General features: G+C 47.1%; 2 protein-coding genes across 3 annotated transcripts; both read right to left on the bottom strand.

Moving 5' to 3' along the window:
* Nucleotides 1–10,637: 10,637 nt before the first annotated feature.
* On the bottom strand, nt 10,638–28,942 carry TMEM39B (transmembrane protein 39B). The gene is made up of 8 exons (XM_056846206.1): nt 28,750–28,942; nt 27,053–27,272; nt 24,470–24,553; nt 21,315–21,469; nt 19,513–19,849; nt 17,241–17,428; nt 14,020–14,140; nt 10,638–10,907 (listed from the first exon to the last, which is right to left on the bottom strand). Exons 1-8 carry the CDS (start codon nt 28,875–28,877, stop codon nt 10,671–10,673), a joined length of 1,470 nt encoding a protein of 489 aa, XP_056702184.1. The 5' UTR covers nt 28,878–28,942; the 3' UTR covers nt 10,638–10,670.
* A 9,110-nt stretch (nt 28,943–38,052) lies between these two features.
* KHDRBS1 (KH RNA binding domain containing, signal transduction associated 1) lies at nt 38,053–62,986 on the bottom strand. 2 transcript variants are annotated; one of them, XM_056846028.1, is made up of 9 exons: nt 62,574–62,986; nt 51,047–51,171; nt 50,459–50,575; nt 49,439–49,585; nt 45,628–45,761; nt 43,992–44,205; nt 42,299–42,366; nt 41,489–41,547; nt 38,053–39,195 (listed from the first exon to the last, which is right to left on the bottom strand). In XM_056846028.1, the coding sequence occupies exons 1-9, from the start codon at nt 62,908–62,910 to the stop codon at nt 39,098–39,100; spliced, it is 1,299 nt and encodes a 432-aa protein (XP_056702006.1). In that variant the 5' UTR covers nt 62,911–62,986; the 3' UTR covers nt 38,053–39,097. The 2 variants fall into 2 exon arrangements, with proteins under 2 accessions (XP_056702006.1, XP_056702007.1); XM_056846029.1 differs by having other exon boundaries at nt 44,085–44,205; nt 62,574–62,802.
* Between the last annotated feature and the right edge of the window lie 8,079 nt (nt 62,987–71,065).

Below are 71,065 nucleotides of genomic sequence, written 5' to 3'. Positions count from 1 at the left end.
TCCCAACCCATGTAAACTGCTCGAAATATGAGCAACAAGGTGCTGCCCGAATGTTTGAATGCCAACCCATAGAGCCAGCAGTAAAGGTCAGGGATGGCACAGCGTGGCAGACACACAACGGGCAATGCGATTGCATTTGGAGATGCATTTGCATTTGGAGATGCATGCAGACATGCAGATTCGCTACGACGTCGTAGCGAACCTGCACATCTGCATGCATCTCCAAATGCAATCACATTGCCCGTTCTGTGTCTGCCACGCTGTGCCATCCCTGACCTTTACTGCTGGCTCTATGGGTTGGGGCTTGGTGTTATCACTTGGAGGGGGGGCAGAGTGAAATTAACATTGCGCTTGAACCCCTCTGTTAATTATTGCGGTGAACTATATTTAGCTCTCTGGCTGGGTGGAGGTCGAAGCCAGACGGGATGGGAGGAGAGAAGGCGCCCATGCTGCGGAGCTTGAAACAAAGCCCTGTGTACACTTTAATTAATTTAAGGCACTTAACCTGCCTTTCTCTTGAAAAAAGATGGCGGGGAGGGGGGCATCACCTTCCCTCCCCTGTCCCCTTTGATTTCCCTCTCGTTTCTTGCCCTCCCGGAGAAGGCGATCCTGTCTGGAATCCGGTACAGTAAGGAGAGCAAGAGCGGCAGCAGAAATGGCTTGCCAGCACTGCGGCGGTGCCCTTTGCAGTGCATCGATCTGCAAACATTAGTGAGCGATAACGCCAGCCTCCATGCTGTTGAGCACAGCGTCGCCTGCCGATTTCTGCCCATCAAGCTGTTGCTGGAGGCTGAGGCGCAGGCCAGGCCAGACCGGTGCTTGTCTGTTCGGTGACGACTCGTTGATTAGCCTTTGGACTTTACCGGTAAGGAATCGGTTTGGCAAATGGCAGAATGTGAATTGCACTGTGCCGAACCGGATGCAACAGAGGGCCAGGCAGACCCGGCTCCTGCCTAGGGCCCTCTTCTCCAAGGAAGCGCCACAACGCCCAGCTTGCAGGACAGGATGTATGACACATCTGCCCTATAAAAAGAAGCTGGGAACTGTTTGCCACCTGTCTCCTGTGATTCCCTTCCTAGCTGTTGGTTGATTTTGCAGTGATGTCATGGAATGCTCACAAATACACTTATCTTCTGGGCAGGAAATGGGCCACAGTAGTCTGTTGACAAATAGTGCAGTTTGTGTGAGATCTATGGGGGGGGGGGAATCACAGGAGTGTGAGCAGAAAGTGAGGAAAGTAGGAAGACAGGCTGGGAACCTGGAAGTAAAAGGAGCCAGTGAAGGCCAAAATACAAAACAAAACCCTGGCAGCTTTGGAATTGAAATCTCATTTGCACAGGGGAAGCCAGTTGGAGAGGAAACGGTTCTGTGTGTGAGCAGAAAGCCCTTCTTTCATCACAACCCCCCCCCCCAGAAGTTTGGGTTTATGAGGGAGGGCTTCCCAAACAGGGGGCAGAGATTCCAGATCAAGACCCCAACATCTTTCTTGTTAGAAACAAAGCTTCATCAGCAGAGAGCTAGCGGCAGCCCAGAGTAGCACGGAAATGAATTCTGCATTGGAAAAACCGCTTTCCCCTCTTCCCTGCAACCTCTTTAGGCAGAGTTTGTAAAAACTATGTGCTGCTGCACATAGCAATGTTGATCCTCTAAGAATGAATGAATCAACGTCTAGTACAAACCTTGCTAGTTCCAGGACAGAATCATCGTGTGCCGGTAACAACATAGAAGCACAGAACTGCATCATTCTCTGCAAACCTTGCTTTGCAGTATCTAATACCATGAGTTCAGAAATGGACTTCTTCCCTGGGGGAACGGAGAATAGCATTCCTACTCCTTTAAACAGCTATGTATAGGACGGCGCTCCATCATGCTGTCTCTGCTGCATGGACCTTGTCTATTCGAAAGGATCTTGGATGTAGGATCACCCCATAAGGACCCCATCAATAGTGGGACAGGTGATGGCCAATTGACAGAGATGCTCTGATGTTCACAAGTCATTCAAGAAGGTGGTAGAAGGGCCACAGTGGTAGAGCCGTGGCTCAGTGGTAGAGCATCTGCTTTGCATGCAGAAGGTCCCAGGTTCAATCCTGGCATCTCCAGTTAAAGGGACTAGGCAGGTTGGGGATGTGAAAGACCTCTGCCTGAGACCCTGGAGAGCCGCTGCCAGTCTGAGTAGACAATACTGACTTTGATGGACCCAAGGGTCTGATTCAGTATAAGGCAGCTTCATGTGTTCAGTTGGAATCACCCCCCCCCCCCGCTCCGAATGCATTCAAACATTTTCCCCAGTGGAGTTTCCCACAGTCTGGCTGCAAATCCAAGTACGAGGACCCAGTGTCAGAGGAAGGATTCCAGATGTGACGAAGAGTTGAAGAACTAGTCTGCTCACTTCCCCCCCTCCCGCTTTCCTACAATAGCTTGGCCCAGCACCAGGGACTCCAATGAAAAATTTAATTACAAATTTAGGAGCTCTCGTCTGGGGAGAAGAGCCAGAAGCAAGAGGGGGGGAGTCCTTGGGAGAACCTGGCAGGTTCTCCAAACGCCAGTGGGGTTTGTTGCCGCCACCCCCTTCGGGAGACTGACATGCCGATTCAAGTGGAGGAGGCCGGATGGCTCGGTCTGAGAACACAAAAACAGCCCTCCGAGAGGACCGAGGGGCAATTGCGTCTACCGCCACGCAGGGGGTGCCGCCAAGGTGCTTCTGTGCTGGGACACTGAAGCCAACCTGCTGTGGGTGGGTGGTGGGCGGAAAAGGGGGCAGGGGCTCCCTGGCTTCTCAAAAGAGAGCTTAGCTTACCTTTGGACTGTAGAGCCCAGCCCTTTAAACATGACACACAGGAAGGTTACGCTTACAGCGGGGGTGGTGGAGGAAAAAGATACTCTGTACATTCTCAGAGGCACCCACTTCTTCATACATCCATGCACAGAGCCCTGGGAGGTGAAAGCAAGTTCCGGGGTTTCTGCCTTTGTAAGATGAGTACAAAGAGCAGTTGATCCCTTGGGATCACTTATGGAGTTGGGGGAGTGGGGAAGGAATGGACCCCTTAAGAGAACCGTGGGAATTTCTCGTTGTACTCACATGCTGCACACCGGCCCTGAATTTTTTGGTAGACAGGGTGGGTGGGTTCATTTTGGATGGCATTGGATAGATCCCCTGCTTTTTCAGCCTTATATATATATGTTTATATACACTCACACCTTTTCTGAGCCGGGGTGGGTTTGATGGAATGATGCCTCCTCGCTGGCTGTGATTTGGAGACAGATGATGTTCTGGTGCCCACTAGTGCCAGCGCTGGGGAGCAGCTTCTCTCTGGCAGGAATCTCCACCAGCTCCCGTCACTATGCGCAGAATCTTTCCCATGAACTTTTGCCCCGTCTCACCTGTGCAACAGTTCAAAAGGATATACCTTCAGAGTAGACAGAGACCACTAGCTTCAGGATTTGGGGCAAATGCCCGCCCCCCAACAGAAGTTAACATCTTCTGCTGTAGCAAAAATTGTTTGGAAACTATGTCAGGTTTTCAATTAGACTGAGGATTTGGAGGTGGGGTTGGGGAGGAGAACTGGGAGGACACGCACTTGTAGCCTGGCTCTGCTCCAACTCATCTGGGGCACTCGCTGGCTTTCCAGCCTCTAACACCACACACCCCCAGCCACAGAAGTGTGAGAAGGATTCATTTTACAAAGGAAGGGCTCAGGTTGGTAGGCATTCATTTACTTAAGCAGTGATACCCACCTTTCTTCTTGACTTAAGGCAGCTTACTGAAAAGTAAACACATAAAACAGTCCCTCCGGTGGGGATGCAACAGACACGATCCCTTTCAAAGCACCGCAAGCTGTGGGGATGACCGTTTCTAGAGCTTTAAGAGTAGATGCATCCCTGGGAGGAAGACAGGACTAGCCACAGTTACCACCCAGGATAGCAACCTGAAACCTCCATGGTCAGAAGCAGTATACATATATATATGTGATAATCACATAGCAGGGATGGCTGCTGTGCTTGCGCCCTGATAATGGGCTTCTCGACAGCCATCTGTCTGATCATTGCTGGAAACGGTGTTGGAATGGATGGACTCAGTGGGACTCTTACTTGCTTAGCGTGGAGAGCCAGCATGGTGTAGTGGTTAAGAGTGGTGGTTTGGAGCAGAGGAGTCTGATCTGGAGAACTGGGTTTGATTCCCCACTCCTCCACATGAGCAGGGGAGGCTCATCTGGTGAATTGGATTTGTTTTCCCACTCCTCCACAGGAAGTGGGTGACCTTGGGCAAGTCACATTCTCTCAGCCTCACCTACCTCACAGGGTGTCTGTTGTGGGGAGGGGAAGGGAAGGTGATTGTAAGCCAGTTTGAGTGTCCCTTAAGTGGTAGAGAAAGCTGGCATATAAAAACCAACTCTTCTTCAGTGATTGTTGGGCATGACCACAAGAAATGAGAGTGCAGCGTAGTGGTTAGAGCACTGGACTACGTGTGTGGAGATCCAGTTTCGAATCCCCACTTGGGCCTGTCCTTCTCATCGCATTCTCAAAGCCTAACCTACCTTGCAGAGTTGTTGCTGTGGAAAAAATGGAGGAGAATGATGTTCTAAGCCACTTTGGGGCCTCATTGGGGAGAAAAGGGTGTGTGTGATGAAAGAAAGAAAGAAAGAAAGAAAGAAAGAAAGAAAGAAAGGAAGGAAGGAAGGAAGGAAGGAAGGAAGGAAGGAAGGAAGGAAGGAAGGAAGGAAGGAAGCTTTTCTTTTCACACAAAATAAGAATAACTCACATCTGGGATTAGAAGCAATGGTATGCAGATGAAACAGATGACTATGAGGTAGGTTTCAGTCCTGGAACCCTTTGAAGTAAAAGTTGAAGGTAATTTCCCCGTCCTCCAGTTCTTCGCAAAAGCCATTTTGGGGCTAAAGGGGGCCAAAACCAAATAAGAGGCCCTTCCAGCCAAAATGGGTTTTGGAGTTGCAAAAAAGGACAAAGAATTCTTTGGAAGCTTAAGGGATGAGTTACAAACGTGCCCCTCGTCCTTTGCTACACCTGTAAGAGGCTTCTTGTTCTGGTAGCCAAAGGCCTGGCTTCATCTAGAAAACCATTAGATGGTTGCAGGATTTCGGCGTGACTCCAAAGCCCCAAAGAACACAGCCTCAGTTGGCCAGGGTCATTTGAATTACCCTGGAAACAAACACTCAGCTACTGCTGTGGAAACCATTAACCCCTTGGTTCTGCAGACACGGAACATGGAAAGTAACAACAGAAAGTGCTCCCAAGCACACAATCCCCTTCCCAATGGGGCTGACCCACACCTCACATCTGGGATTAAGGGGATAGGGCTTCCAGGTACCCCAGAGCCTAGACATCTCACCAGACTGCGTGGTGTTGTGGTTATGAGCTGGGGACTCTTATCTGAAGAATTGGGTTTGATTCCCCACTCCTCCACATGAGTGGCAGACTCTAATCTGGTGAACTGGGTTTGATTCCTGACTCCTCCACATGAAGCCTGCTGGGTGATCTTGGGCCAGTCGCAGTTCTCTCTGAACTCTCTCAGCCCCACCTACCTAACAAGGTTACTGTTGTGGTGGGGGAAGGCAGTCATAAGCCTTTGGGTAGAGAAAAACAGGATATAAAAACCAATTCTTCTGAAGGGAACCTTGGAAGAGAACAGTGTGAGGAAACTGGACATTAGCAACATAGAGAAGTGTCCCAGAGAGCCAGTGTGGTGTAGTGGTTAAGAGTGGTGGTTTGGAGAGGTGGACTCTAATCTGGAGAACCGGGTTTGATTCCCCACTCCTCATCAGCAGCAGACGCTAATCTGGTGAACTGGATTTGCTTCCCCGCTCCTACACATTAAACCAGCTGGGTGATCTTGGGCTCTCCTAGAGCTCTCTCAGACCCACCTACCTCACAGGGCGTCTGTTGTGGTGAGGGGAAGGGAAAGGTGATTTTAAGCCGGGTTGATTCTTCCTTAAGTGGTAGAGAAAGTTGGCCTATAAAAACCAACTCTTCTTCTTCTTCCCCATGAAGGGCCTGCAGGTTGAACATTTTAGGGCCTTGAGGTGGCAGGTGCATACAACTGCCATTCTGCAGCCAGGTTCCAGCCCTTCACACTGCCAGATCAGGCTAGCTTGTCTGGACTGTGGGTCAAAGGAATGGCAGCCCATGGACCAGCAGAAACTGCGCAAAGGGAAGCCAGCGGGCCCCCTTCTTGCAAGGATGCTCTTCCCTGTGGAAGAAAACACGTCTATTAAATATTTAATCCCTGGGTAAGACTTTTCTTCTTTCATTTGCAATAATCTTGCCGGAGACAGATGGTGCCCTGGTGGCCTAGATAGCTAGCAGGAGCCCTCCGCTCTATGGGGACAGCACAGCAGTGCCAAGAACAGGAGCCTGGGAGAGGGCTTTGCAAACCTGAGAGGATGCAACACCCCCCCCCCCCCGCAAATCTGACTAGGTGAGGATTTGCCCGAGACTGAGGGGTGACCAAAACAAAGAGGGCTGCCCTTTCCTCATCAGATGTCCAACAAGGCAAGTGCAGGCAGGGAAGAGAGGCCAGTGGAATCAGCGGGCCATTGGCATAGAGGGATGCAGCTTGGCAAAGGGTCCTCCATACTCCCTTTGGGCTGGTGGTCAACAAGGCCCAGCAGCTCCAGTTCTGGGAACACACAAAGAAACATGAAGGTCTGGATTGGGACAAGATTTGAACCCAGTAGCACTTTAAGGACCAACAAGATGTCCAAAATATACAATTTTGAGTCAAAGCTCCAGCATGGTGTAGTGGTTAAGAGCAGTGGTTTGGAGTGGTGGAGTTGGATCTGGAGAACCGGGTTTGATTCCCCACTCCTCCACAGGAGTGGCAGAGGCTAATCTGGTGAACGGGGTTTGTTTCCCCACTCCTGCACAGGAAGCCAGCTGGGTGACCTTGGGCTAGTCACACTCAGCCCCACCTACCTCACAGGGTGCCTGTTGTGGGGAGGGGAAGGGAAGGTGATTGTAAGCTGGTTTGATTCTTCCTTGAGTGGTAGAGAAAGTCGGCATATACAAACCAACTCTTCTTCTCATCAGTCAGATACAAGGACTGGGACAAAAAGAGCAAGGCACAAAGGGAATACGATGAAGAATATGAAGAGCCCAAAGACAGTAGAACAGGAAGAGAGCAAAGCAAAAATAATCGTCCATAGAACTATACTGCTCTGCTCGGCCAAGCCCTTCTCTGCCTTCACTGGGCCCTGGTGGTAGAAGGACAGATGCTTAATTAGCAGGGGGGCTGAAGTCACTATGAAGGAACCCTGCTCCTCCAAGCATGTGCAGAATCTTTGTCACCACCAACCCCAAACCATTTCTATCCCATCCCTTGCCTGTTCCCACCCGGTATTTCTGTTTCAGGGGTGAGAGGCGTGGATGCCAACCAGCTAGGAGCCCCCCTCCCTCTAAAAGTTAGGCAACAACCAGCTGACCTAGATTAAAGAGGGACTCATCGGCATGCCTATTATATTAGCATGCCTATTATATAGAATCACAGAGTTGGAAGGGACCACCAGGGTCATCTAGTCCAACCCCCTGCACAATGCAGGAAATTCACAACTACCTTCCCCCACATCCCTAATGACCCCAACCCTCCCCCCACCATGCAGGATCCCACAATCAAAGCACTCCCGACAGATGGCCATCCAGCCTCTGCTTAAAGACCTCCAAAGACAGGGACGCCACCAGGTGCATATCAGGTGCTGTGGAACAGAGGCTGGACAATGCTGCTGCGGTCGTCTTGTTTGTGGGCTTCCTAGAGGCACCTGGTTGGCCACTGTGTGAACAGACTGCTGGACTTGACAGGCCTTGGTCTGACCCAGAATGGCTTTTCTTATGCTCTCTCTCACATTTCCCACAGTGAATATCCAGGGAAAACGCAACATGGCCCTTAGACAGTGGGTGAGACACACTTATTGCCTACCAATTAAACTGCTTGGAGTCCTTGATGCATCCTATTCACCTGATGCTCACAGCAGCCACAGTTGAACACATGAAGCTGCGTTGTACTGAATCAGACCCTTGGTCCATCAGTCAGTACTGTCAACTCAGACTGGCAGCGGATCTCCAGGTCTCAGGCAGAGGTCTTTCACATCACCTACTTGCCCAGTCCCTTTAACTGGAGATGCCGGGGATTGAACCTGGGATCTTCTGCATGCCAAGCAGATGCTCTACCACTGAGCCATGGCCCCTCCCCAAGTTGCCCCATCCCTAGCTACATCTCACATGAAGCTGCCTTATACTGAATCACACCATTGCCCTATCAGTGTCAGTATTGTTAAGCTCAGACTGGCAGCAGCGACTCTCCAGGGTCTCAGGCAGAGGTCTTTTGCATCGCCTACTACCCGATCCTTTTAACTGGAGATGCCGAGGACTGAGCCTGGGACCTTCTGCATGCCAAGCAGAGGCTCTTCCACCGAGCCACAGCCCCTCTCCTTCAACTGCAGGGAGATACAGTGACTCTGAGCAGGGTGGGGCTGTGGGGGCTGCAAGGAGCAGAGATAGGGCTGGCCACAGAAGAGGCTGAAGCTCAGAGGCACTTTACGGGAGGCTCGCTGTATTGCATGGGGGTGCACAGCCCTTGAAGATAAGCTTTCTCATTCACAAAAAATAAGCACTGAAATCCCATCTTCTAGGATTCTATCCTCTGATCCTTTTAAGCTCCACTCCTGCCGGTGGCCACCATGTCGTAGTGACATCCTACAGTTAAAGAGGGGGCTCTGGCTGCTGTCTATTTGCTACCCATCAGTTGCGCTGCGGCCTGATTGGTCCACACTATCATGTGGGTGGCTGCTGGCAACGGGAGAACCTGTGTCATCTTGAGTTCTGCAGCTACAGCTGCAGGCACCTGCTTCCAAAGGTGTTCCTTTTCCTGCCCTGCCCAGTGCTTCCCATCATTACCTTGGCAAAAGCCACATGCACAGTGTGATTTGGAACACGAAGTTGTGCATCAGTTTGCTCTAGTCTGCCACTCTGCACCCATCTTTTATGTTTACATACCTATATTATGTCTCCCCACCACCCCGAATCTTTTTCTAAGCTACAAACCCGTTTTTTCCTAAAAAGATCTCTTAAAACCAAACCTCAATAATGCTAAACTGCTCTGTTCTCAACCTTCTGCAGCCCTGTGAAGCCTGGTTGGGTGGGGAGCCCCCTACCTTTGCTGTGTGTATTACTCTACAGTGCAACGTGGCCTCCTGGAATAGGGAAAATTTTCAAGTATTCACACTGCTGCTCCTAGAATCAATCCGACCAGAAGCCAGGACTATTCCCCTGGCTGCAGATTTAGGGGAGGGATGGATTGGAGACAAGGACAGCTGAGCTAAGATCACCAGGTCAGACTGGAGTTCCCCTGGTCACACTCTTCAGTCGCTTCCACATGGAGGTTTTGGTCCATGTTCCCCACCAAATTGAGCTGGTGTCGGGGGGGGGGGGGCTTCTACACAACACTACTGCACCGGTTCCATTGGGAAGTCTTTCAATCCAGCTTTGGTATGCTCTTCCCTGAAAAATTGTACTCAAAAGTCAGCTTGGTTACAGTGTGGATGTGAAGGTGCAGGTTTCCATACCTTGCCACATCCGGCACCATCCCCTCTCCCTTCTCTTTGCCACCAGCAGGCTTTTTGCCATTAAAAAAAGAAAGAAAGCAGTAGTTGGTATACTGCTATAGCATCATGCATCATAACACTATAGCAACATCCCTAAAACGTGAAGGTTGTCCCCTGTGCAAGCACTGGGTCATTACTGACCCATGGGGTGACGTCACATCCTCACGTTTCCTAGGCAGACTATGTTTACGGGGTGACATTTCCTAGGCAGTCTATGTTTATGGGGTGGTTTGCCATTGCCTTCCCCAGTCGTCTACGCTTTACCCCCCAGCAAGCTGGGCACTCATTTTACCGACCTCGGAAGGATGGAAGGCTGAGTCAACCTTGAGCTGGCTACCTGAACCCGACATCCGTCTGGATTGAACTCAGGTTGTGAGCAGTTTTTGACTGTAGTACTGGAGCCTACCACTCTGCACCACGAGGGCCCTCTTCGAAACATCCCTAATACTGAATTAAAAAAAAAAACTGATTAAAAGCCTGCTGCCAGCAAAGGGGCTGAATGGCAGGTGCAAGAGAGGAAAGCACAAAGAATACCTTCATCTGGTGGAACAATAGGAAGTCACCTCCATGTGGAACCTTAGTGATGCTAGCTCTTGCGCGCCCTTTGAGTTCGGGTGGAGGTAGAAATTAAACCCAAACCAAAGACAACACCCACCCCCTGCAACCACTGGCAGCTACAGTCACAGAGGCTGGTATGACACGAAGGCCACGGATCTCTCTGCTTGCTGTTGCCGCTTAATAAGCCAGACTGACAGCAGTTGGGAGTACAAAAATAAGGTATTTTCATAATCGTATCAGTTATCAAACCAACAAAAAAACAAAAGCAATGGTAAAAAAAGTTACAAAGCTCAGGACCGGCCCGACTGCACGCCCTTTGAGAATGCGCCCCGTTATTCCACGCAAGGTGGCAAAGGCCTCCCCGGGGCAGGTTCCTCAGGCTGAGCAGGACGGACCCCTGCACGACAGGTGGGAGAAACGCTGCTGGCTGCCCCCCGATACAGCTCTGGGGCCGCCTTCTCTCTCCCCTGCTGTGTTTATACCAAAGTAAGTGCGATGCGCTCAGTTTAGCTTCTGATCGCTCTCTCTGCTAGCGGAATACGAGTAGGCCTTCCCCAGCACCAGCCGGTCCCGCAGGAGCTTGAAGAAGGCGTAGTAGTTGCTGAAGAGGATCAGGGCCAGGGAAATGGTCTGGTGCCACTTCTCGGACGCGATCAGCGAGTAGAGCTGGTAGAAGATGACCGCCCCTTCCAGGAGAATCAGGATGTTCAAGATCCTCAGGGGTTTGCTGAAAAAGAACTGGAAAGGCCAAGTGATGGCTGTCAGAGGCTTGCAGTGCCCAAGGAGCTGTCTAAACTTGCAATGGCAAGAGAGTTAGAAACTTGTGCTACGAAATTGGGTTCTATGGAATGGGCAGAACTCTGCATATTGACAGCTGAAGTCCCCAGAAGGCTGAGAGCCAGCATGGTGTCGTGGTTAACAGCAGGTGGTTTGGAGAGGTGGACTCTGATCTAGAGAACCAGGTTTGACTCCCCACTCCTCCACATGAGCGGCGGAGGCTAACCTGGTGAACTGGATTTGTTCCCCCACTTGTACACATGAAGCCAGCTGGGTGACTTTGGGCTAGTCACAGCTCTCTTAGAGCTCTCTAAGCCTCACCTACCTCACAGGGCGTCTGTTGTGGGGAGGGGAAGAGAAGGTGATTGTAAGCTGGTTTGATTCTGCCTTAAGTGGTAGAGAAAGTCGGTATATAAAAACCAACTCTTCTTCTTCTCTCCAACCTTTAAGGTTCTTGGTGTCTTGAGGATACTCTGGAGTTGCTCAGTTGTGTCTCAGGCGACCTTTAACAAGGTCTTCAATGGGGGTCAAACTCCCCTGAAAGGGAGCTTGCTCACCACTACCCGTCTTCCCTTGCAACGTGCAGTTGCAGAAGAGCACTGGGCGTCTTCTAACATTGCTTCTTGTTCACACAAGGAGGCTGCAGAGGCCTGGCCAAGACACAGCAGGAAAAGGGCGGAGTGAGCAGGGACAAAACTTCCCTTTACCCAGAATCCTCTGCTGTGCAAAGGGGGCCCCCCTTCTGTGCCAGACACTGGCTGCTTCTATACATAAGCTGGCTATGCCTTGGCTCCCAAACTGCAGCATTCCCCCCACCCCGCAAATGATACCATTGTTCACCCATTCACCTTCCGGTTTTTGCCTGTCTCATGATGTCTCCCCCGCACCCCAAAGCCCCTGCTTTGGTACATGTGGGTTCGGTCAGTGTTTGGATGGGAAGGTGCAGATCTTTAGATCTCTGTATCTGTGCCATTCTCCCTCAGTATCCCCTTATATCTGCCATTCCCTGACTCCACCAGCACCTGGGAAGGTGGGGCTTCCTCTTGGCTTTTTAAAAACATTGCTAGGTAGTGATATAGCTGTGTGTGTGTGTTAAGTGCCGTCAAGTCGCTTCTGACTCATGGCGACCCTATTAATGTCTTCCAAAATGTCCGATCTTTGACAACCTTGCTCAGATCTTGCAAACTGAGGGCTGTGGCTTACTTTATTGAGTCAATCCATCTCTTGTTGGGTCTTCCTCTTTTCCTGCTGCCCTCAACTTTTACTAGCATGATTGTCTTCTCCAGTGACTCTTGTCTTCTCGTAATGTGACCAAAATACGATAGTCTCAGTTTAGTCATTTTAGCTTCTAGGGTCAGTTCAGGCTTGACTTGATCTATAACCCACTGATTTGGTTTTTTGGCCATCCAAAAAATGATCCACGGTATCCGTAATACTCTCCTCCAACACATTTCAAAAGAATCTACTTTCTTCCTATCAGCTTTCTTCAATGTTCAGCTACTTCTAATTAAAAGAAAGTTGGCAAAAAGCTCTTTGGCAGCATGGGATAGGGGACATACTGGTGGTAATCGGGATACGAAAGAAAACATGGAGAATCTATGTATGTGGACGCTCTGTTGCTGCTGTAAACGCCCCTGCGTGGGGAATCACAGCTCCTTAGGGGTTTCTTAGCAGCGTCTCAATTGGAAGAGGGTTCAGTCAAGGCAAGGCATTTTGGAGACAGAGTTTTATGCATCCCCCCCTTAGAAGCTCAGCCAGGTAAGTCGTTGTGGCTGGACAGCAAAGGAACGGGGCAAAGAGATCAACAGTGATGTTGGAAAGTGCCGTCAAGTCAAAGCCAACTTATGATGACCCCGAAGGGTTTTCAAGGCAAGAGCTGTTCAGAGGTGGTTTCCCATTGCCTGCCTCTGCGTAGAGGCCCTGGATTTCCTTGGTGGTCTCCAGTCCAAATACTAATCAGGGCCAACCCTGCTTAGCTTCCAAGGTCCGATGAGATCAGGCTGGCCTGGGCCATCCAGGTCAGAGCAGGTCAACAGTAATTCTAATGTAAAGCAAGACTTGAAGGTGGGTCTCCTACAACCTGGACAATGAAGAAAGCTAACAGGAAGAAAGTTTTCATTTGAAATGTGGTGTTGGATGAGAGTTTTATGGATACCGTGGACCACCAAAAAGACAAATCAGTGGGTTCCAGAACAAATCAAGCCTGAACTCTCCCTAGTAGCCAAAATGACTAAACTGAGACAATCGTACTTTGGTCGCATTCATTATGAGAAAACAAGAGTCACTGGAAAATACAGTAATGCTAGGAAAAGTTGAAGGCAACAGGAAATGAGGAAGACCCAACATGAGAGGGATTGACTCTACAAAGGAAGCCACGACCTTCAGTTTGCAAGACCCGAGCAAGCCTGTTAAATAATAGGATGTTTTGGAGGTCCTTAATTCATAGGGTCGCCTTAAGTTGGAAGAAACTTGTCGGCACTTTGCACGCACGCACACACACACTCCTACATCCCAGTCCTGCTCCTGATTTGCTGAGCCCTCACTGGCTCTGGTCTGGCAAAGCTTACACCTGGCTGGCAGCATATCAGATGCACGGCAGGAGCCAGAGATATACCTTGCAGGAAAGCTCCACTGCCTGCAGAGAGCCAGCATGGTGTAGTAGTTAAGAGCAGTGGTTTGGAATGATGGAGTCTGATCTGGAGAACCGGGTTTGATTCCCCACTCCTCCACATGAACGACGGAGGCTCATCATGGAGAACTGGATTTGTTTCCCCACTCCTACACATGAAGCCAGCTGGGTGACCTTGGGCTAGTCACAGCTCTCTCAGCCCTACCTACCTCACAGGGTGTCTGTTGTGGGGAGGGGAAGGGGTGATTGTAAGCTGGTTTGATTCTCCCTTAAGTGGTAGAGAAATTTGGCATATAAAAACCAACTCTTCTTCTTCTTGTGCTAAGGAAGCAACCCTGGACGCATGCCTGATTCAAAGGAATCTGGCTGCAGAACACAATTCTGGAAGAGGGTCCCTGTGTAACACCTGCAACATCAAAAGGAGGAGAACCGCAAAAAGCTTACGTGGAAGCGGAAGTGGGAGACGTCAGAAGGCACTGCCACATTGTAATGGCCCACCGCTTTGTAGACGTTTTTGCTGTGTTTCACCAGCACCCCCTGGGGCCACGTGCACTCTTCGGTCCACCTGCAAAAGAAGTCAAGCGCCAGCTAAGATGGAGCTCTGCCCCACCATGTTCCCGAGCACGGGTACACAGGAATGGAAGACTAATTCAATGGGAAAAAATGGTTTTTTTGCTCAAGCAAGGGTTAAACCATCTTTAAAAGGGGACCGTGTTCCAAACGTTTGCTCGGATACATATGTGGAGCGTGAGTGAGCATGAGACAGACTGACAAGTTTTAAAAAAAAAAAACAAGAGAGCCTTGAGCCTGTTTCCGTCAGGGCTGTTCAAATGAGACAACCTTTGCCGAGGCAGACAAGGAACAGCAGGGAATCAGCTACAATTAACAAAAATGTTGTCTCGAGGGCACTAAGAGAAGAATTGTGTCCAGCACTGCCAGCCCTTTACTGCTACTCTTGGGCCTGTAGCACAAAACACGGTAGCAGCAGCCATGGGCTCAGGTCGCTTTTTAAAAAGGACTAGATAAATTCACGGAGGACAGCTCTGTCCACAAGCATTAGCGATGATCGCTCAATGCACCCTTGGGTTCTGAGGTGCTGTGCCTTCATGAGCCAGCTCAATGGGAATGAACAAATGCAGGAGAGTCTTCGTACTCTGGTTATAGGCTTCCCAGAAGCACCTAGCATTTTTAAAATTAACAGAGTTCCTTCGACCGGAGATCTTGAGCCATACGTTAAGGGGAGATGTGATAGAGGTCTATAAAACTATGCATGGTATGGCGTGGACAGGGAGAAGCTTTTCTCCCTCTCTCATAATACCAGAAAGCGGGAACGGCTGTGGCTCAGTGGCAGAGCATCCGCTTGGCATCCAGAAGGTCCCAGGTTCAATCCCCAGCATCTTCAGTTAGGGACTAGGCAAGTAGGTGATGTGAATTCCTCTGCCTGAGACCCTGGAGAGCCTTCGTTTTCCAAAAGCAAAATTGTGATTTTACACAATCCTCAACACAGAGAACAGGGTGAAGTGCCGCACACTATGGTACTTTAGCACAAGTATCTTAGTTTTTGCTACCGAAGAAAAATAAAACATTGAAAGCAGAACATACAAATTCTATACTGGGCAAAAAAAAAGAAAAGGAAGAATATGATTTGGAGAGGGTCTCAAAGGTATATTTTGCTCTGTCTAAGCTTCCTTCCTACAGTGATGTTTTTGGAAGCATCCACACAACATCTTCCTCTATTCATCCTGCCTCTGTTTCTTTGTAAAAATCATATTTGGGAAAGATTGCAGCAATCTTTTTGAAAGATTTCAGTCACGGCACCTTTGGATGCCATGTGGATGGGAAGGCATGCAATTCTGCATTTTCCTTTCCTCAGCCCTCAGTTGCCACGTCCCCCTCACACACACTGGAGGACCTGCAAATGTTCCCTTCTGACTCCACAATGGCAACAGAATAATTTTTGGAAAACAATAGCTGGGAACTAGTGATCCAGCAACTCCCCAATTTTTTTTTATAAGAAAAAGCCTTCTGGTGAAGGAGAGGAAATGGTGGCCTTGTCTGATGCAAGAAAAAAGTGGGGGTAACTGCTTTGTGGATGCTGCATAGCCACTGCATAACAACAGCCATACACAGAACTGTCTCTGTGTGGAAGTTGCAAGATAACCACAAAAGCACTAGCAGCATATTTGCTCACTGAGTATATGAAAACATTGAACTCTTCAACAGTGGATTATCATCCAGATTACGGTATTAGCTGTGAGCAAAATTAGTCACATTTAAACAATGTATCTTGGAAAGTATACTGTTACTGTTATTAGTATTTGCTGTAAATATTGCTAATGGATATATAGTTTAAAAGAAAGTATGTTTTATGTGTCTACCACGAATCATTCTCTGATACTGCAGATTGTCTTACATCAACACCTGCACGTTAAATTGTTAAAGTGAGTAAAACCCTTGCCTTAACATTTTACTCATTTCAAAAAGAGAAAAAAATGCATTCAATTTTTTAACGCTCCCCAAAACTGGAAAAAAAATCCTCAGAAGAAAAAAAAAATTATCCTGAGTTTTTTTCCTAGGTTCACAACCCCTCTCTGTTCATTTAACACGTGTCAGACGGCTTTTTAAAAGGGCCATACAAAGTGGGACCAGCTCAAAGACCACCACTCTACGTCAGCTCCGCTTTAACATGACCAGTTAGGCAAGAATGAAAAAGAGATTGACAGCTTCATATTGCCACCCAGGCTTCTCCCCCTCTTTCTGACTGAGTTCAGCTTTCAATTCACACCTTGAATGTGTACGCAAGTCACAGGGTTAAAGGAGCAAAGGGCTGTTATATAGATGGTGTGGAGTTGTTTTCTGTTGCCCCAGAAGTTCGGGTCAGAACTAATGGGTTGAAATTAGATCAAAAGAGTTTCCGTCTGAACATTAGGAAGAACTTTCTAACAGAGCGGTTCCTCAGTGGGACAGGCTTCCTCGGGAGGGGGTGAGCTCTCTTTCCCTGGAGGTTTTTAAGCAGAGGCTAGATGGCCATCTGTCAGCAATGCTGATTCTATGACCTTAGGCAGAACATGAGAGGGAGGGCACCTTGGCCATCTTCTGGGCTTGGAGTAGGGGTCACTGGGGGTGTGTGGGGGAGGGTAGTTGTGAATTTCCTGCATTGTGCAGGGGGTTGGACTAGATGACCCTGGTGGTCCCTTCTAACTCTATGATTCTAAGGATTACTATCCTGAGATGTATACAGATGGCACAGACCGGCGAGTTTCAAATGGTATGTTCTTTGGAGGCTCATCAGGGGTTGCTGCCACGAGGAGCCCAGAAACACTAAGCAGACATTCCTGCTTGCTCTTGGTCCCTGTGCAGTTGCTGGGGAGGGCTGGGTGTATCTGAGGACATGCGTTGTGACACGAGACTCAGTTAGTCTAGCCAGAATCCCACATGAACAGATAGAGCAATGTAGAATGCAATGCATGGGGGTTCTGAGGCAGATAAGCTAAAGTGCAAAGAGTCCCCCTATAAGAATGGTTGAAAAATCACAAACCCCAACAAAGGAAGGGTAGCCAAGGAATACGAGGAAGAGCCTGTCTGCCCCATAAGTTTGACACTTGAAGCAAATTTCAAAAGAGATGATGCCCAGCACGGGGGGCTGTAACCAGCAGGTGGCTTACTGGTGCTGGAGCACATTGGAGCAAAGTGCTGGATCAACCTTCTGCCAGCAGCCAAGATGCGCCGCAGCCTTGTGGAGGAGGTCGCAGTAACGAGCTGGCAGCAGATGCTGCATGAGGATGACAGAGGTGCTGATGGAGACCAAGAGGAACAGCTCACACGACCACCGCTTGTCGTAATACTGTGTGCTCTGCAAAGAGGGAAGAAGAGAATGCAGGAAGTCCAAGGGACTGCTGTGCTTACTGGGAGCAAGGCAATCTAGACGACGCTTCTGTAAAGATTTACTTGCCCACAGAAACATTTACCAGTCTGTTTGACCAAATATATATTCATCTTAGCCACTCTGATTCGCATGTCAGCTTCAGAATGTCTCAATTTGCTATTGTGGCCAGGGAGATCAGAGCTCTTGAAGCTATTAAGAAAAATCCTGTACAGGAAAGCAAATGAGTATGACCTTTGTTTTAACAGAATTGTGTTTTTATCCAGGTAATGTACAATGTATAAGAGCCCCGTGGCGCAGAGTGGTAAGCTGCAGTACTGCTTACATACATACATGAATCTTGCAGTCAAAAGCTCGGCTCATGACCTGAGATCCCGATGGGAGTCAGTTTCAGATAGCCGGCTCAAGGTTGACTCAGCCTTCCATCCTTCTGAGGTCGGTAAAATGAGTACCCAGCTTGCTGGGGGTAAAGATGACTGGGGAAGGCACTGACAAACCACCCAGTAAACATAGTCTGCCTAGTAAACGTCGGGATGTGACGTCACCCCATGGATCAGGAGTGACCCGGTGCTTGCACAGGGGACTACCTTTACCTTTTAAATGTATATCAATGCAATTTTATGCTTTTTAGATACCATTTTTGTGTTTTTTGTACATATGTAAAGATATTTTGTAATAGCATATGGCTAAACAAACAAATGAATTTATTCATTCATATTCATCATAGCCTAGAGCATGACAAATCCCCCCCTACCAGGTCACTGTGGCAACTAGAAATTTCATTGCAGCGCCTAGTATTTTCAGCCCTAATTTTAATGTTGCGGGTGGGCCATCCCCAGTAGAAATACAAAGCTTATTTATCACTTCACATCTGAATGTTTTGCTATATGACATAAAAATGCATGTGCATGAAGTTCTTCTCAAAACTTGTCTATATGCTAATTTTATACCATTCAGTGGTGATAGATTAATTCATTTCTTGACCGGGTGGTTTCTATACTGGCTCCAATACTCAATTGAAAAAATCTTTCTAAAGCAATAATGAAATTATGAGAACTTGGGGTGAAGTCAGGGTTAGAGGTTAACTTTGTTGTGTTGGTGGCGATCAGGGTTACTGAATATTTATTTACACACTGCAATACTTTTACTATACCTTTAATACAATTACAAGAAACTGTGAAGAGTTTAGGATTAGATTTTCTGGCAGCAATAAGTGGAAAACAATGTTGTGTAAAGTACAAAACCCAAACGCTGAAAAATGAGTCTGGCTCCTCAATTTTGGGGCTGGTTCCTAGAGCCAAAGAAAATCTGTCAAGGTCTTTCTCAGCCATTTGTGGTGTAAAAGAAGAAAAAGAAAAACTCCCCAGCCTTATGTGTTAGAAGTTAAAACGAGACAAGGTCTGCTTTAAAGAATGGCAATTCAACCTTAAGCCTTCGACAGAAGGGTAAAGGCAATAATGCTAACATGTCAAATCCAAGTATTTTTTTAAAAAATCTTGTAACAAAATCAAGGAAACAGACCATAAAAATTGAAATTTGGTAGACAAGTTCCTGTTAGGAAGTTCCCACCTTCAAATTCCCTTTAGCTCAAGTTTCAAACTTATAACCTCAGATCTGGCAGAAAGTCACAGCCACACACATTTAGAACACAGGAGTTTCTTTGCTGGATCAAACCACCTCCTCCAGGGTTCTGCTCCCAACAGCAACCAGCCAGTTCCCTCTGGAAGTTCAGAAGCCACAAGGTGGCCGGCTGTGTTCTAGGCACGCGCTGGAATGCGAGACTCTGTGATGCTGACAGCCACCATATTAACTGATTCTCTTGCTGAGTACCGTACATCTGCTGAGATTCAAAGGGAGACTGGCTCTGAACATGGAGGCCCATTTAGTGACCATGACTAGTGTCCACTGATCAAGCTACCTGCTATGAGTTGGCCTACTCTCCATATCTTCATTGAGAAGCCCGTTATTCAGCAGGCTTTTGCACACACGGGGCTCACAGCTGGCCAAAAGCAAAGGTCACCCTGTGCCACAGATGCAACCCATCACTCGCATACCTTCACAAACCAGACGGGAACAAATGCCACGTAGTAGGCACTGAGCATGGAGCTCACCAGCACCTCCTTCATGCGCCAATTGAAGTCCATCTTCAGGTACTCCACCTCGTTGCGGATCAAGTCTGGGGAGAGGCAGCAAGCGTGGGTGGGCATGGCCTCTGTGCTGTACATCTGCCGGGTATGCTGCTTCCAGGTCTCCTTGAGGACAGACAGGTAGTCCTTGCCCTTTGAGCTGGCATCCCCCGTGTCGCGGGGGCCAATGCTGGCAACGTGGGAGAAGAGGCCTGTCTTGCGGAAGTCACAGTTCAGCTGCAGGAAAGGGACGTACATGCCAAACCTGGGAGAGGAAGAGGTGGTAGCCGGAGTTATTTCTTACATAGCAACTTCAGAGTCTGTGGTAGTATAAGGTGTACTAAGCAAAAGTTACACCCCTCTTCCAAGGAACTGAATGTTGACAGCAAGTGGAGGGGGAAAGAGAGGTGGGGCCAACAGGGGGGAGTATGTATATAAAATACCTGCTGGAGTTCATTGGAGCTGGGGGCCAGAGCCAAGGGCTCCCAGGAAGTGAAGAAGGGCACGTCACTTCCTGCAACTCAGGAGGGCCCATCTCGACTCTGCTGCTTAAAGCAGATGCTCATCAGTCAACTCTTTGTAAGTCTTCTTGTCTAAGTCGTTAAGCTTAGTTTGGCTACAAGAGCATGCAACTCAGCAGCAGACCAATGCTCAGCATGCAGCAGGTCTCCGTTTCCATGTTCAACATTTCTGACATTATGTCTTTATGATGGGAAGGACGCTCAGAAAGATGGGGACTTTGGACAGGTAGTCCTTGCCCTGAGGTAGTCCTCAGTGGAACAGGCTTCCTCGGGAGATGGTAAGTGCTCCTTCTCTGGAGGTTTTTAAGCAGAGGCTAGATGGCCATCTGTCAGCGATGCCGATTCTGTGACCTTGGGCAGATCATGAGAGGGAGGGCATCCTGCCATCTTCTGGGCATGGAGTAGGGGTCACTGGGGGTGTGGGGGGAGGTAGTTGTGAATTTCCTGCATTATGCAGGGGTTGGACTAGATGACCCTGGTGGTCCCTTCCATCTCTATGATTCTATGATAGCTCCTGCCAGTTTGATCAGATGGTACTGAACTATACAGACTATAGGCCAGAAGACAGCTTCCTATTTCTCAGTATGACACAATTTCCCCTTTGAAGCTGGCCTTAAAACTTCACGGCATCTGAGGAAGCGAGGATTTGAAACCACGTCTCCCTAACTGTAGTTGAGCACTATAAATAAAGCACATGCAGGAATAAATGATGTTAGTCTTCAGTGTGCCAATGGACTTCTGTTTCGTTTTGCTTCAAAGTACAGCAACTTAGTGCTCTGGGTGCTACACGCATGCTGCAATTTGGGAGCACAGAATGTGGCACTGGACACAAACAACATCCTGGAAAATTTGGCCTTGAACAGCAAGCTTCTCTCTCTTATGGCTGTGAAGACATAACCTTATAATTGCAGTTTTATCCCAGTCTCATTTCAGAGAGGGTCAGGGTGACATATGAGGGGGTAACGTGTCTATGGGGAAATGTAATGCGGCAAAGCTAAGATTCTGTTTTACTGAATTCTGTTTTTCTGGGAACAGAATTTAGATTGAGGAGGAAGAGAATTTTGACTTTTCTAGCACAGATACGGCCTTCGTGATTCACCCCCCCCCCCACCTCTGTAGCCTCACAGAAAACCTGTTATGCTTTTGGTAACCTAAGCTTGACTCTACCCACCCAACCAGACTGGAAACAGAAGAGCAGCCAGGACTTACGGGTAACACAAGAACAAGAGGTTGAGCAGCGAATGGGTCCGGAAGAGATGTATTATGGATCGGCACAAACTCCAGCCTGTGCCAGTAAGGACAGCAAAGCGAGTGACCACAAGGAAAATGGAGCGCGGCAGGGAGACTTTGCCAGTATGAGAAGCCTGGAGGAAGAAGAGCAAGATGCAAATGAGGCTTTCCTCTCCCTTGGCAGAAAGATCAGCTACACTTCCAAGTCCCACATGCTTGGTTCCGGCCTTCAAGGCTCATCCCCTAGACGTACCTCTCCCCATCCCAATTAAGAGCATTGAAGGAGGCCCTACGGAGGGTAGCCAGCTCTTCTTGACCCCAGCTGATGAAAGCAGTGAGGTGTAGTGGTTAGAGTGCTGGACTGGCTTCTGGGGGAATCCTACATTGAATCTGTGCTCTGCCATGGAAGCTTGCTGGGTGACCTTGGGCTAGTTACACACACTCAGCCTAACCTACCTCACAGGGCTGTTGTGAGGAGAGAATTATATCAGCTGCTTTGGGGAGAAAGGCAGGGAATAAAAGAAGAAATTAAGCAAATATATATATGGGGAAAGGCTTCTATGTTAGATGCTGTGTTCTTTAGAACATTCTACCCAAGAGAAACTCGGTGGGACTATTTATTTATATAGAAAAAAACTGTATGCTGCCTCTCCAGAGGCCGGTTTATGGTGAGTCCAAAGTACAATAACACAGTTGTAAAACGAACGGCTTAAAACAAGCCAGGGGGCATAAAAACATCATGAAACAAACGTTGAGCAGCTTCAAAAGTTATCCATAAACAGTCCTCAGGCTGGAAGCAGACTATAAAATAAAGGTAGTCCCCTGTTCAAGCACCGGGGCATTGTTGACCCATCGGGTGACGTCACATCATAATGTTTACTAGGCAGACTTTGTTTTTGGAGTGGTTTGCCATTGCCTTCTCCAGCCGTTTACAATTTTACCACCAGCAAGCCGGGTACTCTTTTACCGACCTTGAAAGGAATGCAGGCTGAGTCAACCTTGAGCTGGCTACTTGAAACTGACTTCCGTCAGGATCGAACGCAGGTTGTGAGCACTGCTTTGACTGCAGTACTGCAGCTTACCACTCTGTACTACTGGGCTCTCCCAGAACATAAAATAGGTTCAAAATGGAAACCCTCAATTAAAAGACTGGGTAAAGGTACAGTGAGGGAAAAAAGTATTTGATCCCCTGCTGAATTTGCCCGTTTGCCCTCTGACAAAGAAATGACCAGTCCATAATTTTAATGGTAGGTCTATTGTTATTCTGTCTCTCACAGCTACAACAGGAAAACCCCCAGAAACCCAGAAGACAAAAGTCAGAGATTGATGTGCATTATAATGAGTGAAATAAGTATTTGATCCCTTTGCAAAAGATGACTTAGTACTTGGTGGCAAAACCCTTGTTGGCAATTACAGAGGTCAGACGTTTCTTCTGGTGGCCACCAGGTTTGCACACATCTCAGGAGGTATTTTGTCCCACTCCTCTTTGCAGATCCTCTCCAAGTCAGTAAGATTTCGAGGCTGATGTGTAGCTACTCGAACCTTCAACTCCCTCCACAGATTTTTGATGGGATTAAGGTCTGGAGACTGGCTAGGCCACTCCAGGACCTTAATGTGCTTCTTCTTGAGCCACTCCTTTGTTGCCTTGGCCGTGTGTTTTGGGTCATTGTCATGCTGGAATACCCATCCTTGACCCATTTTCAATGCCCTGGCTGAGGGAAGGAGGTGCTCACCCAAGATTTGACGATACATGGTCCCGTCCATCGTCCCTTCGATGCGGTGAAGGTGTCCTGTCCCCTTAGCAGAAAAACACCCCCAAAGCATAATATGTCCCCCTCCATGTTTGACGGTGGGGATGGTGATCTTGGGGTCGTAGGCAGCATTCCTCCTCCTCCAAACAGGGCGAGCTGAGTTGATGCCAAAGAGCTCGATTTTGGTCTCATCTGACCACAACACTTTCACCCAGTTCTCCTCTGGGTCATTCAGATGTGCATTGGCAAACTGCAGACGGGCCTGTACATGTGCTGTCTTGAGCAAGGGGACCTTGCGGGCTCTGCAAGATCTCAGTTCTTCACGGCGTAGTGCGTTACCAACTGTTTTCATGGTGACTATGGTCCCAGCTGCCCTGAGATCATTGACAAATTCCCCCCGTGTAGTTCTGGGCTGCTTCATCACCGTTCTCATGATCACTGCAACTCCACGAGATGAGATCTTGCATGGAGCCCCAGACAGAGGGAGGTTGACAGTTATTTTGTGTTTCTTCCATTTGCGAATTATTGTACCAACTGTTGTCACGTTCTCACCAAGCTGTTTGGCAATAGTCTTGTAGACCAGTCCAGCCTTGAGCAGGTCTACAATCTTGTCCCTGACATCCTTGGACAGCTCTTTGGTCTTGGTCATGGTGGCTAGTTTGGAATCTGATGGATTGATTGCTTCTGTCAACAGGTGTCTTTTGTACAGGTACTGTAACGAGCTGGGATTACAGGTAAGACCTCTCCCTTACAGCAGGTGCTTCTAACCTCAGCTCATTACATACAGTGAAGATACCAGGTAGCCTGACATCTGGCTGGTTGATAGGGGATCGAATCTGGCTGGTTGATAGGGGATCAAATACTTATTTCACTCATTATAATGCACATCAATCTCTGACTTTTATCTTCTGGGTTTCTGGGGGTTTTCCTGTTGTTATTCTGTCTCTCACAGCTACAATAGACCTACCATTAAAATTATGGACTGGTCATTTCTTCGTCAGAGGGCAAACGGACAAATTTAGCAGGGGATCAAATACTTTTTTCCCTCACTGTAAGTGTTTTGCCCTGGAATTTAAAAGAAAGGAAGGCAAATGCCCGGTCAGCCTCAAGGGGGAGGGCATTCCACAAGTGAGGTGCCACCACTCAGAAAGCTCCCTGCATGCAGAGGAACAGTGAGCAGGGCTTGGGAAGACGATCTTAACTGGTGGGCCGGACAGTAGCTCTGCCCTCTTTGCATAAGGGAAGCACAAGATGCCTACGATCCTCCACCAGGAAATTCTCCTGCACCATCCCCACGGGGAGGGGGGGGGCGGGAATCACGGGTTGAACAAGGACACAAGTAACATAATAAGCAAAAAGGCTCCAGGCCTCTACCTCCTTCACCTCCTTTACGATAGCACCAATCAACCTCCGTGCCAGAACGATAGTAGTCACCGCCAGGACATTGAAGTCAATGAGATGAAAATTCTGGAGAAAGAAAAACATATCTGGTTAGTCCACGCACAGCCATCCTGCAAGACGGAGACATTCCCCCAGACCTATGGTTGAGGACAGCCACGGTTTTCATCTTAGCTGGCCTCCCTACACCCATCCCTATAGTTGCTCACTTTGTACTTTTCCTGTCCCTCCCCTTTTTTTTACTGGTTACTCCTTGATTGGTGATCCCTGGAATTGTTATGTAAGGTTTAAAGGCACCTTCTGGAATTTTAAGCTGATATGGTTTTAAAGTATAATTTATATATAGTATGTCTTTTAATTCTATTGTATCTGTGATTGTCAACCGGGAGAGCGAGAGCGAGCGAGAAAACCTTCTTTACTTCATTTATAGTCTGCCTGTCTTGCTAAGGCTCAAGGCAGATTATAGATTTAGAAAATAGTGCAATAAAGATCAATATAATACATTCAAACAGTGCAATACAACTTGAGGACAATGAAATTAAAAAATGTAATACATTAAAAAAACATGAAGGAAAAAACACTAAGTTTTTCATATCTGCTTAAACATTTACTACCACCTTATTGCCTTTCTTCCGCCCTGACCTGGATGACCCATGCTAGCCTGATCTCGGAAACTAAGCAGGTTTGGCTGGTTACTACTTGGATAGGGGACCACCAAGGACGTCCAGGCCAGGCAATGGCAAACCACCTCTGTTCACCTCTTGCCTTGAAAGCCCTACTGCAACATGACGTCCCTTTCTGCCACATTCTCTTTGTAAAAATTCCACACATTTTGCAGAATAAAAGCACAGGAGCTTTCCTAAAGCTACAGTCCTATTCCTCTCTCTCAGCCTAACCTACCTTCTAAGATTATAAAGATAAATGAAAGAGGGGAAAACTACATACCCCACCTGAGCCCCTTAGAGAAAGGGCAGGATTAGAAACATAACCAATAGCTAGATGACAAAGAAGAGAGGAGCTTCCAGTGACCTCAGGAAACAGGCTATGCCAGAAGGTGGAAGTACAGAGTTGGTCTGTGTGCAAGAGGCCAAACTCATTTGGGGTTTCCAAAAAGAGTGGGAACTCAAGCCAACCAAGGCTTATCCTGGTTTGCTCCCCTCTCCTGTATTCCCCAAGGATCATGGGTCTGTAATAAAAACTCACATGGGTGAAAATTTTCCTGCCACTGTTGAGAGTAGCTGGCTGGGTCTCACAGACCCACTGGTTCCATGGAGGTGGGGCCCGGCGCCGGCAGCTCCCATGCAACTGACATGAGGCAGGCTCCTGGCCCACCTTGTGCTGGGCCACCCTAGATTTGCAGTGGCCCCAATTGGAGAGGCAGCCCTCAGACTATTGGCCTGCCGGGATTTCCCCCAGTGGCCTTAATGGCCAATCTGCTCCTGGTCCCCTTCATCTGGAAGAGGCAGGGCACACAAACCAAGAGCCCACCTGTGCAGCCTTTGACCTTCTCGGGTGTTTCATGCCATGTGAGGATGGCACAGCTGTTGCGGGAGTGGGCCCTTGGTTCGACTTGGGAGTACCTATCACATGCTGGCAAATGCCCAACTTCACCATGCTGTACTACCCATAGATAACAAAACATGGGTGATTTGGTTTGCTTAGGCTTCATTGAGATGTCACAACAAACTCTAACTGAAGAGAAGTTTATCTCTGCTGGGCAAAATCCTAGCTTGCTCATTATGCTCATCTGCTTCCCATGCCCCTCCTCTGGTGGGTGGGTGGGATTGACTGAACCAAATTCGATCAAGCTCCAGTTTGCTGTGATGACCATGCACAGGGGCCTTAGCAAACTGGAGTTTGTTTTGCCCAGTTTAGAATCATGGCTTAGGGGCAGGGGCTTAAATTTTCCAAGGCATCTGGATTTCGGCATCATGAGAAAAACAGAGCTTGTTCAAACCAGTGAGGGACATTGGACGAGAGAGGGTAGTGCATGAACACCATGCGTTCATGATCCACAAGGACAAACCTCTCTTAAATTAGAATTTATTGTGATGCCTGAAAGCAGCCTCTGGTAACTGTCTCTTGAGTGACACCCTGTTGTAATGATGTGTTCTGACGACAGGAAATGACATGCAGTTGTTGTGTACTGTACATCTATGAAGCCGCAGAAGGCCTTCGGTTTTTAATAACATTTAAATGTCATTTTGTGTAGCTCTTGATAGAAGAGTTGGTTTTTATTGCTGACTTTCTTTACCACTTAAGGAAGAATCAAACCAGCTTACAATCACCTTCACTTCCCCTCCCCACAACAGACACCCAGTGAGGTAGGTGGGACTGAGAGAGCTCTAAGAGAGCTGTGACTAGCCCAAGGTCACCCACCTGGCTTCATGTGTAGGAGTGGGGAAATTAACCAGGTTCACCAGATTAGCGTCCGCCGCTCATGTGGAGGAGCGGGGAATCAAACCTGATTCTCCAGATTAAAGTCCACTGCTCCAAACCACCGCTCTTAATCACTACACCATGCTGGCTGATATTTTACTTTGTAAGCGTAGACCATGAGAAACTCACCAATGAGGTATGGGATGGAGGGTGAGACGGTGGGTACCACCACACTGTTTTGTAGATATTGATGTAATGGACAAAGAGAGCAATTAAGTGGCAGAAAAAGAGCTGGAGTTCGAACAAGATGCTCCTCTCCACAGGCAGCTCAGGGATCTTGCAGTGTCGGAGGGGAATCACTGTTTGAGTCGCCAACGGTGGACTGGAAAGGCCTGTCCCTGAACCGCTCCTAGTGGGGGAGAAAAGTCAGCTGAGAACAACTAAAAAGGAAGAATCATAAACACTTGAACTCATTAGCCCCAAAATGTGACCTTGAATAACCAAGCTAGGCATGCCATCCACCCCCCCCACTTCAATCAGCATTGATCAATCTCCCTTGCCTCTGCTCCATCCGTTCTGTTCCCTCCACCCCCCCCACTCTGTGGCAATCTCTTTTTCCAAAACAAGAAATAGAGCTCTGAATCTACCCCCTTGGCCTGCATTGCTCTGAGTTCATTGCTCTTAAGTTCTTTAAAAGGTTAATATATTGCCTTTTCAAAAATTGAACACATTCAAATAAAACCAACACAAATCTTCTTAGAACAGCAACAGCAGGGATAGCCTCATTTCAGCCAAACACTCTCCAAAGGTGGGCTTAACCACCTTTATGAGATACAATGAGGTAACCACGGTTTCAGGGCTGGTTCTGGAGAGTGCAAGTCAGGACAGAAATCGTTTAAATAAATAAAAAAGAGCAGGCCTAGGTCTCCTCAGGGAGATTTGGGCCAAGCACCGTAAAGGCCCAATTCATTACTGCAAATATTCTCTATACAAAGAAGGGATTCTTTAATACTACTAATAATTTCCTCTGAAGCCTGTCATGACTTGGGGCCCTCCCATCTGAATGGACACCTCTATGTGAAACCATGTGCAAGGCACACTCTTTGTAGCAGTCCCTGCTTGCTCCTGTTTATCAAGTGGTGAATGCTTCTGCAGGTCTCTTTTGAGCACTCTCCACTCTTGCCCCGCACCATGGAATGGTATGCTTGAAGCATACATAGCTCTCCTCCACCAATTTATCAGGAAAGCCTGTAAGGGAGTGCTTTTCCACAGGGCTTTTTATCGACTTGGGAGCCCAGTACCTTGTTTGTATCTGATTTCGAATCCTTTATATAATTCTGATTTTGGTTTGAGGGGAAATTTTATAGAGACTTCTTCCTGCTATAACATTGTCTTCCTTGTTGATATTAGGGCTATTTTATTGCGGTTTAAGGTTTGTTAGTACTCTTGAACTTTATGGGAAGGCAGGATAAAAATATTTTACACATTAACTACAATTAAAAGGAGTCAGCAAAATGCCCAATATGCGCAGAATGCAGGAATCTATATGTGAGAAGCTGTCCCTGAGAAAGTATTTCCTGTGCCTTTTTGAGTGCCCAAACCACATGGCAAAGATTGCCTCTGCAACCCAAACAGCAACTTGTCGGTCCGGACAGTATTATCCCCCCCATATTGGACACAGCGGCTGAAGTGTTAACAGTGTGCCAAGGCTACCTTTGAAGTTGTGGTGGGGCAAAGAAAGAACCCGAAAGCTAAGCTCATATCTGCAGCCACTCTGATATATTTTACTGGGCCAATTGAGTGTCAGAGCAGGGGGGGAAACTTCCAGAGTGGATGGAATCCTTCCTGAAGAAGGACCACCAACAGGCTCTGAGGCATACACCCACCTGGTACGGGAACGTACGCTAGTGACTGAGGAGCTGGTGGAATGGCCAGCGTTCCCTGCAGCTCCAGTTTCACAGAGAGGATTGCGGCAGTAGGATGTCCGGTTAGGCCCCCTCCTTCCCCCGGCCATAACCACCAACGAACCAGAAGTTGGGCAAAGGACAATGGCTCTCCTCAAAGGATCCCTATGGCTCTTCAGACTGCAAAGGAAAGCTTGATTAGGCATTGAGGGACTCAACAGCCCTATAAAATATACCATCCATGCCAACTGTCTCTTACACACTCAGTCACCACAATCATAGTAATGCAAGGGATTATACAGCACGTTCCAAAGAACCATAGAATCATACGAGTTGGAAGGGGCCATACAGACCATCTAGTCCAACCCCCTGCTTAATGCTTGCTCAAGCCTGACTCACCTCACAGGGTTGTCATAAGGATAAAATGGAGAATAGAAGAACAATGGAAGCCACTTTGGGACTCCATTGGGAAGATGGGTTAGAAATGAAGTAAAAATAAACAAAATTCAAATCTAGTAGCATCTTAGAGTCCAAGAAGTTTACAGGATATAAGCTTTTGTGAGTCAAAGCTCATCTGTCAGATACAAAAATGAATGAACATCCACCATATCTTAATATCCAAGTTGGGGGGGTGGACAGGAGTTATTAAGAAGGGCCAGGTGGAATCAGGATGCATAGAGATGGGAAGTGCAGAAAATTAGCATCTGTAAACTTTGTTGGTCTCCAAGACTGAAATTTTGTTCTGTTACTGCAGACTAACACTATCCACCTGAAACTAAAAATAAATCAAATATTAGTTTCAAAGGTAAGAGCTAACATAAATCTTTTATAATTCTTTATCTACAACATACATAAACATTTTTCCCAGGCACGAAAAAACTGCAGGAAGCCTCACAAATCTGCCCAAGAGCTTTGGGCCAGAAGAGTGCACCACACCAAGTGGCTAGAAATATCACACCGGTACTTAAACACCTGCTGCCTGCACAAGTTTGTCTCGAAAAATTCAATTTTTGCTCCTAGGGACCTAATTTCACCTGCCCTGGGTATACCGGGACTGGAAAGGGGCAGGAATGTGTGAACACAGGTTGCCACTGGCCTGGAGGGGAAAGATCCAGTCTGTCACTTTAGGAAAGGTAGAAAAGGGCAAGAGTCCAGTAGCACCTTAAAGACTAACAAAAATATTTTCTGGTAGGGTATGAGCTTTCGTGAGATTTCGTGAGCTTTTCTTCAGATACGAAGGTATCTGAAGAAGTGAGCTGTGGCTCACGAAAGCTCATACCCTACCTGAAAATATTTTTGTTAGTCTTTAAGGTGCTACAAAGGTATCTGAAGAAGTGAGCTATAGCTCACGAAAGCTCATACCCCTACCAGAAAATATTTTTGTTAGTCTTTAAGAAAATATTCTTGTTAGTCTTTAAGGTGCTACTGGATTCTTGCCCTTTTCTACTACTGCAGACAGACTAACACTGCGAATTAACTTTAGGAGAGGCTTCATGTGTGGAAATGGGCAGATGAAGCTTTTCGGGGCAGGGAGGTAAATCACATCACCTGAGTAATAACATACATTCAGCCTCTGTTAAAGAGATACACACACACACACCCGACAGGTGGGAGCCCTAAGGGCGAAGTGATGCATTCAACAACCACTAGTACACCGCGGGGCAACAAAGAGTATACCGCTCAGAGTGGGAGCCTCGGGACCCAATCCCCACTCAGTGGCTTACCGAAGCCTACCTAGCAAGGTTGTTGTGAGGCTGAAGCGGAGGGAAAGGGAAGCTCAGCCTGGGAAGCCAGCGGAGCACAAATGGGACTCTGAGGAAGCAGCTGAGCACCTACCAGGATAACTCCAGGGCCTCCTTATTTCTCCCCCCCCCCCAGCAGCCCTTCTTTCGTTTCCATAGTATCGAAGAGAAGTGGAGCGGAGTCCTGCCCCGACCCGCCCCCCTCCGCAGAGCACCGCCCTGGCTGGCTTCTCTTTCCCGCTCGAGGGGGGGGGGGATGCACACCAAAGGGGGCTCATCCCAAGGGGGCTCCCTCCCACGCGCGCCGCCTCCCCTCACCCATCTCCAGCGGTCTACTCTCGGCTCCGGCGACGTCTCCGGGACCCGCGGGGGGCAAGATGGCGGGCGGGGCCAGACTCCTCGCTTTGCCTCGGCTCCCGAGGACGGCGGCCGGCAGAGGACAAAGCGCAGCCGAGCGCGCTCGTTGGAAGGCGGCCGGGCCGGGCAACAAAGAAGCGGACGCGAAGAGGGAGGAGCTTCGGCTCTTGGAAGCCCCGCCGCCGACCACGTGCTCGGCTTTTCTCTGGCGGGAGGGGCGAGGATACTTGGCCTCCGAGATTTACTCGGTCGGCTCAGATGCTCGGGAATGCTGTAGCTTGGGGATGTCCTGCTATCACGGCTGAGGTTGGCTAGGAATCCCGTTGTTCGTTCCCAGGTTGATTGCCTCTGAATAGGGAGGCTCCATTTTGGCGCATGACTAAGGATTTGCACCATCAAGTAGCGGTTTGTACTTTTAAAGGTCTAACATATTCACCTCCTCCCAATTGTTATGGCTTGATTGACAACCCGTGTCACTTCTGCACCGCTTTAACCACATTCTTTCCTTCCTGCCATGATACTCGCTAGCCAACCATGTTTTCTAATAGATCACCGGCTACAAAGGAATATAACCACAAGGGAGAGACACCTTAGGGAGTAGGCCCAACTAACCTGCTAGCTAAGGGAGTGCAGCGGCAAGCACCTAATCATACAGTATGTACCCATTTGCTGAACTGGTGAGCTATGCATTTATAAGCCCAAATTCAGGGAGCCATAAACCAAAGCACATGTAGAGAACACAGGTCAATTTCTGAGTTTGTTCTGCACTTATAAGCTTAGGAGCGATGAATGACATAGTTATGCACACCGTCCCTGGAGACAAGCTATCTCCACCACCGTCCCTGGAGACAAGCAATCTCCACCACCGTCCCTGGAGACAACCTATCTCCACCAAGCTTTTATTCCTCAACTTGCCACCTCATTGTGCAACAGGTATGTACCACCTGGTCAGCCAGCATCAAAACAGGCTGGTCCAGCAACAGCAATATGTTCCGTCTTAGATGTTTACTGCTAGCGTTCACAATTTCCATTGAGCATAAATGGATCCTGAGATGCTGATGAGCAAGCCTGATAGGAAGTTTTCATAGCCACTAGGGAGAAACAGTCTTGGCATGTGCTTAAAAGAACTCCATGACATGTTCCAAAGCTGACCGCTGCTGTTAAACATGTTTCAATACTGGACTCGAGCTAAACAAACTCAACTTTCATTTTTTTCAGGGATTTCTGCTTGCCTTTGGACAAGTGTTCCCTGGCTGTTGTGCTAAATCAGTCTAAAAAATTGATCCAACTTCTAGGACATGGATATGAAAACAGGTCAAACACATGTGTTTTTCACACATAAAACTGGTTTTTTTTTGCCCAACATTTCAGATTCTTGTGAAAAAATAGCCTTGAAGGATGAAAATTGCATTTCCATATAGTAAAAAGGCTTTTTAATCTGCAGCATATCTCCAATATACAGCATGTCTAAAGGAGCCCCGTGGCGGAGTGGTAAGCTGCAATACTGCAGTCCAAGCTCTGCTCACGACCTAAGTTCAATCCCAATGGAAGTCGGTTTCAGGTAGCCGGCTCAAGGTTGACTCAGCCTTCCATCCTTCCGAGGTCGGTAAAACGAACACCCAGCTTGCTGGGGCTAAAGTGTAGAAGACTGGGGAAGGCACTGGCAAACCACCCGTAAACAAAGTCTGCCTTGTAAACATCAAGATGTGACGTCACCCCATGGGTCAGGAATGACCCGGTGCTTGCACAGGGGACCTTTACCTTTTTTAAAGCCAACCCAGCATTGTAAGATCCTCTCCTCTATATGTTGAAAGAAGAGTTTGTGTTGACAAATGACATATGCAAAACAACAAAGGAAAGCATAGTGCTCAATTTCCATGTGGAATCTGTGACTCTAAATTTCAGGTTCCTCTGTTGCTCTACAGCAACTTGATTCTAGCCATTAAGACTTGGACGGAAATCCAAGCAGATTTCCTTTTCTTCCTAGTCTAAATGGCCAGCACGCCGAGCAACCAAGTCTTCAGCAGGGAATTCTGGCCCAGCTCGTCTTTCAGAATTATCTGAATATTAAAAACGTACTTGAATATTAAAAACATGTACTCAGACAATAAGCAGATAATCATGATTAAGCCCAGATATATTCTCTCTAACACATTATTCGGCAGTCATTGCAAACTCATGGCATTGGTGTAAAAGTTCAAGAACGTTCTCTCATCTTGATTTTCAAATTATCCCAGCAGTTAAAGATCTAAGATCTAAGCATGCCAGTGAGAAAAGGTGATGCAGCCTGATCAAGTGATTAACATACAATACATTTTTTTTAAAAAGGAATATCTTTATTAAAATACTCAACAGCATTCTAGTACAAGGAAAGAACTTCTAGAAAGTCAGTCTCATCATGTTAACAAGAGCAGCACACACAGTGAATGGGTTACTGAGGAAAAATCTCAGCCACTTGCAATGTGCTGCACTCCACTATAATTATGCTAGCATAAAGATACGTTGCACCCCAGATAGTTAACTGCTGGCACATCCATCGTGAGGAGACTGAATCGAGTGCGGAAATGACGCCAGAGCCAAAATGCAAATCCGGTGAAAATCTGCAATGCCTCTACTCAGCTGTGATTTACAGAAACTTGTGACACTCCAAAAGATCACTTCTTGGTCAGAATATGCACTGTAATAGGCAGCTTCCAACTCGTTTTTCTGGGAACTGAAGATTCACCTAGTGGGGGAAAAGAAGAAAGTTACTGCAACACAGAAGGCAGCTGCCTGTTACACTGCAAAAGTTATGTGCCAGTGGTTCTAAAACTGTGACCCATGGACCACAGATGGAACACACAACTATGATGAAATTAAGAGGGCCATGTTGAAAAGCCGGGGGGGGGGGGAGGTGTTCTTCAAAGTGTCCACCACATGCTGAACAGGTAACCCATATATTAAACTGCCTGTGAAACTGAAAAGCAGGCTGCCTCTGCAGGTAAGCTAAGTTCCTCCTGGCTGACTGCGCATGCACCTTGCATGCAATATGAGGACAAATACTGAGCTAAGCTGGTTCAGAGAGCCTTCTGAGAGGAGAAAATGTGCTGAATCATACAAAGACTAACCATAACAGTGGTGCTTCACATCACAAAGTTTAAGAACCACGGACATACTCAACATCTGCATGTTCCACATTAAGGGACAACTAACTCACTAAGCCCTTCCCGTACTACTTAGCCCCCCTCATTCCTTGTCACAAAATTCAAACCCCATCATCAGGCGACTGAAAGCAGAACCAAGTAAGCACCCCCCCCCCCGCAAACGCACAAGGTTCTGAGATACCCGAAGCAGGTTTAAAATACCCAAACATTCTTCATGTACCCACGAAATGTATTCAAAGAAAACTTCCGTTTTCTTGGCACAGAACGAGCTTTTTTCTTCCTGGGATGCAGGTCTGGGTCTAACCAAATTGGGGCTGGCATTTCATATTTTAGAACTGGTCTGTTTTTCCAGATCTGCTGTACAAGCTTGGTCAGAAGAGTTCAGAGCAGGCCCACTGTGCTCCTCCCTATTTAACCTAGTGATATCTTTTACAACTAGTTGCTGCCAAGCTTGTCCACCCTAACTCACTGGGGCCTGAAGAATGCAAACAAGTCCTAAAAACCCAGAGAACTCATAATTCTGGTGACCAGCAGAGGGAGCGCCTCCATTATTCAATGGTTAAAATGGTAACAAAGGGACCACACACCACCCATACAATAGCCTCTTTTGCCTTTTTTTCAGAAAATCACCAATTGATTGTTTACCATTTACGTAACATTTTTAGTATTTGAAATAGTTTACCACCTTCAACTTTCGGGTCATTTCTGGTTCTATTTCACAGAGGGAACACTACTAGTAAGACTGATATTCATAAATCATTTAATCCTCATCCATTCCCCCCAAACCTTTAAGACAGGGGTGGGGAACGTCAGGCCCGGGGGCCGTTTAAGGCCCACGAAATCATTTGGTCTGGCCCTTCATGGGTCCTGGCAGATCTCTAGCTCAGAAGGATCTAAGACTGGTGATCCGCACCCTCCCGCGGACAGGAATAGCCTCTATTCAAGGCAGATGCGAGTTTGTTTTGCTGAGAAAAGGAACCTCCCCCCCCCCTTGCAGAAGAGTCATTAGCTGTGTTAACCCTTTCCCACCCGGGCCATGGAGAAACGTATTGGTCGGCAAATTTTTAAATTGATAATTTTGTATGGCCCGCGAATGATGTTATAAATATCCAAATGGCCCTTGGTGGAAAAAAGGTTCCCCACCCCTGCTTTAAGACAACAAGCCAGTTGGACAGAGGCAGAATGGAAAGGGTGGACAGGGCCATGTGCGCATTAATAGTCACACAAGCAATTCAGGAGTAAGGGAACAGACTTCTCTCTAAAGCAGAATCTAGATTCAGCAGAGCCTCTCTGTCAGAAAACATGTGGAAAGCGGTATGGAACATACAATTCATTTTGCCAAGGTATTCCTTTAAAAAAAGAAATTCTAGTCCTTATGACCGCAAAAATCCTTGAAAAGTACATGAAGAAGCTTGTCAATTATGATTTCCAGTGGGTTGGGCTTCAATGCCACTCATAGCTCTAAACCCCTCCCTGAGCCTAAAAAAACATAATCATGCAAATGTCCAATGAATTATGGAGAACATCCATACAGTTATGGAAAGCTCAAGTTTTCCTTGGCACAGAAACCAGTGTGAACAGAATTTACAGTTCAGACGAGTTTTTTTTCCTACTTCCCCCTTGCACACTTCTCCCTTAAAGGTAAAGGTTCCCTGTGCAAGCACTGGGTCATTCCTGACCCATGGGGTGACGTCACATCCCGACATTTTCTAGGCAGACTTTGTTTACGGGGTGGTTTGTCAGTGCCTTCCCCAGTCATCTTCCCTTTACCCCAGCAAGCTGGGTACTCATTTTACCGACCTCGGATGGAAGGCTGAGTCAACCTTGAGCTGGCTACCTGAAACCAAATTCTGTCGGGATCGAACTCAGGTCGTGAGAGCTTGGACCGCAGTTTTGAAGCTTACCACTCTGTGCCACGGGGCTCTTCTTCCTTAGTAAGAACAATACTGAAATTGTCCACCAGGGTTTGTGGGCTAGCTGTGCAAATCTAGTTTATGGGGATTACAGGAATCTTTGGTTCTGAAAACTAGAAACTGTTAAATAGCATACCCAACTTAATCCTCAGCAAAAGTCGCTTTCATCCCAACCAATAGTAGATCACCTCCTGCAAACGGGAGAAGAAAAGCGTAAGCCTCCTCAGAATGACACGCAGGTTGAAATAAAATTTATAGTGCTCTTGCATGCAATTTACACACTCCAGGAAAGAAACATGCAACTTAAACATCTAAGTAGTGAATGCATTAATATCGTGAACAGCAATATTGGGTAAATAAGGGCCAGTGTTTTACTTTTTTACAACTGCACAGATCTGGTGGGCAAAAACAAAGGACTAACTACATCCAGTTTTGATATTTAAGGCTCGATTCTTTTTGGCTTTTTTTGCCCACAGTTGCGGTCTATAAGCATTGATAAAGGGCACAATTATTAAACATTATTGCTAATTTATGCAGAAGCAAGTGGATGTATTTTAAATATCTATTTTTAAGCCATCTTTTTTTTGTTGCAAAATTTTACATTAACACGTGAAGAATTTCTTCAGTAAGAATAAAGTTTATGCAAGTTGCCGTCACAGTTTATGTAAAAGAAATGCGCTATTAAAATCAGACATTTAGGTTACCTTTTGAGTTTTTCGGTGCATGTTAGCTTTAAGACATCCTGAATTCTCCTGCGATAATTTTCCTTTAAAAGGGGGGTTTTGGGCGATCTTTTCATCAAGCAAGACATTAAGCCCTGAAAGCTGACTCCAAACCGTTGCGGAAAATTCAGTTATTTACATTTTTTAAAATAACAATCTACAAATACAACTCTTTTGTGGCTTTTAAAAGTAGTTTCCTTCAATCATGCACTGCTATGAGCAGCTTGACAATAACAGAGGATTCTTTTTCACCCCTCAGCAGTTCTTTCCCAGTGATTATCTGATTTTAAAGATGGCCAAGAATGGAAAACTACAAAGCCGTTCTTCCTATACAACAGTTCATTCTTTCCTTGAGCCAGGTTTGTAACTCACTACTCTGCCTAGTCACCTGTGGCGAATAAGAATTTCCTCCAGGCAGGAAGTTTTAGGAAGTCTGATCCCCCCATTTTGGGCAACAATCACCAACACAGATATGAATGTGTGCGTGGGCAATTGGGCTACTGGTAACACGGGATTATGAACTTTTCCCTATGGGCTATTGCCAACAAGCCTGCAGAACAAACCACCATGTCTATATTGTAACTGGTCTGGAAACCCCAACGGAATGCCACTCTGAGATCAGGCAGCCATCTGAGGAGAGGGAGATGTGGGGTACAAAGAAAAACTGCTTTTTCTCCTAACATTAAAGGCTTTGGGAGTTTCCCCAAATATCACACTACATGTTGCACTTCTGGCCTCTGTAAAGAGAACAGTCTGATGGGAAAGGGGGTAAAAGCGTTGTGATCGCTTTGATAATTCACATTCATTTGGAAGGGGCTGGGGGGCAGAAGCGGCTTCCCACAGACTCTGTGCGCGAGACCCAGCAGGCTGAAGAACAAGGGCCAGCAGATTGCCAGCATTCAGTTCAAGGAAACAGGGATCCATCTCCTTGAAGCTCAGTTTCGGGGGTAACAGCTCAACTTCCAGGGGGGGTGAAAAACAAAATTTTTTGGAGAAAAAAAAAGAATGAAAGTTATTCAATTTTGGCAAAGATTTTTAAAGTTTCGGAACACATTTTTAAGAACATCTTTGGATTTTAAATGTTTGTTTTAAAACAGACCATGAAATTTAGCATTAATTTAAATTTACTGAAAAGAAGAAAAGTTTTTTTTACTGCTTGACCAAGCTTAAAAGAAAATGACAATTCATCACATTTATTTTGATTTAAAAAAGGACTAAACTTTATTGACAAACTGCGGCAGACATCTCAACAATTTTTAGCTACCTATTTAGGCAGGCTTACACATGTAGTAGTAGTAGGCATTTAATCTTCCAAGAACAAAATGGGAGGACAGCGTACAAATCCAGGTAGGACTTAGATCTATGTACAAAATTAAACTCGCTCTCTCCGTGGTGGCTTTTCCCCCCCCAGCTGCAATGTCCCTTTTTAAACATAATGTTCGTGTCGAGATACACTTGAACATGCCATTGGAATGGCTACGTTGACCGTTTTTGTCGATTTTAAGCATGAGCTCTATTATAGACTACAAACATGGTCAAGTGTTTAGCTCTTCATTTAAAAAAAAGAAAAGAAAAAAGACACAACGCACAGCTACTGTTCATTTAATACTTCCTAATATCAAAACACTGGGCAGTTATAGAGCAATATAAAAATTACAGAGCAGCTTGATGTCCACTTCTCTTAAAAGTTCCTCACACAGAATTAAGCTAAGAACAACTTTTTTTTTGGGTGGACAACTTCTTCCACTACCATCTCAGCTAGATTTCAAAACCCACAAGGGAAATGTCACCATTACAAACTTAATTTTTTTTAAGTTATACTGACTGAAAGCAACAACAAAAAATTACTGTTTAATTTGTTAAGAAGGATTTTCTCTATTAACATTTAAACTTAAGATTAATCAAGCAATCTGCTTTTTAAGGGCAAAGTTTTGACATGAGGTTGCTTTTAAACTGCGGCAGTCATTACTATTACATTATGTTTTTAATTCATAAAAAACACTGAATTTTGAAATGTAGCCTACTTTGGGGAATCTGTAACTATAGCTTTTATGGGTTGCCTAAAAAACCCAACAAAATACTTAAAGATTAACAGACTTTAGTTTCATAACTGTTAAGCAAGCATGTCACTTTGGAAAACTAACATTTTAACTCAACTTTTTAAAAGGTACAGTTGTGTTTATATATCTAAACAGAGAAAGAAAAGCAATCTACACACTTAAAAATTGAATTCAATCTTCTATTATCTAACTCATTTTAAAATACTACATACAGAAGCTAGAATGCAGGTTCGTTGGTGGCGGGGATGGAGGTGGGAGAAAAAGGGAGTCAGAGAAAAATCAGGGAGACAATTACTTGTCAGTTGTGGGTAAAGCAACAGGAATCCTGGGAGATACAAGAATCAGAAACAACTGTTTTCTCATATGTGATATTTTCCCCTCATGAAGAATGCTTTAATAGCGGCCGTATGGGTGCTCTCTGTACGCTCCCTTCACTGGCCTAGCCGGGGGGGCCTTGAGTGAGGGCCTGGTTCCATTCCAATCATCTTGACCTAGAGAAAGGAAAACAGCATCTTAATACTCTGGGCTGAGACAAAAAAGGCAGCACACTGTGGCTTCAACAACCCCAATGTTACTAGATCTCCCTCAAAAGGCTCGAGGCAGCAATTTCAGACTACCGCCAAACTGTGTATATCTGGGGTGTCAGATGCACCCTGACCTGGATCGCTCAGGCTTCCCCAATCTCATAGAATCATAGAGTTGGAAGGGACCACCAGGATCATCAAGTCCAACCCCCTGCACAATACAGGAAATTCACAACTACCTCCCCCCACACCTAGTGACCAGAAGATGGCCAAGATGCCCTCCCTCTCATCATCATCAACATCATCATCTCATCAGATCTGGGAAGCTAAGAAGAGTTGCCCGGGGTTTGTACTTGACTGGGAGACCACCAAACAAGTCCAGGGTTGCTACACAGAGGCAGGCAATGGCAAACTACCTCTGCCCATCTCTTGGCTTGAAAACCCTATGGGGGGGTCACTGTTACATCAGCTGTGACTTGACAGTACTTTCTACCACCCAATGCACCTGTTTAGCATGGTGGGACTGTGGCCAATTATCAAGAGTCCTGTCAACTGCTGGAATAGGATAGTCTCACATGGCACAATACTGAACTGTCCAGAAAATGTCACATGCGCATTCACAGTTCTTAATGCTGTTTCCTTTTAAAGTGCTGCTTTTTCCTGTGCAAAGCCAGAAGCTTCAACAGCAGGATTTTGCTGCCTGCTTTCATGCTCCACCACCCTAACCTTTAGTTGATCTGACAAACTGCAAGTATTCAAGAAAAGATGACACAATCCTCGGAGGAGGAAGCAATTGTTCTTACCAAGCATAATGCTTGACATAACACACAGATTCGGAGTAACAGTTTGGGGAAAACTGAGCATACATGAAGCTCCTTTCAAGACAAAAGGAAATTGGTTCTGGTGATTTCTATCCTTTTTTTTTTTTTTTACTAGATAAAGCCTCAAAGAAACAGGCTTTCAATTCAGCCTGGCTGGCTCCCCCATAGGTAACCAATTTCTGAAAAATAAATGTGCCGAGTCCCCACAGGCACACTAGTTGCGCTATGAACCATACAATACTGTTCCCTGCAGTGGCCCATACAATTTATTTTTCTCATTTCGTCTGCAGGAAAGCAGACACCAAAGAAAATTGCTGTGACTGAACTAATTAACAGTGGCAATGTCATGCCTAGCGCACCAGGGCTTTGTTCTATGCAACACACAGACAGACCAGAGGAGTCACAGTAATCCTGAAGAGTCAAAAAGCTGCACTCATTGCTGCCCAAAAGGGGGGGGGGGCAAGGGGCATTGTGATGAACAAGCAAGACATTTAGCACAGCCTGCCGTTTTCGCACCCTTCTGAGATGAAGTGGGGCCTCCGGGTGTACAGCTCCATCTATTCACATTTAGCAGAGAATCCTCATTCTATACAGTTTACATAATTCCATAGCTGCACTGTACCAATGTGGAATTCAGCATCCTGAGAAACAGCTGTCAAATGCAAACACACACGTTTCTGTCCTATTTGATACGGGCTGAAAACTTCCTTAGAAGGGAAGGGTCTCCAAGAGCTTTAGGTAAAGGTAGTCCTCTGTGCAAGCACCTGGTCATTACTGACCCATGGGGTGATGTCACATCCTGACATTTACTAGGCAGACTATGTTTATGGGGTGGTTTGCCATTGCCTTCCCCAGTCATCTACACTTTACCCCCAGCAAGCTGGGTACTCATTTTACCGACCCTGGAAAGATGGAAGGCTGACTCAACCCTAAGCCGGCTACCTGAAACCGACTTCCATCAGGATCGAACTCAGGTCGTGAGCAGAGCTTTTGATTGCAGTTTTCGCATTCCTAGAGCTTTAGCTCCTTGTAATAGCCTTCTTCCCCTTTCCGACAAGTAGAACTATGCAAGTCTGCATAAATTATATGGCTATAAGCTGCTGCTTTTGTCAGCCTAATGACAATTTAGGAAAATGCAACTGGCAGTTGGGATATCCAGGACAGAATCCTAAAGCCTGTATTGACGGCATTCTACAATCAAAATATTCCTAATATCACCCCTGAAAGCATCAGAGAGCAACATTTGCTGGTTCTCAGTTGGAGAAATAGATCCTTCCCTCATCATTCTCAAAAAGTTTAGATCAGGGCAAGCTGTCTTTTGCACTTGTGTGAAATGCGGGGGGGAAACAACAACCTGAAGCCAGTAGACACAGAGCTAAAACAATTTCCAAGTGAACTGTAGCCTCCCTTCGCCAGGGCCACGAAGTATGCGGACATACCATATGCTTCATAGGACTCTTGTGCCTCACCGTGTCCATAGTCATAATATTCAGTTTCCCTGGGGGGAAAAAACACAGGGCACCGTTATGGCTTGAGGCGGTGATAGCGGTTTGCGGTTTCTTTTCCAAACATCTTGGCCACTGCTATTCAGTGTGCCCCACCACCTTTGGGGCCGTCACATGCCCCAATCGCCCAGACAGGAATTCCCTAGTCTTGGGAATCATCCTTCCTTGCGATACTGTGTGGTACGTATTGGGGGGGGGGGTAAATCAGGGCCAGCTTCTAGTTTCTGCAACTGGATAAGGAAGAGGCTGGTGACGATGGTACTGGAAAGATAAAACAGAAGTCCAGCTGCACCTTAGAGACTAACATTTATTTCAATGTGAACTTTTGTGAGTCACAACGCTCTTCATAAGACAGTAATGCTAAGGGGAAAACTGCAAAATTTGTTGGGAAAGGTTGTTGGTGGTTGGGGATGTCAAGGCTTAGCAATGGATTATGCATTGCGAGTCTTTCAAATGTAAATCCCAACGCAAGGGGGAAAGGGAGGAGTTGATGAAGAAAGGCTAGGTATGAGTCCCATCAGGAAGACACACACAGAAGCAGATGGAGCCCAGTGGCTGCCCACTGACAGTGAAGTCCCTCTGTGGAGGCTTTCACGTAGTTCTCCAAGCACCATTTGCCGTTGCCTTCCCCAATCCAGGGAAAACAGGCCATTCCATCATGGCACAGGCAGAGGCCAGAATGCTCTGTGCATCTCAAATATTTGTTAAGAGTGAAGACATTGGGCCCTCCAATGGAGCACTTACTGTTGACCCTGGCTGTAGTAGCCTTCATACCCTTCGTAGCTTTGTTCCGCGTAAGCATCGTCATAACCCTGAAACGGACAAAGAGGTAAGGAGGAAGCTACTACCCCTAAAGGCATAACAGCCAAGAAGAATACAATCTAGAAGGACAAGCTGCCTTTTCTACGTAGTGTCAGTCAAGAAATTTGGGGGAAGGAGCAGATCCTCCACTGTTCTACCTTGCATGTAGATGGCTGTTCAAGCAACAGCTTTAAGAATGCTTCACACATTCAAAAGAGCAATATAAAGTGTACATATAAAAACACCATGTGTGAACGCAACAAACGTACTGTACAGATCCACTTCTCAGAAGCACAAGGGGAAACAGGGAGGGAATGACTGCACTGGTGCCAGATAATGTAACATTTCCCATCCAATCTTTGGCTCTTTTTGTGCTTCACTGTGGGGTGTAAATCTGTTTCTTTGCCATTGTCACAACACCTGGATTGATGACAGGTTTGCTGCCACTTAATCTGCGAAATGGCTCTTAGATCTTCACAAGCTGTGGACCCATGACGAACTGTGGGGTGGTCAGCACGCGACAGAATTTAGAAACTCTTCTCAACCCTTTGAAACCTTCTCCTCTAGTATTCTTCTAAGCAATCAAGGGCTCGAGAAGACTGGAAACCCCCCCCCCCCATGATGTTCTGCTGTTCTGAACGTTGTGTCCCTTTGAGAGCACATTTATCATGCAGATTCTGAACAGTTTGTCTCCTACAGGTTAATTTACAAACTGATTTTGCTGCAAACCTGGGGAGTCCACGGAGTATGTTGACACTCCTAGCTTTCTTGGATGGTCCCATTGTATTGTTTTTTGTCATGTGCAAAGGGGCCAGCCACCATGCTATCACCTATATTGGGTTCAATCCAATGGAGAAGCTCACAGGATGAGTTGGAGCAGATCTCTCTCCACCTTCCCCAATCAGCCCGCCATCTGTTCTGAAACTCCTCTCTGAGGGCTTAGTCCTCATAATCAGAAAATGCCACAAGACAGGCAGGTAGGAGTGCAATCAGATAAAATTGTCTCCTTTTCCCTCCCCCACTGACTGAAGCCGCAAGCAGAGGGAGAAGGAGGAAGCTTCATCTTATTTGTTGTCATTGCTGGAGCACCCCATTCTGGGGTGCATTTTGCTTTCCAGGCTCTCCAGATCCTCCAGGAGGCATTTCAGGACAGGATCTGCTCTGCCCAACTCCTGTCAATTCTTCTGCTGGATCCAACCCAATGATTCTTGAGCCACATTCTGTTCTTGCTTTTGCTCAGTAGTCTTTTCCTAGAGTTCTCATCTAATCTTACTGCAGCAATTTTTAAGAATTCGGGTGGCAAGAAAATGAAAAAATAATAATAATAGTCTGCTCTTCTCTCCCTTGCTTCAGTTTAATACTGCTAGCATTGTAGCAAGTAAACCCAGTCCATTCTCAAGGGCAGTTACTTTTTACAGCAGGCAGATCCAAAGGTACCAATTACAAGAACTAACTGTAGGTTATCCAGGGTCAATACAACCATACAGGGCTTTTACGGAATTTTTTCAATCAAATGCAGTTTTTCTAATTTGGCTGAAGTTAAGTGTGTCACTCAGACTGTTTGGTCAAGTGAACTTTTCATGCACTCAGGATCCTGCTGTGTTCTGAAATGTGCAAAAGTTTTACAGTTGCTTACATAATCTTCGTAAGCCTCTGGTGCAGGAGGGGGAGGAAGAGGTATTCTTTGAATGCCTGCTGCACGAGCTCTTGGGGTAGGGGCACCTCTCACCGCTGGAAGAGGAGGAACACCACGGGCAACAGCTGCTCCTCTTGAAAGGGCCCCCCTCACCGGGGCCCCTCGTACCAGGGCTCCACGTGGAGGTGGTGGCGGAGGTCCCACGCCACGTCCCCTGCAAGTTTGGGGAGGGGGGGAGAGTAATCAAGCATACAAGTCAGCACACATTGATGCTCTGACACTGGCTATCTCTGGTCAGAAGGCTGTTGCCTAACAGAGAGGTTTAATCAGCAGAGGTCACTGGCAAAATTCACTGCGAGCAATCTTGTTCCCTGAAGGACTAAAGGAGAGTCAGAAGTGTCCAAACAGGAATCTCAGAATAAGCAGCAAAGATTACATAACCACCAGAATCGCGCCGTATAGAACTGGGCCACACTGGAATATCAATTGACACAGACGTCTCAGAACAGATATGGATAAAATAATGAACTTCACTGCTTTTGAATTCATCCCAAATATTTATGGAAGAGACAGAGGCCACTTCCGCTAAAGCAGCATCACTCTGTGCCCAACTCAAGAGCCAAATTAGAGCAATCTGCATGTGTGAACCCCACCTAATGGAGTCTACTTCTAAGATTCAAGCTTTTTTTTTTAAAAAAAGCTAAGCACTAAAAGAAGTAGAACAAGGGAAAACGCATGAACACAATGCCTGGAAGGTAGACAAGTAGATGAGAGATTTTATGGTCCCAGCAGTGTTTAGTGCAGAGCGCTAAGAACCCCACTTCTCTCGTTACTGGAAGCCACAGGTTGGATCAAGAATAATTTTCCAGTGACAAAATGGAAATTTCCTTCACCCCCTGCCTCTGCTCCAACAGCAGCTCACTGATCTCTTTCAGACGCTGCTCCTGGAGGATAGGGGTTCAGAGGAATGGCATGAGAGGGGTCTGCAGCGGGAAGGGGGAAATCAATGCAAACTGCCAACTTAAGTTTGTATCTAACCCCATGCCTGACACCCTCTGATTTCTGGGAGGCTTGAGAAAATGATGCTGATATTCAAGCCCCTCTCTGAAACAACAAATTTTCTTAAACAAAAGGCAAAATTCTGAACATCAGATTCTGCACTTTCTTGGCGCAGAGTATCCAGGCCATATGTTTATAGGGTGAGAACAACTGAAGCTGGCCTGTTATTAACAAGAAGCCTGGATGGACAGCATTGGGTTGAACTCCCTCCCCCGCCATTAGGTACCCAGTTGCATGACAAGGGGAATGTAGCCTTCCAGTGCAAAAAGGTATCAAGACTAAAATATATATATATTTTATTTATTTACATTATTTATATTTCGCTTTTCTCACAGGGACTCAAGGCGGATTCATAGTGAGTCAATACAATGAACAAAATAGAACATTCAATAACCAATGCATTAGGATTGTTTTATTACCTCATCATTTCAGAAAGGCTGCCCTACTCTACACTCTAATTTTAAAAATTTTTAAGTCTGTACTGCTCCCCCCCACTCAAACTTTTAGCAGCATGCATGTAAATGCTTCAAGACTGACTGCTGCCCTCTTATCTCCAACAAGACTTGCATTTATTTACCTTGGAACAGGAGGAGGGGGAGGCACAGCCCCCCTCCCTCGCACAGGAAGCCCCCGGCCACGTGTTGGTTCTGGCACTCCATTGAGATAGGACAGCTCCAAAAACTGTTCCTGGCAGATGTCATCCATCATATCCTAAGGAACAAAGAGGGAATTCACTTTCAGGCAATGGAAACATTTGATGTAGTGTTTAGTTCTGCTAACTACAGATGGGGGGAGGGTACCAAGGAGAGTGCCATGTACAGGAGCTGCCTAAGACACAACAGCCACAGCAAAACATTTTTGTAGTCATCCAGAGCGAGCAAGCTCCCTGCTAATCAAATACTCGGCCTCCCTTGAGAGCGCAAACTTATTCTTCCTAGGTTCTTGTAGGTTATCCGGAATGTGTGACCATGGTCTTGGTATTTTGTTTCCTGACGTTTCGCCAGCAGCTGTGGCAGGCATCTTCAGAGGAATAACACTAAAGGACAGTGTCTCTCAGTGTCAAGTGTGTAGGAAGAGTAATATATAGTCAGAAAGGGGTTGGGTTTGAGCTGAATCATTGTCCTGCAAAAAGTATCAAAGGTAATGTGCTAATCATTGTCCTGTAAGTATCAAGATAATGTGCTAATGAGGGTGTGGAATGTTAATATGGAACCATTGTATCCTGAAATGATCTGTTAATGTGTAAAATCCAAAGCTAATCTGTATGGCTATTGTGGACTGTCCTGAAAACCTCCAGACTAACAAAGACTACAGACCACAATAGCCATGCAGATTAGTTTTGGATTTCACACATTAACAGATCATTTCAGGATACAATGGTTCCATATTAACATTCCACACCCTCATTAGCACATTATCTTGATACTTACAGGACAATGATTAGCACATTACCTTTGATACTTTTTGCAGGACAATGATTCAGCTCAAACCCAACCCCTTTCTGACTATATATTACTCTTCCTACACACTTGACACTGAGAGACACAGTCCTTCAGTGTTACTCCTCTGAAGATGCCTGCCACAGCTGCTGGTGAAACGTCAGAAAACAAAATTCCAAGACCACGGTCACACAGCCCGGATAACCTACAAGAACCAATGAACTCTGACCGTGAAAGCCTTCGACAATATTATTCTTCCTACTCACACGAGAGAGGAACTGGCTTCAGTCCAAAGACAAACACCACCAGTCAACCCAAGCTGCCTCTTTCTGTCTCTGCTCCATGCATTTCTCTCTCCCCAGGGGGTGCCGCTTCAGGCAGTGCACACAACGTTCCAGTAACTGAGGAACAAGAATTCACTCCCACTCCACACTCTATGAGATAACTCAGCTAGAAATGCCGACTGGTTCGAGGGGACACTTCAGTACTGAAATGGCAACACAGCCAAGGCAGGAAGCTGTCAAGGGGCTTTAGCTGACCAAAAGGCACAGGTGGCTTTGTAAGCAAGGGCCTCAAGATGAGTGATTGCAAGCATGGCTACATAGCAATATAACTAAAGCATTTACCCTTTTAAACACACACACGGAAGTCTACCAAGGTTTACAGGCTGTATAAAACCTGGGCAAATCCCTTCTTCAGAGGGCCTCTGTGTGCCAGACATCAGGGTGGGGCAGACAGTGAGCTCCCACTCTTTCCATTACATTGCAGTGGATGCCCCTTGGGGACAATCACAGTTCCCCCATACACAAGCTCAGCAGGACAGGCAGTAAATAAGGTAACTTTCCTGCCAACACAGATCTCACACACATATGCACCAACATGCATATGTATTGGAAAATTTATCATGGATCTAACCTAATGGCAGAATGGAACTTTCCTCCACTCCCGCCGATTTCCACAAAATGCAGCTCCTGGGGATAGGGAACCCTACAGAATTCTCTGAATCCTCATGATGGCTGACTACTGGCAAAGTATGACTATATCTGCATGCAACTCACTACTGGTTGGAGATTTTTTGGGGCACTCCTAACAAAGATGCCTGCCAGCCACATTCCAACTATGCCTGCTTTCAGGCTTTCCCCTTCTTGTCTAGCCAATTCCACTGCATTCTCTAAAAATTTTCCTCCTCTGAAAAGTAAGTTTGGGAAGAAACACATGATCACAGCTCGTTTGTTCATTCAAGGAAAAAGGTGGCTTTGCTTTGTTACTTGCATATATCGCCTTTCTATATAGATAGAATTTGGGTGTGCAGAATGTTTTTGGAAGCAAGCTGCTGTGTCTATGATGGCAAACTTGGCAAAAGCATATAAATGAATTATTTTGTCCCACTGCCTTTAATATTGTCCCTCAGGAGAAGGCTTGAGCCACATAGTAATGCTTCATTTTCTGAGTCAATGCTAGCAGGGAAGTGGGCACAGGGACAAGGCCGGGGGGGGGGGGGAGGGTGTGGGCTGGGACACCAGCAACAACAGCCAAATGCCACTGAAGCAGCCAGGGTTTTCAACCACTCTAAGCCACCAACTCTGTTCCTGATTCCACAAAAATGTCTGTTTCACATTTAGATAACACAATGCCCCAGTTAGCACAAGGTACAGTTAAACCAATTAAGAATCCCAGCTCAGCACCTCTAAAGCACACAGTTGCTGGAAGGTGGGCATTTGAACATCACAGCTAACTGCAGTTTAAATCAAGCCAGTTTTCAAGCTCTAAATGTAGCCTCAACAGGAACAAAAATCAAACTTGCATCCTTCCTTGTTCCCACTTATGTAACTAAAACAGGTTGAACTTGGGTGTTAGGAGATTGTAACCCTTCACATGCTATGGTCCCAGACCATTTAAGGCTCTGTGGGTTCATAGCAGCACAGACTGGAAGCCACTGCAGATTTGTAAGCACTGGGGTAGCATGTTCAGAGTGGCAAACTCTGGTTAACAGCTTGGCTGCTTTCGTAATTTCTGAATGCTTTTCAGAGGCCCCCTCACGTAGAGTGAACTGCAGTAATCTAGCCTAGAAATTACTAAAACATCAATGCCCAGATGGCAAAACAGGGAGCCAAATTTTGTACAATAGCATATCAAGTTCGACCCCTAATGTTGGGCAATTACAATTAGATTAAATCACAATTTGGTCAATTTTAGTCTATTATAAATTATTTGGAAATTTTAATTAGGAATGTTGTTTGGTTGAACTGCTGTAATTGTTTACTTTTTGTATAAATGTCACATGTGTTTTTACTGGCTCATGCTGTATTAATAATAAATCTGAATCTGACTAAAGCATGAATGATAACAGTGAGATTTTTATTCTCCTGGAAAGGGATACAAATGGAATGCCAAATGAAAAGCAACCACTTATGCCTGAATTGAGCTCTAGTTTATTAGCCTTCCACCAGACACTCGATCAGAACTTCCACTGTGACACTTGAGAGAACAGGAAGAGGAGAAATTGAATGCCATCAGTATATAAAGCAGAGTTGGTTTTTATACCCTGCTTTTCTCTAAGTAGTCTCAAAGCTGCTTACAATCACAATCCCTTCTCCCCACAAAGGCACCTTGTGAGGTGGCAGGCCTGAGAGAACTGTGAATAGCCCAAGGTCACTCAGCACGCTTCACGTGGAGGAGTAGGGAATCAAACCAGTTCTCCAGATTAGAGTCCACCACTGTTAACCACTACACCATGCTGGTTTCATGTAGATTACTGCATACAATCCGAAGCAGCATATGGCATATCAAAATTCTAAATAAGCCTCCTACCCTCCTCTGGCTAATTTTTTCCTATGGAAGATATGATGTCACGATCTCCTTTACTTTACAGTCACTTGGCATGCATGTGACAGAAGATGCTTAGACCAAGCCTGTCTTTTCAGATTGATTGGAAAGAGGATTACATACCGGAACAAGGAACTTCTTGACCTCTTCCATAGCATGGGCCATTAGAGCATAGGCCTCACAAGGTGGCCCAAAGACTTCAATGAAAACATGCAGGTCCATGTTTAAGTGAGCATACTTTGGATCACCTCCTTTGCGCAGTTCCTCCTCCTGAAACACACAGGCAACAGCTTTTTTTTTTATTTTTTTAACTGACACCACTGTGATTCTTAAGACACCGTCAAATTTATGTTTCAGATTTAAAGTAAGACCTATCAAACAGACACAGAAATGCAATACTTTGTAGTAGTTAAAAGAATTTAAACTTTAAAAATGTGACCTGGATTACGTTTCACAAACTATTTTTTTTTTATTTAGCTTCACTTCCTGCTGCCTTGAATGATCGAGGATTTTTTTTTTTTTTTTTTGCTGTCACACTATGAAACAATTCTAAATTTTCAATGGACACAATGACTTTGTCCGTGGCCACTCAGAGGCCCACAGCTCTCCTGGGAACTGAAGCTGCTGCCCAGTTAGAGATTCAAAATTTCCAGAAATTTTGAAGCCATTCTGGAAAAAAGATGTTTCCCCCTCAGAAAACAATGGAAGCTGCTTTGGTGGTGTTATACCAAAAGTGGGACAAAAATAAGCAAGGTATTCTCCTTAAAAAGTATGGCGGTAAAGCAGCAAGAACTCAACACAGAATTCTCTGAAGTCTTCAGTTCACAGGTGTCTGAACTTCAGTTCTTGATGTTATGAACTGGAACCCACAATTCCAATTTAACAGCAGAGCCTTCCTGCAGTGCAGAACAGAGTAATAAAATACAATCTTTGTTGTGATAAGAAACAGAAACGAACTGTATGAAGGCTTTACTAATTGTTTTGTGAGGGAAAACAACACATTTTCACTATGTCATTGTTCAATGTACTTGAAGGCTGTGTGCCATCCATAAAATGGGAGAGAAAAATCATAACCTTTGTTGCAGATTCATCCAGAACAAACAATCCACAAGAGGAGTTCCCATTCATGCTCAAGAACCTTACCTTTGCCTTGTCTCTCATTGACCCCTTCCCAAGAACAGATATCTTTGCTCCAGTTTCTTCCTGCAGCCGCTTGATGGTGTTACCCTGGGGTCCCAGAATCTTCCCAACGAAGTTAAACTAAAGGAGGATATACACAGAGGTTTATTTTTCTACTTTCCAGACCTATGAATAAACTCACCATGATAAATACCATGCAATGACAAGTGACAGCAATTATAACCTTACACCAAGTTCACCTGAGCCTTCTGGAAATGGCTGGCAGTTTAGGATTTGGGTATAAACATGTCAGCAGTTTGAAAAAATGGCTGAGAACACTATGTCTTTGGTTCCTTATTTTACTACAGAAAAATCTTGCCTCAATCCTGACAAAGAACTAAAGAATGAAGCCTTTGTCAGAAATGAAAGTCGTCAAGTATGCAGTGTGTTTTACAAATTTGTTCTCAGACACATTAGAAATGGAGAAAGGAGATAGAGGAGAAATGCTCTGGAAAAATTTCACAACACAATAAAGGGATTTGGTTAACAGGAAAATAGACACATATAAAACCAGACATAAGCATCCATTTTAGAATCTCTTGCAGGCTTCACCTTGGGATATTGCTTGACTGGTATCAGAACTCGTTCCTTCAGCTTCATGTTCTTGTGGGAAAACAAGTCCAAATATGTCTCTTCTTCATCCTTCTTTGTATCATCTTTCTGAATTTTTTCGATTTCTAAACGAGACAAAGCATATATGCTTGAGACACCACTTTACATTATCCTTCCAGATATAAGATATGCATACCATGTTTGCAAGTGGGAGAAGCACCTGGATTGTGCCAAGAAGCAGCCTGTCTAGGCTCACCCAGCCAACCATTTTGCCTTAACTCGAGTAGCCCAAGCCCTATGAAAATGACCCCCAACACACTAGCTTTTACCACCACCATAGAAAAAAGGCTCACAAAAGTTAACACAAAAACAAACAACACAGAACTTCCATTAGCCCGCTGTCTGTCATTTGTGGCCTAAAAGGAAAAAGAACCAACCTTTTGTAAAAATTTCCTATCTTGTGGCAACACTTATTCACCACAGGCAAGAAAACACATCACACATAATAAACATAGATGCTAAAAAGGTTTGTAATGACCACTATTCATAAACCCACCTTACACACCCCATTTAAGCAAGGTGGCAGCCATTTTAGAATCAGTTATATTTTTAGGACAATTCTAATCTACATAAAAATCATTTTGATTCCTAGGACCATTGTAATTTGCAAATTAAGGTAAATATGTAACCAATGTTATGACAAGAAGCCCTAGCATTTCTGAGGAAGCCCAGGCCAGCGGGATCCCCATTTCTGTACTCCTCCTGTCCGTGCTAATGGATATTTAAAAAGGAAATTTCTAGTAGAACATCTCAAACATTCTAATCTGTCTTGCTATTTTTCGCAGAATGGCAATTATGTTACAGGATGATCCCTTCTGCCATTAAACAACTGAAGTTGTGTGTCTATATAAAAAGCAAACTTAAAGAACTGATAAGCTTGCAGTTTGTAAGTGACATGATTGGACTTCTTTCTGATTCTTGAAGTCAACACCTAGTGATTATAAAACAGAAGTTGTTCTCCAGGTCTCACTTATCTTTTTCTAGAAAAGCACGAAGTACAAATTCAAGAATGAATGAATGATTCCCCCCCCCCCCCGGCATGCAATATGGAGATTTAAATTACAAGCTGTTAAGCGCTGCCAAGAGATTTAATCATGCATAGAAACCTATTTCTGAGTTAAGCGCTATACATTTTAAGGCAGGAACCCGATTAACTTCTCTAGGAGAAGAATTATTTTATGAACTGACATAAGCAGAAATAAATTCTACTTTAAGGGATGGTCTGTTTCTCCGTAATGCTCTGACTTTGGAACAAATAGAATGACTTATGGATTAAGCTGCCTAATGTAGGAGTTACACTTGATCTCATTAACAGCCGGTAGACAGGGTAGGCAGGGTGTGACCACAGTCTATTACTCCCTCCCAAAGACACGCAGATGCAGGCGGACCCCTTTTCCCCTCAAACTTGCTTGGAAGGCATCAGAACAACTCAAAGAGAAGCCCCCAAAAGCGTCAACATGGGCATTCCCCTGTTCTTCCACGCTTTCTGGGACAGGAGTTGCCCTGGCCTTGCTGCTGCTGAAGATGGCCAAGCAGGAACTACCAGGTATACACCAGCAGCTGCCAGAGTCCAATAAAATGAGGAAAACTGTAATTTACAGGCTCTTCAAACATAACAATTTCCTTATATGGAAAGTGCTTCAGTACAGAAAGGGGGTATACATGTTGCTTAGAAATATCACACATACATCTATTCCCTTGAATATAGGTGCACTGGTGCCCAAAAATCTGGGCTTGGAAAAAACATTATCCCAGGCGCTGGAGAATGAAATAATTAAGAGCTAGAACAAATTCGAAGAAACAGTAAATAGACAAAGAAACAAAAAATAAACTGGGACTAGGTTCAGCCCTGTTAAACATCTAATGCTTTGATGTACTTACTTTGTTTCATAAATTAATGCATATTATAAGTTTATTGAAGCCACTCTGAGGGGCCCCATCACCAAATCTATGCCATAAACTCTTATTGACATTTGTTGACATAGTCCAAGGCCATGTATACGTGATAGTCAATATGTTGAACTGAGCTTAGTAGCTGATCAGAAGCCAATGGAGTGACTGCAGAATGGGATAATATACGTGCACTGCCTCGCTCCCAATAATAAATGAGCTGAGGCATTCTACGTCCACTGAAGTCTCCAAGTTGGTTTCAAGGAGAGACCTATGCAGAGTACATTACAGTAGTCTAGTCTCAATGTTACTGTGGAATGGATCCAGGTGTACAGAACAGCCAAGTCAAAGTAGGGGGCCATCTTCTGGGCTATGAGTCGGAAAGCATTTTTGTGTGACTACATTAACTTGCTTCTCCAGCAGTAATGGTGGATCTGATATAACCCCATGGCTCTGAACCAAGTCAGCAAAGGTCAGCTGAACCCCCCACCTAAGTGAGAAGCACAATAAAGTTTAACATTTTATTCCAGCACTTTGTGAGATATAACAGTTTCTGTACAATTGATGTTAAAGGGCTTATTTCTTCTACTGTATGTAAACGGAGCCTTGGCTACTCACCGTGAGTGCTCCTTCTCTTCCGAGGCGAAGGGCATCTTTATCTGTGGGTTTTTTCCTGCTCTTTCCAGAAGGCAGGACCAAAGTTTACTTCCTGTCTCCTTGGCGGGAAGACCGCCCTTAATCTCCAGTTACAGGCTTGCCCAGCTACTGTCATCCATTTTAGCCCGGGTGGGCAAGATGCCCTTCGCCTCGGAAGAGAAGGAGCCCTCATGGTGAGTTAGCCAAGGCTCCATTCTCCTCCGAGGCAAGGGCATCTTTATCTGTGGGACTTCCAAGAGCTCCCTATCTGGGTGGGTTAATTCCCTTCGTCCACATGTTGGAGAACTCTGCGTCCAAAGGCCACCTGTGCGGAGGACCAGGTATTCATTTTGTAGTGCTTGACTAAGGTGTTAACAAAAGACCAGGTGGCAGCGCGGCAAATCTCATCAACTGGAGCCTGTCTGTTGAATGCTGCTGAGGTAGCCGAGGGTCTGGTAGCTAGCTTGAACGCCTCCAGGGTAGTGCTCATGACTTGTTCTGAGTATCCGCAGTCTAAGAGTCTCCTCCGTTCAAGACCCAGACAGTCAAACAGTACCATCGGGGGTCTGGGTGGACTAGCGGACCCTGCTGCAGCATGTTCCAGGTGATTGGTATTCGCCAGCGATCCTGAATTGATAGTCTGCGCAGAGTGGCAAACCATGGTCTGCGGAGCCAGAATGGGGCTATTACAAGAGCCTTGGCCTTCTCTTGCTGGATCTTGCGTAGCACTCTGGAGAGGACAGGTAGTGGCGGGAAGGCATATAGTAGCTCCTGAGGCAGTGGGTTCAGGAGAGCATCTGTTCCTTCTGCCTGCAGGTGGAAGTACCTGATGAAGAAGCATGGGACCTTGTGGTTGATGGCCGATGCAAATAGGTCTATTGTTAGTAGTCCGAATCTGCGAGTGATGGTCTGGAAGGTTTGTTGATTCAGGGCCCATTCGCCTTCCTCTATGGTTTGGCGGCTTAGCCAGTCTGCTTGGATGTTTAAAACTCCCCTGATGTGCTCTGCCCTCAGTGATTTCACATTGAGCTGAGCCCATCAGAAGATCCGCGAGGCCTCTAGATGAAGGGCAGTTGACCTGGTAACTCCCCGCTTGTTTAGGTAAGCCTTGGTCATATTGTCGGACCTTACCAGCACGTGGTGGCGTCGGAGATCTGCCGTGAAGGACAGTAGGGCAAGTCTCACCGATCAAAGTTCCAGAAGATTGATGTGAAGCTTCTTTTCCTGCGTGGATCAGAGGCCCTGGGCTACTTTTCCACTGAGGGTGGCTCCCCAGCCTTCGAGGCTGGAGTCCGTGAACAGTTGTAGAGGGTCCTCATGAATATACTGCTGACTCTTCTCTAAGTTCAGTGGATTGGCCCACCAGCATAGGTTGTGTTTTATCTTGAACGTCACCTGAATTAACCTGTCCCTTTTGTGGGTAATGTCTCTCTGAAAGGGACGGAGGAGCCACTGTATTGGCCTCGAATGAAACCTTGCCCATGGGACTATGGCAATACATGACACCATGAGTCCCATGAGCTTTGTCAGGGACATGAGGCGAGACTTTTTACTCCATATAATGGAGGTCACTAGAGCAACTATTTTCCCCATCCTTTGTTGGGGTAGGGAGAGTGAGTTCTCTATAGAATTTATTCGGACTCCCTGGTGAGTAACAATCTGGGAGGGTTCCAGTGAGCTCTTTTCTAGGTTCAGCAAGTACCCGTGCTCCTGCAAAATCTGAATTACTCTTGTGATGTGCGACAGGGACTCCTCCCACCTGTTTGTGAATGCCTGCAACCTTCCCCCAGCTGTAGTGACCTGACGTCACTGGGCATTGGTTTTTAGAACTTGTCGGACTTGTCCGATCTGGGTTGCTGGCCTATCTGTTGAACTTTCCGCCTTTGCGAAAAGGTCTGTTGTTGCTGTTGTTATTCCATGATCCCTTTCTGAAATCAGCCCTGTATCTAAAGGGTGTCCTGGGGGGCCGAAAGGACTGATATCTGGCTGGGTGGTTGTCCTTTCTAAGCTGTCTAGGCATGACATGCTTCTTGTCTCTACTTTCTACTAGAATTCTGTCAAGCTTATCCCCAAATAATCTCCCCTCCTGAATGGGGTAGGCCATTAAGGTTGTCTTGGCTTTGAAATTGGCTGGCCAGGCTCTCAGCCATAAGGCTCTTCTTGCGGAGATGACTGATGCCATGGATTTTGCCGTAAAGGATATAGAGTCCAGGGAGGCATCTGCCATTAAGGTGGTGGCTTTAAGGACCCTTTCAAGACCCGCTGGTTCTCCTCTGGTATCAGCTAAGTTTCTTGACCCAGAGGTACGAGGCTCTGGCAAAGATGGATATGGTGGCGTTAGACTGGATTGCCAGGGCGGCCGCCTCATGAGCCTTCCTTGTTAAGGACTCGGTTTTCCTATCCAATTGATCCCTTATGTATTTGGTGGGCCATTGGCTGGTAGTGGCTGCAGGGGATATGGGATCCTCCTGTCCTGCACTAAGGGGATGGGAAGAGGAGGAAGCTGGTGAGGACTTGTGCACCACCCAGGGGAAGGGGGGGGAGCCTCATCTGGAACGCCTGAAAGGCCTGCCACTGCCTCTGGAGGGCCAAGTTAACTACCGTGTTTCCTCGAAAATAAGACACTGTCTTATATTTATTTTTCCTCAAGAAGACACACTATGGCTTATTTTCAGGGGATGTCTTATTTTTATTAAGTATAGTACAACAATCTACATTTATTCAGGAAAAGCAGAGATACCGTAGGCCAGCAAAGCTGATGTGTAAGGGCTGGCTTATTTATCAGGGATCCAGTGAGAACTACACAGTGGAGCTGGGATGATCTCTCTGGGCTCTAGCAGACTGCTTGCTGAAGCTTTTCCCCTATTCCCTGGTGTTTGTGTGGGATGAGAGAGACCACAGACTGTTGCTGGTTGGTGCTGGGGGAGAGAGCTTGTAAGCGGCCCCACCTGGGCTCGTGCTCCGCCCTGTCCTGGGGTAGTCGTCGGGAGAGAGGGCCTCAGACCATTCTGAGGGGGAATCGGAACTGTCCTCCCTCTCAGCTCCCGTTCTCCCCTTACCACCCCCTTCCGGTCCCGCCCCCAGAGTCCATATAAGGGTGGGAAAGGCTTGCAGCAGCCTTCTCCCCCTCCTTCCGGACACGTGGGTCCAGTCTTCCCTACCCCAGCCCCGGGCGCGCTGGTTGCCGGGCCTTTTAAGCGGCAGCGGGAGTCCGCCTTTGCTCAGCTGGGCTCCTCCCGGTCTTCCCAGCCTCGGGCGCGCTGGTTGCCGGGCCTTTTAAGCGGCCGCGGGAGACCGCCTCTGCTCAGCTGGGCTCCTCCCGGTCTTCCCAGCCCCGGGCGCGCTGGTTGCCGGGCCTTTTAAGCGGCCGCGGGAGACCGCCTCTGCTCAGCTGGGCTCCTCCCGGTCTTCCCAGCCCCGGGCGCGCTGGTTGCCGGGCCTTTGAAGCGGCCGCGGGAGACCGCCTCTACTGAGCTGGGCTCCTCCCGGTCTTCCCCGCCCCAGCCCCGGGCGCGCTGGTTGCCGGGCCTTTGAAGCAGCCGTGGGAGACCGCCTCTGCTCAGCTGGGCTCCTCCCGGTCTTCACGCCGTCCCGTCGGGACCATGTCTTATTTTCGGGGTATGGCTTATATTGCGCAAATGCTTTGAAATGCTGCTACGGCTTATTTTATGGGTATGTCTTATTTTCGGGGAAACATGGTAGGTCATTGGCCTCCTCACTAGAATACACATGCCTGCCAATCATTTCATTCAAGGGGGGGGATCGCCCTTTCGGAAGGTGCCGAGTAGGCGGGTCTAGAGGCGCCGGCTCTCGGAAAGGTAACAAATTTGCTGAAGCGCTTTTTCCTTTTGTGCGCCGGTAGCGGTGCGGCTTTCGGCACGGCTTTTCGCGCCTTTTTCTTCTGCTGCACCGGAGGCGCGGGCTCCTCATCCCTCACTGTTTGTGTCGGCGTGTCCTTTTCCTTCCCTAACGGCACGGCCATTGGGAGGGCCAGCCCGCTCTGATAGTCTTCCACTGAGAGGAGATCGTCCTCTCTCCTGGCCATAGCGTTGGCCATCTTGGCTCTCTATAAGCCAATGCCGGCTATCGGCAGGAAATGGCAAGGGTTGTGGGGAAGGTCGGGAGGGACAAGGCACACTGAGGCAAACACAGACAAACGACTACTGACAAATACACTCAAGAAAGAGACGAAAGTAGGCTAGATCTAAATCTAAAACTGGAGCTGTGAGAAGTCACTGCCCTCCTATTAAAGGCAGGACGGAAACTGGAGATTAAGGGCGATCTTCCCGCCAAGGAGACAGGAAGTAAACTTTGGTCCTGCCTCCTGGAAAGAGCGGGAAAACACCCACAGATAAAGATGCCCTTGCCTCGGAGGAGAAGTAAGCTCTGTCTCACAAAAGCTCATCCTGGACTGTTGCTACTCTTTATTGTGTCACAGGATTTCTATTTTGTTTTGCTACAGTAGACAAACACAGCTATGGCACTGATATTATCTCTGGTGACAGACTTTATTATTTATTTTAGGAGCACATTAAGACTTCCTGATGACAGGATCTGTGTAATTTGTAAAATACTAAATTTCTCTATTATACAAATTTTTTAAAAAACCCTACAGAAGTTATATTTTTGCTTTACAGGGTTGATTAGTTCATAGATCAAAATCCCACACTCCCCTTATTAACCACCCCCTTCTTTCCTTTTGTTCGAAATGCTAGTAATTTCCATGCGGTTGGGATCACTCGATATAGGAACAGCCTGAAAAAAGCAGCTGCACTGTGGCGATAGGGCTAGCAGGCGATTAGACGCTGTCAAGATGAGGGAGGAGGGTGATAGAGAGACAAAGGCTGCATTTCCACTCGTTTTATTCCAGTGGAACAAAGACTAATGCAGCTACCCAAGAGCCATGAACGAAACCACAAAAGCCTTTTTCTCTGTCTTTGGAAAAGGAGATGAGGGTAGTAGATACATGGAAAGCTCTGGTTTGCAAAATTAACCCACTTAACTCCTTCCTTAGAATTAAAAAAAAGACACAAACAGGAATTACTTTTGAACAAATCCCTGTGTTCAGTTCTTTAAATTCTTTTTCTCTGACCATGGAGAAAAAGATGGGTATTTTCGTAAACCACTAACATGCTAGGAAAGCATGGCCCAGACACACTGCTGTTACAGACTTGGCTGGGCTTAAGAGAGGTGACAGCCTGGATGCCTAGCCCAGGAAAAAATTGGGGAAAAATTCCTGACTTTTTTTTCCAAGCAGAAAAACCTGTACGTTTGGGAAGAAGCTAAAAAACTTCCAACAATCATTTTCTTTTTGGTGAGTGTATTGCTTTTCGGAGAAGATTCTGGTCAAAAAGAGTAATATGATGATGTGTACTATGCATCTACAGCACTAGTAATGTGCATATTGCAGACACTGTGGAAGAAAGAAGAGGGGAATAAAACCCAACCTAAAAAAACCTAAAAACACTGCTTTACTAGGCTGATACCTGCACACATAGTATATGAGAGACATATACTAACCAGTATTACAACTAGAACCTATCTGACCAGATGTTTGAGTAATTGGGAATAGATTTTACAACCTATGCACAAGCCTGGTTGGGTTTGAACTGTTTGTATATGTATTTATTAATTTATTTCTGTAAATGTGTGCAGTCTTAACAAAAGTGTTAATTAACCACTGATGAACGCCCTATAGGCCGAAACGCGTTTGGTATGTGGTTATAGTTATCAACCTCAGGAAATGCCATTGCGCTATTTTAATGCTTTTAAATAATTTTAACCTTTATATAGTGCTTCTAATAAATTATATTTTCAGTATTTATACACAGATATACATATGTATTTTTTCTTTTCACCCAACCTTGGGCACCCATGATATTGCAGACACACAAGAAATATTTCTTGTTTCAATGTGACTGATTTTACCCACAATTAATATGCTATGTATAAAATGGTAAAACAATAGTAGAGAGTAATTTTTTCAATGTTATAAAGTTCCACTGAAAATCCAAATATGCTGCTAGTCCCATTGTGACTGCATGATACATGTAACACTTCCCCTTTTATTTTTTCTCACCTCTTTGAAAACAGAAACTAAGATATAGGTGTTGCTTTACTTGTTTTTCTTATAGAAAACTATGGCTTTTATATTTACAAATGTCGTAAATATGCCAAATATTATGAATGATGAAGTTTAGGGTTAATAAATATTACAGATAAATTTACATTTGTTTTCTTAAACAAAACCAAGCCTTTTATGGCTTCAAAATTTTCAGAAAGCAACTAGGAATGCTTCAGCTTGCCCAGTGAATCTCACAAAAGAAAATGTGCTGGTGTGGAAGCCACAGAGAAAAACTGGGAAAGACCTTGTAGTCTCATCATATCTAAACGCCCAGTTGAATAAATTAAGACAGTAACTCCACATGAGAGCAGCCTGACACCAAACTATTCAAAACAGACCAGTCACTCTCTCACAGACTGCTTGCCCCTACCACTTCCAGATTTAAAAAAAGATTTACTGGAGGATACTGTTCCTGCTATGCAGTCTGAGAGGGAAAATGTAATGTTTTGAAATAAATGCAATACTTTATCAAACCTGAACTTATTTTACTGCTTCAACAGTATAAAAATGCATAATTAACAAAAATAAAGAGATAAAAATAGAAAAATTTTGTAGCAAACAAAATTGTTTGGAGAGAAGCAGTTTCACACAGTTACAACAGATCTAGCAGTACATCTGTAAATAGAGCTGAACACTACTACATCGAACTCCTCAACAGTGTATTGTTATAACACACATTACAGCATATTGCAGCCCAATAAAAGTTTGAAAATATGTTGTATATGTCTACAAATCATACACAAGAATTTCCATTAGCCTATGCTATAGACTGCATTCCATAAATCTTCATACTACATATTTTGTGTAATACCTTGTTTTTAAAAAAACATTTCAGTCATACTGAAAATATTTTGTAAGATCTTTTTTGAGTATTCGAATTTTTCCAAATTTTTTGGGAAAAACTGAAAAGTTTTTAGGGGGTGGGTTCTCCAACGCTTTCTATTTTCAAGACTTTCACGTGTCTAACCTAGATTATTTTTGTATTTTAGAAGACTGCTTCAAATTCAAAACTATTGCCAAATCACCTTGGACGTTGTGGAATTATTGAAAAAATCTCAAGGTTAATTCAGATTCAAGGAGCATCCCTATCTTCAGTTTGTTCCCTGGTAAGCATGGGCAAAGGGAGGCTTTTAGGTGAGCGCAGGCAGAACACAATTTTGAGGCAAGAAAAATTTAATTTACTCATTATTGCAGTTACTGATTACAAAAAAGAAAACCTTAATTAAGCAAAAACTGTCTAACTGCTAAGAACAGGAAAAATAAAATGTGTGATAAATCTCTTCCTTGGTCTAAAGCTTAGAATCCCTGCTCATGATGCATTAAAAAGTATGCAAAACAGTGTTGATTTTAGGCCTCTCCCAATAATCCCTGGTTCTAGTTCATTTAACTCTCTTACTAAAGTGCTCCCAGTGCAAAGTCAAACCTTATGTCCAGTTCTCTATCTTTTACTCTGTTATCTACTCCACACCAAGATATAAACTGGCATCTTGCTAGCCTGGTAGACTGAAGGCTAAAGGGGAGAAAAACCTGACATGTAACCTTGCTTATAACCTTGTAAAGGTAGTTTCTACTTAACCTCTGAACACTACCAAAGTATAATTTAAATGTTTACCATGCAAAGGTTTAATTTTTCACACAGATATGTGGGTGAAGTTTTATTTAGATCCTTTTGAAAATAAACAATATTTCAAAAATATAGGCATTGTGTGACTAAATTCACAACCACCTATGCATTGAGAATCATAATTTTACCCATAAATATGTTCTTACGGGTGCAAAACTTAATAGTGGCAAATTGCACCCATAGAAAGATTGGCCTCTGGTGACCTGGCAATACCAGTATTATGAAATGCAAGGAATCAAATTCTTTCACTCTTCAGAAATTCTGTCCGCACAGGTGGTTTAGCTGTACCTATGGTTTTATTTCAAATACTGGACGTGTCCAATGTTTTACCACCAGATTCAGGACCCCTAACTCGTATTCCTATTATGTTCAGCCACAACTGGCTCCCCATGGGTTGGCAGGGGGGGGGAAGCCATTAAAATTCATTGATAGGATTTCTTAAGGGGATGCTGACTGCTTTCTACCCTCTCTCAGGTATACACAACAGAGAGTAGGACAAATAAATCGGCCTTGCTTGCCTGTTAAGCCCTCCTTTTATAATTGGGGACCATTCACTACAGGGACTCCGGCCGGCCACACCGAGGGGGAAAGATGCACACGGGGACCCGTTCCCATTTTGTCAGGTTATATACCAATCACGTTACAAAGCATTTGCTTTAAAATGTGCACTAAATAACCACGGGGCCAAACTAGTACCCGCAAGTAGGCCAGGCGTTCAGCACGACGCCTGCACAGGCCACGTGCAAGCAAGATCCGAAGGGCCAGAAAATGTGCCGTGAACTTCCCAGACACACAACACGGCTGGCCCGTGGAATATATTCCTAGTTAGGCGCTACTCAAGTTGGAGGTACGCGCGCGTGGGAGAGGGAAAAAAAGCTCTTTCCAGACGACACACCTACGCGCAGCCGCACCAACGGGAGCGCGCACTAACCCCCCATCGCCATTTTGTGCCAAATTAGGATAACTTTTTTTTGGTGCGCGTATGCCACAGGCACATGTCCTGGCGCCGAAACCTGCACGCTAGCGTGGAAAATCTGCGCGTTGCCTCGTTCACACGAAACGGCGACCCAACGCGCCGGGGGCACGAATACACGTGGCTCTAAGGGCCTGGAATAGAGCCGACCCACCCCCACACTGGCAAGGCCCTGCCCGGGTCTCCCTCCCCACCGTGGGCCCAGCGGCGGCGCAGTTACCGGCTTGCAGGAGCTGCATGGCGTGCGTGAAGGAGGGGTCCAGGCTGTCCTTCTCGGCCATGAGCTCGGGCAGGTACTTGTTCTCGGGCTCGGCCTTCACCGTGGCGCCGGGCATCAGCGGGGTGGGCGCGGAGCTGGGGGCCGGCGCGGCCGAGCCGGTGGCGGAGGGCGGCAGGAGGGGCGGCGGCTGGGGGCCCCGCGGCCCTCCCCCGCGGCCCGGCCTGCGCGACATGCCGGCGCCCGGGGCCGACTGGAGGCCGCCCGGAGCCCGGCCCAGGCGGGGGACGGCCGGGGCCCGCCCCAGGCGAGGGACGGCGAGGTCCTCGCGGCGCTGCATCCGCGGCCGAAGGAGCGGCAAAGGCGCGCGAGGGAACAGGGTTGCCACGCCGACCGCGCGCCGGGGCCGCTCAGAGAGGAAGTGGTGGGGGAGAGAGCGAAGGCCTCGCGCGTCTCCGGCTGCCTTTTTTCTCTCAGGCGCGAACCCCGCGGCCGCCGTCAACCGTCGCTCCGCTCAACTCTCCACCGCGCCTGCGTGAGCCTCGTGGAACCCGCCTACTGCGCACGCGCCGGACCCGCCTCGCGGCGAACAACAAAAAGGGAGGGTGGGGAAGGCACCGACGCGCCGCCTGGTCGAGGGCGCCGCCTTCCTTTCTCCTCCGCTCACCTCGCGCACGCGTAATGTGCAAGCGTTTTTTTCAAGGGCGCATGCGCTTTCCAACAACCGGGGCTGTGGGCAGACAAAGCTGGCGGGAGAAGGGTGCCGCTGCGCATGCGAAAGCGCTGCCCCGCGAGGTAAGAACAAAGCGGAGCCATGGGCGCGTGCTCGCGAGAAGAATCGCGCATGCTCACCAGAGGTAGGGTAATGCTGCCGGAATACGCATGCGCTGTGTTGTGCAGTTTTAGTGCTCGCGGCAGGACCTAGGCCAGTGATGGTGAACCTTTTAGAGACCGAGTGCCCAAACTGCAACCCCAAACCCACTTATTTATCGCCGAGTGCCAATGCAGCAATTTAACCTGAATACTGAGGTTTTAGTTTAGAAAAAACTCATACGTTAACATCTTTTGCCTTAAAAGAAAAACACAATAACAGAGCTTTCAATGATACAAACAACTTTTTATCGAAAGACATGCTTTTGAACAATTAATGTGATTTTTGCTGTTGTGTGCATGCTGATAATTTGTCTACCCTTGGCTCATACTTTGTAAATTTGAGAGCAACACATGCAGCACTCAGGTCATCTGTTAGTTGTTTCTGGTGTCAGATTTGATATAATTCAAAGCTGAAAACAGCTGCTCACAAGCATAAGATGATCCAAACAAAGTGAGGAAAGCAATCCCAAGTGCTTTCATTGACTTAAAAGTGTGGAATTTTCTGCCAAATAATTTTAAGGAATTCTGAGTGGCAAATCCAAGGCAAAACCTCCCATTAATAAATGGCCAATAACCCCCCATGCAGAGTTTTGAGAATCTGGATGGGGAAAATGTGCATCTGAGTGGCAAATCCAAGGCAAAATCTCCCATTCACAAATGGCCAATAAACCCCCCCCCCATGCATAGTTTTGAGAATCTGGATGGGGAAAATGTGCATCTGAGTGGCAAATCCAAGGCAAAATCTCCCATTCACAAATGGCCAATAACCCCCCCCCCATGCAGTTTTGAGAATCTGGATGGGGAAAATGTGTATCTGAGTGGCAAATCCAAGGCAAAATCTCCCATTCACAAATGGCCAATAACCCACCCCCCCATGCAGAGTTTTGAGAATCTGGATGGGGAAAATGTGCATCTGAGTGGCAAATCCAAGGCAAAATCTCCCATTCACAAATGGCCAATAACCCACCCCCCCATGCAGAGTTTTGAGAATCTGGATGGGGAAAATGTGCATCTGAGTGGCAAATCCAAGGCAAAATCTCCCATTCACAAATGGCCAATAACCCCCCCCCCCATGCAGAGTTTTGAGAATCTGGATGGGGAAAATGTGCATCTGAGTGGCAAATCCAAGGCAAAATCTCCCATTCACAAATGGCCAATAACCCACCCCCCATGCAGAGTTTTCAGAATCTGGATGGGGAAAATGTGCATCTGAGTGGCAAATCCAAGGCAAAATCTCCCATTCACAAATGGCCAATAACCCACCCCCCATGCAGAGTTTTCAGAATCTGGATGGGGAAAATGTGCGAGGGGCCAGCTTGCCCCAGCAACAGGGTGTATTGGGGGGGGGGGGAAGAGAGAGACACACACACACACCCCCGAGGAAAGGTCGAGTTGTCCGCAGGCTTGCATGAAAACCCGCAAGGTGAACTTTTGCAACTCGCCCCCCAACGATGCAAAGACACAAACACACACAAAAAAGCCTCCCGTGTTGCAGAGAAAGAGGCGCCTTTGCATCGCTCCCTGGGTAAGGGGGGGGGGGAAGCTCGCGCGCTTCCCACACCAGCAGCAAAAGCCATGCGGGTGCAAAGGGCGGCAAGTTTGCAAAAGTGGGTGGGGGGGGGGGCTTTCCCACTCCGTTCCTCCGGTCTGGCTCCCTGGCTCCCCTCCGCCGCCTGCAGCAAAATGCAAACCCCGGGAGGGACGAGGAGGTGGAAATCAGCTCCGGAGCTCTGCCGTCGCCCTCCTGCATAAGGTATCCATTGGCCTGGGGGAGAAGCCGGCTGCTGCCGCCGCTGCTCTCCCCTTCGCGGCGTGCAGAGCGGGACTGGTGCCGAGCGGAGAAGCATGCTTGGTAGCAGCTCCCGACTCAGGGGGGCTCCGAGGGGAGGGGAGGGGAGGGAAAGGGGGGGAGTGATTCCCAACTCGCTGCCGCCGATTACAGTGCAGCCTACGGGGGGGGGGGAGAGAAAGCCCTCTTCCCTCAGCCTCCAAGGGGCCAGGGCCACTCACAGCAGGCGGAGGGCGAAGGCGCCGGCCACGCTCTTGCGCACCAGGAAGCTGCCGTCACGGCAGGCCCGGGCCAGCAGCTACCCGGCCAGCCGCACCGCTACGCCTGCCGCCTCGCCTCCGCCCCAGCCCCGTGACAAAGTTGGCTGCGGCGTGGTGGAAACTTGCGTCGAGGCTGCGAGGAGGGGCGGAGGAGGGGGCAGACGCGACGGCTCCGCGCGTGCCCACAGAGAGGGCTCGGCGTGCCGCTTATGGCACGCGTGCCATAGGTTCGCCAACACGGACCTAGGCTCACCCTGATCTAACAGTACAGTTACTGCCAGATACAAGTTTTCGCGATGTGAATGGGACTTATTTCTGAATGAAGGTGCACAGAATTACAGTTTATATATATATATATATATATATATATATATATATATATATATATATATAATTTCAATAATTGCTATATATCTCATTTGACAATACATCCCATATACCAATCTTTGAGCCCCGTGGCGCAGAGTGGTAAGCTGCAGTACTGCAGTCCAAAGCTCTGCTCACGACCTGAGTTTGATCCCAACAGAAGTCGGTTTCAGGTAGCTGGCACAAGGTTGACTCAGCCTTCCATCATTCTGAGGCTGGTAAAATGAGTCCCCAGCTTGTTGGGGGTAAAGTGTAGATATGACTAGTGAAGGCACTGGCAAACCACCCCGTAAACCAGGGGTGGGGAACCTCCGGCCTGCGGGCCGAATCTGGCCCACGAGAATATTTTGTCCAGCCCCCGGCTCGCCTGCCGAGGCTGGGAGCTCCACAGCCCATCTGCCGAGGCCAGGAGCTCCACGGAACTAGCTATCGCTAACCAGGCCCTCCTCTCGGCATTTCAGGCTTCACTGGGAAGCGGGAGCTCATGCTCAAAAAACTGAAGGCTGATTGGATGATGTTTGTGGGCGTTTCCCCCAAGTCTCCCGGCTTCCTGTTCCTTGCTTTCTGTTCCTCAGGAGAGAGAACACGTGCGTCTGGCCGGCTCTCTCATGACCACTCCCCTTCGCCTGCAACCTACCAGCTTTTTCCAGGTGAATGGGTGGTATGCCACCCACCTTCCGCCGGCTCGGTGGGCCCCTACGCAGCCCTCACCTCGCTCTCCCCCAAGGCCAACAGCTCTCCAACCATGCCGTCTTTGAACCTTCCTCCCCCTCCTAGCTTGTTTGTGACCCGAGCGGCTGGGCACTCCCCCAGCCGCAACTCCATACCACGGCCTGAAGCTGCTGGGGCGGCCGAAGCTCCTGCCTCCTTCTCCCCCTCCGCCCCCTGTATGCTTGCTGCGCCGCGGCTTAAAGTTCCCCAGGTGGCCAAAGCACCCGTCTCCATTCTACCCCCCCGTGTGCTTGCTGCTCCACCGTCAGAGGGTCCCCGCCCAACCCTCCCCGTTGTCAGCCCTTGGCCCACAGAACCAGAAATCACCACAAAGTCATATAGAGTCCAAACAGATGGCTTTTACTGATCAAATAGGCATACAGTGCAAACGAATAAAATGACAGCTATGAAAGGCTCACTAGCTGGGAGATATTATAAGGCAGGAAAGGCGGGAGATTACACGCAGGAATACAGTTTCCCAGGAGCTGAGTTCCCAGGCTTAGGCATGCGACCTTGGGGGGCAGACAATACAGCACAGAGACAGAGGCAATAACGAAACCGAGATAGCAGCCTGACATTCTGCTCCCCTCAAGGCCCCCTCCCAGTTCGCAAGGGGGCTGGCCTGTTCGGGTAAGCCATGTGAAAGGCGTCGACGAGGTCGGGGGCGGAGACGTCCCGTGCGCGCACCCATTCGTCATAGGCAGGGGGGAAATGTTTCCAACGAACTAGATATTGGAGAGTGCCATGGTGAATACGGGAGTCAAGGATCTTGGAGACTTCGAAGTGTTCTTCCCCCCCCACCATGATGGGTTGCGCAGGCGGTGGGTCCGGATGCCACCGTGGAGAAGCAACATGGGGTTTGAGGAGGCTTATGTGGAAAACAGGATGCACACGCCTCAAGGATTTGGGGAGAGCCAGTTCCACTGTGACAGGGTTTATGACCCGAGTAATGGGGAAAGGGCCAATGAATTTGGCGCTGAGTTTATGGCACGGTTGGGTGGAACGGAGGTTTTTGGTGGAAAGGTAAACCAAAGCACCCACTTGCAGATCACCCCCGGGGGAGCGATGTTTGTCAGCTTGCGCTTTGTATTTACGTTTGGCCCGGTCGAGGTTGCTAACGAGCCAGGGCCAAGTGGTACGGAGGGCGTGTGCCCAGGAGGCAATGTCGGGGTTCCCCTCCCCCTCTACATCATCTGTAGGAACGATGGGACTGAAATCTTGTCCATACACAGCAAAAAACGGGCTAAAACCTGTGGATTGATGCATGGCATTATTGTAGGCATATTCTGCTAAAGGTAACAGTTCCACCCAGTTATCCTGGTGGTAGTTAACATAACAACGCAAATAACATTCAAGTACAGCATTGACACGTTCAGTTTGACCATCAGTTTGAGGATGGTATGCGCTAGACAATCCCTGTTCCACCCCCACCAACTTGAGGAAAGCTTTCCAAAACTTAGAAACGAAACCACTTCCGCGGTCACAAATTATTTTACGCGGAAACGAATGTAAACGAAATATATGCGTCACGAAGAGGCGGGCCAGTTTCTGCGCAGAGGGGATCCCTGCACATGGAATCAAATGTATTTGCTTAGAAAACAAATCAGTAACAACCCACAACACAGTTTTACCCCCACTGAGAGGGAGATCAGTCATGAAGTCCATAGCAATCACTTCCCAAGGTCTGCTGGGCGTTTCAAGAGGTTGTAGCAGTCCCGGGGGTTTGCCCTGCGATCGTTTCGCAGCGGCACAAACGGGACAGCTGCGGATGAAGGAGTCAATGTCGGAACGCATTCCCCCCCACCAGAACTGTCTGCGCAATAAGTGAAGGGTCTTCAGAAACCCAAAGTGCCCAGCTGTTTTGGCTCCATGAGCTAGATGTAAAACGTCCTTCCGGAGAGCTTTGGGTACATACAATTTTGAGTCTTTGTACCAGGACCCCCCTTGTTCCAAAACCCCAGGAGGTAGGGTATGAGCGGAACGTTCTAAAAGGCACTGGTCCCGAAGGACAGTTAAAAAGGATTTGGAGATGGGGATTTTGGAGGGAGCCCCCCCGTCGGTCCTGGAGATCTGAGAAATAGTTATAGGGTTAGTGCTTACGTGCGGCGGCGCGCAGACTGCAGGCGGCTGAGCGGTCGGAGGGGTAGGAGGGGCGGGAACTCCGGTCTGTTGCGGTGGCGGCTGGGCAGCCGGTTGGGCTGGCGGAGCTTGCGAGTTAGGGAAGGTGTGTTGATGCTGGGATCGGGTTTGCACAGCCAGCATAGGTAGGGCCCCACGTTGCATAGGGGTGAACAGAGAGTTGGTAGGTCTTTCGAGTTTTACCGGATATTGTGGTAAACGGGAGAGGGCATCCGCGAGAACGTTCTGCTTCCCAGGGACGTGCTTCAGGGTGAAACGGAACTGAGCAAAGAACTCCGCCCACCGTTGTTGTTTCGCCGATAGCTTATGGGACCCCGTGAGGGCAGCTAGATTTTTGTGATCGGTCCAAACTTCAAAGGGTACTTTAGACCCTTCCAAGAATTGCCGCCATAAAGTCAGTGCATGATGAACTGCAGAGGCCTCTTTCTCCCAGATGGGCCAGTTTAATTGAGCGTGCGCAAATTTTTTTGAAAAGTAAGCGCAAGGGTGAAGAAGACCGTCCGGTCCTTGTTGGAGGAGAGCCCCTCCCATGGCTACATCGGAAGCATCGACTTGCACAATGAACATTTGATTTGGGTTTGGGTGCCGTAGCACCGGCTCCGAAGTGAAAAGGCGTTTGAGGGCCAGAAAGGCGGCTTGGCATTGCTCAGTCCATAGGATTTTTGCGGAGGGCAAGGCAGCCGAGCTTACTTTTCCCTTAGTTTTCAGCAGGTCCGTAATGGGTAGAGCCACTTGGGCGAAGTTAGGGATGAATCCCCGATAGAAGTTTGCAAATCCCAGAAATTGCTGTACTTGCTTACGGTTGGTGGGGGGAGTCCAATCGAGGACGGCTTGGACTTTGGCGGGGTCCATGCGAAGACCTTGGTGGGAGATGATGTATCCCAAAAACGTGAGTTTGCTTTGGTGAAATTCACACTTAGCTAGTTTAGCGAACAGTTGATGGTTACGCAGGCGTTGTAGAACTTCCCTGACCAGAGTCACATGCTCGTCCATAGTTTTCGAATAAATGAGAATGTCATCTAAGTAGACCACCACCCCACGATATAGAAGGTCATGTAGGATTTCATTGATGAGTTGCATGAAGACCCCCGGGGCCCCTTTTAATCCGAACGGCATTACAAGGAATTCATACATTCCGAAACAGCTAGAGAAGGCAGTGAGGTGCTCATCTCCTTCGCGGATACGGACTCGGTAGTAGGCTTCCACCAAGTCTAATTTAGAGAACACACGGCCTTCCTGTAATTGTCCCAAAATATCCGATATTAATGGGATAGGATAGGCGTTGGTCTGGGTAACCGCATTGAGCTTTCTGAAGTCAATGCACAGGCGAAGGTCGCCCTCTTTTTTCCGGACGAAAAACGCGGGGGCCGAGTTTGGGGCATTCGAAGGGCGAATGAACCCTCTGGCGAGGTTTTTGTCCAAAAAGTCCCGGAGGACAGTGCGCTCGGAAGCGCTCATAGGGTAAATCTTACTTTTGGTTAATGTGCAGTCCTTTACTACTTCAATCGCACAGTCTGAGGCCCGGTGGGGGGGTAAGGCATCACATTCCCTAAGGTCGAAGACATCTTCAAAGTCCCGGTACACAGCGGGTAGAGCCGGTGGTACTGGGGCAGTAGAGGTTAACGCTGGAACGGGCGGAAATGGCAGAGCAAAGTTTTGCCGATGCTGGTCGCAGGTGGGACTAGCGAAAGAGATAGTGTTCGTTTCCCAATCAATACTGGGACTATGTCCTTTAATCCAGTTAATTCCCAAGACCACTTCAAATCGGATAGGGGCTATAGTGAAGTCTATTTGTTCCCAGTGGGAACCAATTCCCATTGCCACCCCTATGGTGCGATGATCAACTGGACCCCCCTGGAATTGGCTCCCGTCCATTTGAGCAAATTGGACGGGGGCGGGTAAAGCCTCTGAGTCGGCTCTGAGTGCAGCAAACGTGGCTTCGCTTATGAGAGTGCGACAGCAACCGGAGTCAATTAGTGCTTTGACGGGGATTTGTGGACCTCCGTTAAGTTGTTGTAAAACTGCATCTACGTAGACGGTGGAGTCCACTTCTTTGATTTTGGTAGGAGCATTTGGTTTGATAGGAAGATCCTGAGAGGTCTGTGGAGATGCTCCATTCACCACAGACCGGAGCCGTTTTTTGACAAGTCGAGGGGAGATTCCAGGTTTAAGGCTGGAGAAATCCAAGGGTTTTCCTCATCCGAAGAGGGAAAGCTGTCCCCCAATGGGGCACTTGTAATCCGAGACCCGGCGGGGTCGTTGGAAGCAGGCAGGGAGGCTGGGTCCCCGGCATGGAGTGCAGAGGGTGTGGGCCTTCCCGGAGCTGCGCTGCGGGTGGCCGCGGTGCCTCTGCGTGG

The sequence above is a fragment of the Euleptes europaea genome, chromosome 3 (assembly GCF_029931775.1).
Source record: "Euleptes europaea isolate rEulEur1 chromosome 3, rEulEur1.hap1, whole genome shotgun sequence".
NCBI lineage: Eukaryota > Metazoa > Chordata > Lepidosauria > Squamata > Sphaerodactylidae > Euleptes > Euleptes europaea.
The sequence above is the reverse complement of the archived record's forward strand: the minus strand, read 5'-3'. Positions and strand labels throughout refer to the sequence as shown.

Bases quoted from the DNA above. Each gene is read 5' to 3' on its own strand.
- TMEM39B (XM_056846206.1), bottom strand. From the start codon at position 28,877: ATGGCCGGGGGAAGGAGGGGGCCTAACCGGACATCCTACTGCCGCAAT. The intron at 24,554-27,052 runs GTGAGTTTCTCA...TTCTTTCTCCAG, and splicing joins CTCCATCCCATACCTCATTG to AATTTTCATCTCATTGACTT. The intron at 14,141-17,240 runs GTAAGCCACCTG...CTTCTTTTGCAG, and splicing joins TCCAATGTGCTCCAGCACCA to GTGGACCGAAGAGTGCACGT.
- KHDRBS1 (XM_056846028.1), bottom strand. From the start codon at position 62,910: ATGCAGCGCCGCGAGGACCTCGCCGTCCCTCGCCTGGGGCGGGCCCCG. The intron at 49,586-50,458 runs GTAAGGTTCTTG...TGTGTGTTTCAG, and splicing joins CAATGAGAGACAAGGCAAAG to GAGGAGGAACTGCGCAAAGG. The intron at 45,762-49,438 runs GTATGTAATCCT...TTTGTTCCTTAG, and splicing joins TCAAGAAGTTCCTTGTTCCG to GATATGATGGATGACATCTG.